Consider the following 62,203-nt stretch of genomic DNA (forward strand, 5'->3'; position numbering starts at 1 on the left):
GTGCACGTGCATGGGCTTCAATCACACGTGCACTAGTATGAGGATGCTGCAACATTCAAGATGCATGCAATCTGGATGATAGGCTGCAAAAATAAATCAAGAAACCGTTTGGGATGAGTAAGATTTTTTAATGTTTTTTTTTTGTTATTGTCGTTTTTTTTTTTTTAAAGAAGGCTCTTCTGTTCATCAATGCTGCGTTTATTTGATCAAAAATACTGGAAAAACCCGTAATATTGCAATATAAAATAATGCTTTAATATGCTTTAAAGTGTAATATATCTCTGTTATGCGCATAATATATATTTTAGGAAGCTGTGATACTTTTTCAAGATTCTTTAATGGAGAAAAAGTTCAAGAGAACAGCATTTATTCAAAATATAAATCTTTTTTAAAAAGATAAAACAGTAATTTCAACTTTTTGAATAAATAACATTTATTGATGGTTAAGGATGCAATGTAATATTAACTTGTTTTTATACATATTGTAAAATTATAAATAAGTTATACATATAAGTTTCAAATGCCACAGGCTCGGTTAAAATGAATAGAATAGTACTATTAGTAATATAAACCTTATTGATATGAGATCATGAGAACATCTATAACAGGTAAAATTCATATGCGACGAGCCAATCCTGCTTTTCCTGGGATTGCATGTGGATCCACTGATGGAGAAGTCTCTCCGATGTCGACCCGTACAGAGATGAGATTCCCAGGATGTTGAGGAGTAACCGCAGAAGGATGTTCTCTAAGCTTATGTTTGGCTTTAGATGTAACTCCCTTCACTTGCATCAACCAACTCCTGCTGAACTACAGTTAGAACACAACCGTGTCTTAATATAAGAGAACTCAGCAGTGAGTCACGTTTAAGCACCAGTGCTGTGGTGATATCCACCTCTTCACGTAGAAGAGCATGTATCCGTTCTTCCCGATGTTCCTCGACGCCTTGGACCAGCTGGATCTTCTGATGCGGGTGTCACTGCATCTCAGCCATCCGGATCCGGAGAAGTCACGGATGTGACTGATGTAGTGCCCTACACGACAGAGCAGCTGTAGCGTGACGCCGAACGAGTGAACGAGACGACAGAAGATACTGAAAAAGCTCTTACCACAATACAAACTGCTGCCCAGATGAGACACGACTCCAGCGAGGCTGTACTGAGCAGCGCTGCGTCCGTCTGATGCTTCCACCTGTTCCACACAAACACTGACTGTTAGATTACATCATCATCACACTCATTCTACTCTTCGATCGTCCCTACTCTGATTCTATCTCCTGTCTATATCTTTCCTGTTGTCCTGCAGTCTCAACCCTATCTTTCTTCGTTCTCTCTTGCTGTTGCTTCGGGCTTTTTCTCGGTATCACTCTCATCTCTCTGCTCTCTGTTGAGGAGCACGCATCAAATAAGAAAAGGGTATATATTCAATGCTCAAACATCTGTGAGAAGCAGTTTTCAGAGCGAATGCCTTGTAGAATAATTCGGATGATGGGATGTCAAGATGATGGACCGACCCGTACCTTTATCGCAGGACAGTGCGAAGTCTTCTGGAACGTGCAGTCGATTTTTCATCTTGCGCATTGAGGATGTGATGTCAAAGCGCATGACCAGAAGGACGAGCACCCTGTGGAGAGATTCAGATTCAGAAGTTATGAACTAGGTCGTGTTTAGTGATTCTGCAGGATACAAACTGATCGACAAGGTGTTGTACCGCGGCAGACTGATTAGCTCCAATGCCTCCGATGCCTCACGGCCGGCACATTCGCTGCAGGAGCATTCAAATGAAGACGTCTGGAGAAAACAAACCACACAGACATCAGACACATTCAGAATCTGCATCCTCCTGCTGGTGTGATGTCATCAGTGATGTCACTGACTTTAAAGTACTGCTGCAGGCTGTCGACGAGGCACCCTTGAGGACCGATGACTAGAGAGAGGTAGTTGGACTCCTCTGTGAAGCTACTCTGGAAGCCGCAGCTGAACGGACAGAAGAACATCAGCGACACGTACGAGTCTGAAACGAGCGCAGGTGTGGACGTGTGATGCTACCTGTCGCAGGTGCGCCGGCGCTTGAGCAGGAACTCCATGTTAGCTACAGGACAGGTGTACTGAGGCCAGGAGCTCTGCAGAAGCTCGCCCTCTTCTTTAAGACGGGCCAAGCAAACCATCAGGAACTCATGTGCGTCCTGAGAAAAGAAAGCATGGAGGAAAACATCAAATGCATGTCTAAAAATCATACATGTTTATCACAACATGTTTATCTCGTGAACCTGCTGATGGTCTCCCAAGAAATCAGGGTGGAGAGTTTCAATGCATCTCTTCACCGAAAACAAAAGCTTTGCTTTCAGATTCTTGTCATTCCCGGTCAGCCTGGTCATGTGCAGGTCGCTGAGCGCCCTGAAAAATAAACAAAACTGCATTAAAATACTGATTTTCCATTTCGATTGGAATATCATGTTGCATAAATGCAGTGTTGTACCTGAGCATCGTGCTTCCGTCATTCCACCGTTCCCGCTGGGAAAGCACATCGTCCCGGAACGGGGAAACGGTGAGGAGGCACTGCAACACAGAGTTCATGTAGCACGTGTTTCCTAAATTGGGAAAACTGTGACAAGAGGTGTCCGGTCAGTGGGTGTCTGTGAGGCACATGATATTCGAGTATATACATTCAGATCCAACATTTACCCCAAGTGCTTGATTTTGGTCGGCCGTGCTGTCGCCACAACATCATCCGACTGGACCTCGTCCGACTGGACCTCGTCCTCCGTATCTCTGTCACTGCTCTGCTGCTCGACCTCCATCTGCTCCGGCCGAGGACTGCCCTGTATCAGCTGCAGTATTTCAGCACGGGACAGACCAGCGGACTGCACCCTCATACTAGCAATCACACCGAGGATGCTGGGAAAAAAAGCATGGGTGAGTTAAACAACAGTCGAAAAGTTGGGTTCTATAGGTTTTGCATAGGGGATTTTTAACACAATGAGGATTAGAAAACAGGAGAATTACTTTACGAAAAACTACATTATCCATGATTCTGTAAAAGACACTTTTTATGTATAATCAGCATGATTTAAATCAACAGTTTTGTATTTCTTGACCATTTTTAATGCTTCATTGCATTGTAGTTATCTCCCTCACTGAAGTCATTAATTAAAAATACTTGTTTTGCTTCAAATCAAAGCTTGTATTGTTATGATTCAAATCATAGCTAGTTGGTTTGGTGCATGGCTTATAACTATAAAAATCTCTCAAATAAATGAGTTGCATGCAGAACCAACAAGTTTGTCCAACTGAAGTTTGATTTCATGCATTACATCAACACACAGCATTGATTCCTATTATCACCCACTAGTCAAGATCTGCATCAGAGGTGACTTGATCGCCAGCTGCATCTGTAAAAAGATTCAAAGTTACGTTTGAATTAATTATTGCACATCACATATTCGGTTAATGAATTAAATCAGCAGAAGCTTTGATAAACTTCTCTAACCTTCAAGAACCGCGGTAGCCTGAAGTTCAGCCAGCAGATCAATCTTCTCAATGTCTTCAGATGAGGAGAAGGTGAAAACCCCACTGGTCTCCAGATCTGATGGATGATCTTCTAGAGACGAGGAGGAATCCTCAGCGCTGGAGGAAGTGTAAACTCCACTGGTCTCCAGATCTGATGGACCATATGAGGAAGAACCATCGGTGCTGATTGAGGTGCTTGATTCTCCTGTGAAGAAACCAGAAAACTGACGTTATGAGATACTTTGATTCACACAGTGAAAGGTAAAGTTACTGTAAACCACACACAGAAATCATAAAGGCTAACCTCCAGTAGCTTCCGATCCCAGGATTGCATACAGCAGATCTGAAGGTCTTCCGTCTGTGGATGTGGAAGTATCTTCAGTGCTGGAAGTGGAGCTTTGCTCTCCAGCTACATCTGTTGAAGATACTGATTTATTAAAATGTTCTATTGTGCATACTGGACAAGATGTATGAGATTCAAACATGTAAAGGCATTTACTCACCTTTGATTGCTTCTTTCTCCTGGGTCTCAGCCTGCAGTTCAACCTCTGGATCAGAAGATCTGCTGACTGCAGGTGAGGAAGCATCATCATCATGTGTGTCGACGCTGATTGACCGAGTCTCGATCGACTCAGCCACCTCACATGAGGACACACACGACAGAAAAGATAGCATTCTGCGGAAAACCCGGCGCAGAGATGGAAACTTGTGCTTCCGGGAGGATGAAGAGGGAGTTTGGACACCTTCAGCAGGTGCAGCGGCTGACACCACCACATCTGGAGAAGATGACACAGACCTGCCCCATTTCTTCCTTTTCTTCTGCTCCTTTTTGCTCTTTCGATCCATTTTTTCAACACAATTCTCATTAACCATATTCTAGAGAGATGAGAAACAGAATTCAAATTGTTGCTACCAGTAATTTAATATTGTATGTGGTTGCAGGAAAACTCTAATTTTAATATAGCTCAATAACTATTTAAGGTAAATATTTACTGGAGTAAAGAGAGAACTTGATGGAGTACTGACTCACCTGACTCCTGATCACCCAACAGATTGTTCAGCGCTTCGCACTCTTTTTCATTGAAACAGCGCTGACGTCACAATGAGATGGAGGGCTCGAACGTTCGACGCTCGCGGGAGACCAGCAGAATGTTTACATTTAAACCGGATGCTTCTTGGACAACTGCAGGACACACAACTCGCTCACACAGACATATATTGTGGAACTTTCTCAGCCTTCTTTGAAGTAAAATATCAAATATTACGACTTCATCGTAAAAAAATATATATATATTTCTCTTTATTTATTTCTTCTCTTTCTAGCTTGTACTTATTTAAATAATGTCTAAAACTTGATATTACAAGCACTTCCTGTGTCTGTTTGCCTTTTTTTTTTTAAATCGCTTTATGTATCCCCCAATTGTAGGTTGCTTTGGATAAAAGCATCCGCAAAATGTAAATAAATATAAATATTCACTATTATTCTTCGGTTCCTCATTTGGATACCAGCGTTTGCTGAATAAAACGATAACGAATAAAAGAATAATATAAATGCAAATCTGGTTGTAGTCTTTTTTTTTTTTTTTTTACTTTTATAATGATTTCCGCTCCTAAAGTCCTGATCGGAATCAAACGATTCACGAAAAGCTCAATTTTCCCCATCGCTACGTGCTTTTTAAAATTATTAAAAGCGACACTGAAATGTGAAAATTAATGCATCTTTGACCTGTTTTTTTCTTCTTCTTTTTTTTATAGTGAACTGAATGAATAAAGTCACGAGTTTGAATCAATCGGATCGATTCCAGAGTAAATGACTCACTCAACTGAATCGGTTCCTCGTTTCTCGTCTTCAGTCATGTTTACGCGACACTGTTAGGACTACTACTGGCTCGGCTCGCTAGTTTGATGACATTAACTGAAATAAACGAAAAAACTAAAATGAATACAAATAAATATCCATATTTCCTTTCCGAAGATAACATCCAACACAAATCTAGAACATATTCTGGTGAGGAAACCACTTTACTGCTAACTAGTGAAATACTTCATTAATATGTCGAGCTGTAGCTCAAAAAAACTAAAAAAAATAATAATAAATAAAAAAAGTTAGATAAACACATCTTGCCCCTATGATCGAGTTTGTAGCTTAACTGGCTATATTTGACATAATTTGACACTGCATACAGTTCACTTGCTGAAAATTCAGCTAAAAGCATGCAGTGAGTGTTGAATTTTTCTATATCTATTGTAATAAATATTTCATAAATTGTTGTATCTGATTGTATGAGTCTATATGGAGCCTTAAGATATGAAATAAGGAATACAAAAACTATTAAAAAGTGAATAATTTTCTTGAACAATCCTGTTAGCAGCCTGCAGTTCCTCTCTTCACGAGCAGATGTCAGTGGGAGATCATAACACTCAGCACAGAGACTTTAATCTAGAAAATAAATGACAGAGACTGTGTCTGTTCCCTGAACTGGCCATTTTTTTTTAAATCCTATTTTACAAAAGCACTTTTTGTAAATTTATACGATCACAGATCATAACTTAGATGTGGCTAAAACCAGATGATTGCAAGTCTACCCTGAAGATAACTGTTATAAACATGAGCCACATCCAAAATGTAAAGGATGAGGCGTTGCTATAGCTTATAACAATACTTTCAGTGTTTCTCAGAGCTCTGGTTTTGAGTATAGTGCTGCTTTATATAACATTATCTAGAAGTGTTAATAATAAGTTCAGTTAACCAGTTACTTCCATTAATCACAGTAAAATAAGCTGTTACGAATCTCTTTTTTTCAACATAAACAAAAGGCATCTTTAGATTGCAAAAGTGTACCAGTAGCTGCATTTATGTTTATTTTATGCAATGCATTTATGTTTTCAGGAGACAGATACCGTTTGTCAGTTTAAATCTAGACCCATCTATAATAAAAAATAATAATATAAAATGTTTATTGAGCAGTAAATCAGTATATTATCATGATTTCTGAAGATCATGTGACACTGAAGACTGGAGGAATGATGCTGAAAATACAGCGGAGCATCACAGAAATAAATTACACTTTATACAGATATTGACAAACCGATATTATACACAGTAAAAATATTTCACAATATTACTGATTTTGCTGTATTTTGTTGCTGATATGTTATAATTTTGTATAATAACGGATTGTCTATTATTAATGATACAGAAGATGATGCAAATCTACAGAATTTTCTGTTTTAGAGTTGAAGGAAATGTCTGTAAACATGAAAATGTAGTCAAATGAAGACTTATGTAATAAGTGTATGCTTTGTTTTGCTAAAGGAAGAAGATAGTTCCAAAAACACAGTGGTCCTGGTATTTGTAACACATATTTAAATATACTACAGGTAACCTGACTCTTGTGGAAGAGAGCAAAGATCTTCAGTAGTTTCTGTACGGCTTTCTTCACTTTAAACATTGGATGAAGTGATTCTTTTCTCTCGATGCAAAGCCATTAATAAATTAATCATGACAAAAAATGATGATAGCTGATGATAACAGTTACATTGTTGCATAACTTGTTTGGTAGCTTGGATGGGAAGTCCCTCACTACAGATAACACAGCGATTATCCTGGGTGTGATCTGATATTAGGCTAATATTGCAAATCTAGCGTTGTGCTGGGTTTTGCTCAATATAATGGTAAATTCTGCGACAGAATATCCTTTGTCCCAGACGAAACCTAAAATACTCGGTTAGATAATTTCATTATATTATGATATAATATGTTTAAACAACTATCGATTTAATTGTGTTGTTGTTGGCCAGATAAAATGAAAAACACATAAGATTTTTGTTTAGTGCACCAAGACGGCAAGTAAAAAAAATCCCCATTGAATTACCCATTTAATCCCGTTGTGATCGTATAAAAGGTTTTCATTTATGAAGGTTTTCATGCAAAATATCTTAAATTGTGTTCTGGAGAATTATGTTAATCCAGTACACACATTATCCAATGTACAGTATATCTAACACATTTTTTCCACATATTTTTCCATTAAAAAAAAAAAACTTTGCTAAAAGGAATTATTGATTATTACAAAAGGGTAACTAATGACACATCATTTGGATTTTTTTCATGTCTGGGGAAAAATTATGGGATTTAACGGGTTTAGGCAAAACACCTTTGTATCGCCTTAAAAAAATGCACTTTAGAAAATTTGATGTGATCTAGAACCCAACAATTACAAACTTTCACTAATAAGACCATTGCACTGATGTGTGCATATTGCATTTAAATCGACATAATGAGCAGATCAAACCATTATTTCCTTGCAATCACTCCCAGAAAACAAACCCCGTACTGTATATTAATAGATTGACCATGCATTATGTTTTTAATGCAACAGAATTTTTGCATTTGTTATGTGTTTATACAAATAAATTATTAAAACCAGAACACTCTCTTTTCTCTTAATTTTAACACTTTATTTGAACGTGTAAAAAAATATGAATTTTCTGATAATCATACAGATCAATCTGCCAACATTAACTTCAAGAAGAAATAAAACATAACCCTACATTGGTTATTCCCTCATGGGTCTGGAGTAGATGCACTTGTTTCTGTGCAAAGATGTTGTTCAACGAATTGTAACTTTAATGATAACGGTGAGTGTGATGATTGTGAGGCCGATACCGAGAGCGACGTTGTTCAGGATATACGCCATTCTGGATCTGCTCCTCGCTAACTCCTGCTGTCCAGCCAGGTTAGCATCTCGAGTCTGCCAAAACAGTGTCAAGTGAAAACTCTCATGAAGCAGAGACAAGAAGTTCCACAGATTCCAGTCCATGTCTCCAGCCCATGATTTTAATCAGCCGTTATATGCGTTATATGAAACATCCATATGAAAATGTTTCCAATACATCTTAAAAAGAGCTTCACAGTGATGCAATAGAAGAATCTTTTTGACTAAATGGTTCCTTAAAGAACCTTTAACATCTGAAGAACTTTCTGTTTGACAAAAGCTTTTTTAAGAAAGAGATGGTTCTTTAAAGAACCTTTGATTCAATGGTTCTTTGTGAAACCAAAAATGGTTCTTCTATAGCATCGCTTGAAGCACCTTTATTTTTAAGAGTGCACATGACTTGTCAAATTCTACTAAATATATAACTAAATTATACTAAATATATAAAATAACTGCATTCAGTTCAATAAATAGTGCAATTCTTGCATGCAACAGTGGACAGTTTATTATTCTTCATTATACACATTATTTAAAACACGAAGAGCTACTTGGTTTGATTTAATGAGCTGTGTAAGCTTTTGAACAGAATAAAGATGTGCATGTTTTTTCTTGTTTTTACTAAAAATCCCAGTTTCCCAAAAGATCTTCCTTTTTTATGTGCATTTTATGTGATATGTCTTATTCAGGTCAGTACTAAATAAAAAAAAAATTGCATGCATTTTATACGATCCCTCATATTTTGGTAAAATAATTAACACTTAAGCAGATTCTGCAAGGTGTGTGTAAACTTTTGGCCCTTATGTACATGACACAGAAGAAGTACGTGAATGAAGACTTACGTAGCAGGAGTGCATGAGAGCAGCGAAGCCCAGAGGAAAACAGCAGAACACCATGGTAAAGATGGAGTAGAAGAAGTAATCTGGCACTGCAGTGACCGCTGGCCTGAACACGGTGGGCTGAGCAGTTTGACCAACATATGCTACTGTCGGTGGGTTTATCTGACTGTTCATTTCTTCTCTTGTAAGTGTAGTAAATGATCTTTTTAAAGGTTCTTCTCTTTGGTTTAGTCCTCAGCTGAGATGCTCCTCACTGGACGCTGGTTGATCTGTAGTCGGTCTTTTGCTTTTATGACTTTTGTCTTCTGATGGTGAAGTATAGAAGCAGGAATTAGCAGGAAGTGATTTTTTTTTTGTTGATGTTGTTGTTGCATGCAACTTGCCTGCTGACATTTGCATGAGCTTCACCCAATAACAGATATGTTTTCCATGTAGATTGACTTAATACAGCAAAACATGCAAAGGAGAAAATATTTCCATATCTTTTGTATATCCAATTTACTGTAATGTATTAATGATGGTGTGTTTGTAGTTTACTTTAACCTCTAAATAAGGAATACAAAAACTATTAAAAAGTGAATATCAGCCTCTAGTTCCTCTCTTCACGAGCAGATGTCAGTGTGAGATCATAATACTCAGTTAATGTGAGCTTGATGTTTTCACCTCTCACACCATGTGCTTGAAAAACAAATCTTTTTTAATTAATGAAGAGAATTTATATACTTGTATATTTTATATACATATTCTACTTCAATTTCTGTGTGAGTGTTGAAGGAACAATGTCATTTTAGTGCATACTTGTGTAAAACACAAGGGTTGACAAGCTTCAGAAAATATATTACATAGATTTATGGAAATTGAATGGCTAGCGAGGACTTTTATTTTCAATCGCTGTCGCGAACCATCAGGACTTTTACGCTGAAAAGTATCCGAGCGGGCCGCCATTTTTAAACCGTTCCCTCACACCCCGTCGCTTCACACAGCTGAATATATTAAGCCTCCAAATAACCGGTAACGTATTTATATTCCGTTCGCGCGCTCTCCGAAAGAAAACAAGCACGGCCAGCACTTGTGTCAAAAAAGAAAAAGAAATAAATAAGTTGAGGAGGAGCTACACTACAGACAAGAAGTTGCGCGTTTTTATTCTGATGAGGATATTATTAAGCGGGATTATAAGATTCGTTTCTGGATTTCGGATTTATCCTCATCGGGATCTTGAGGAATAACGTTCCAGCAAATCCAGTCGGACTGACAGGTAACACAAGTCTTTATTTCTATCGCGTTTGTGAGTTTTTGGCGCAGTGATTCATTCGCTCTCGCTGTTTGGACGCGTTCGGTTACGCGACGCGTCTGTTTACGCGACGCTGTTTGTTACAGTAGCTGTTTGTCTTTATTTACGGAGCAGCGCAACAAAACAGCGCTCAACACATCGATATTGTGTAACACATTCCCATCAGCCTGCGCTACTGCCGGAGGACAATTTCTCCTTTGTGTAATCGCATTTCTCTCTCTGTGAATGACAGATTTTGTTCGGTTTTCGGTGAATCTTTAATCGTTCAGAAACGCCCTGTGTGTTAACACGCGGGTTGATATGACACTCAAAATGCTTTATCATACATTTCATATCCATAAAGCATAATTTATGTATTTAACACAGCCCTTGTTATTCAGATAATGTAGGTTATTTTATTTTACACGCGTCACGCAATAATAAAAGCATTATTAATTGAAGACGTCACGCAATAATAAAAACATTATTAATTAAAGAAGTATGTTGATCAGAGCTGAATATGAGTTTAACTGCAACAGATGCATGACTGTCTCACTGCGTTTGAGTTTCTTAGACACTTGGAAAAAGTAAAATAAGTTTTGAAAAGGTTTTTGAAGTTTTTTTATTTTATGTATTTATTTTTATTTATTTTTAAAAAAAATCAGCGTTACTGTATTGTGACTTATTATTGGCTTTATCAAGTATTTAAAATATATACATTACAAATTCTCAAACTTTTAAAATAATTTCTTCATAATTTATTAATAGTGAAAGCAAAAGCTTAAAATGTAAACCAATTAAATTAATAATAATAATTTATATATATATATATATATATATATATATATATATAATATATATATTTTTTTTTTTTTTTTTTTTTTTTTTTTGTAAACCACATTTATAAACTCAAATATCAATTTAAAACAATTTTGACATTTAAACGCTATATTTTATTTAAAAAAAAATTTCAATCTGTTTTGGCTGAATATGGTCAGATCTAGAGGTTTGATGAATGTTTATATTTATTATAAGTAATAATTTTCATATAAATCAATGCATTTCTGTACTATATTTAAAAAAAATATATTATTTTCGTACATTTTAACTGTATTTTGTAAACAAACCTTGCTTAATTTAAATGTAAAAACACAATTCAAAATTGTACAAAAGAAATTATATTGGAAATAAAATAATCACTTTAATGATACATTTTTTTATTATTATCTGTGTAGTAAATTGCACTTCTAGTCTTCCATAGTTTGCTCCGTCTATATGTATATGGTTTGATTAATGTCAGTAAATTAAATAATATATATACACTTTAGTGTTCAAGCCTGGGCTGGTATGAGAAGTTATAGGTTCAAACCCCCAGACGGGAAACTGAAGAAGTCCTTCCATTGTAATGAGTGTAAACTGAACTGTTTGTGCATCTTTCCCTTAAACTAGTCTTGAGAGCCTCAAACTTGTGCTGTGTTTTGTGTCCTGAGGTGCATGTGTTAATGTAGAAGATGCTGGTTTCTATCCACAGCCGACTGTAAATCACGTCTGGCAGTGTTTGGATAATGATAATGTGATTACAGTCTCAGTCTCAGCTGTTGGTTTAAACACAGCTTCAATAATGATGCATTTAACGTAGACTGTAAATGAAGTTTTGTGAACTTACTTGTGCTGTCAAGAACCCGTTTAAAAATAATAAATTCTGATTAGTCTGAATTCCAGTCTGTTTGTTTGAGAGATCCAACTGAGCATCACATGCCAACATTGACTCAAACAACAGCGTTTTTCCAATTCTGAGCTAGTTATTAAATACATAATAATAACTGATCCCTGAAACCCAACAGTTTGACTCCCATTGGGCTTGGTTTGAGTATCTGACCTCTAAACCACAACTTATTTATTTAAGAATCTTTATATAAACAATATCAGGTATTGATATATTTGTTTTTATACAAATGATATACAGTATGTGTTATAATTCTTGAAGTTATTTTCCTCACGTTTTTTCCCAATATTTAGAGCAGTGATCTTTTTATATAGGATAAATATATAAAATATATAGTTTTTATATAATGTTTTTAGATTTCCATATTATATGTATGTAAACCAACTCAAAATATTAATATAAACTATAACAACATTTTTAGCACTTAAAAAATAAACCTTAATTATAAATGATACATGTACTTGCATAAATTAAAAGCTATAATATTTAAAAACATTGCTTACATATACATTTATCTCAGAGCCTATTTATTTTTTATAAAGATTTTTATATAAATTATATAAAAATATAAAATCTATAATATAAATTATATACAGCAAGTATAAATTATAATTTATATTATAGATTTTATAGTTGTATCTTTTTTTTCTTAAGTTAATTTTTTTTCTCAGTGTTCAGATTATATAAATGTATAATATTTTTATATAATGTGTGTAATATAATTATCAACAGTATTTATATAAAATACATTTTAAAAACACTCTGGATTTTTTTTTTTTTTTTGGAAAAGTTCTTTTTGGAAAACAAATAAAAAAATGAATAAACTATAAAAAATGTTTTACTTGAAATAAAAACATAAATTATAAACAGTACTTATTGATGAAAAATACTTTAAAATATTTTTATATATTATATAAAGCAAATAATACAGATTTAGATATTTTATTTTTTATACAGTTTGTATATGTGTGTGCGTGTATATATATATATATATATATATATATATAAACTGAAATAAAAATGAACAAAAAAACAACAAAATTAAAGTAAAAAATATAAAAATAAAAACTAATTCAGCATATTAATAATAGCTATAATTTGAACTATTTTAGTTCTTGTTTTAACAATAAAAACTACAGCCAAAGAAGTGCATCCCCAAGGCTCTGATATTCTAGATGTGGCTCAGGATCCTCTAAAAGGTGACCCACAAATCACTTGAGACTTGAACATTTTGATTTGACACTTTGTGCTTGTACATCCGAACCTGCAGCCAAGGACAGACTCTTAATAACAAACACAAACACCATCAGAGTTCACAGATACGTCACTGTTTCTCCAGCAGAGCGTCTGTGCGTGTGAGATAAGCGTGTGCGGTCACATGATCTACAGCCAGCCAGCGGCGTCATGATGCATGCGTGTTGTTCACCGCCAGCCGTTCTCTTTAATCTGCTGAGCCAAACCAAGCCACATGCACAAGTGACCCACTGATCTCTATTTTTGGCTACTGATGTTGTTTCTATTAGTAAACTTTCAGTGTCTTTTTATTATGTTTGCATAGACCTGTTATTTGTTTCAGGTAGAAATGTTGTCAGTTCTAACGCTTCTGTGTGGAGTTGGATGAATGCATTTGGCATTAACTTTTTTTATTTGGAATGCATTTAGACTTTGAACAGTAAAGAATGGCCTGCAACACAGAGGTCATGGGTTCGATTCCCAGAGAAAGCAAGAACTGGTCAAATGTAAACGTGCACCTTGAATGCGATGCAAGTTGCTTTGGATAAATGTTTGTTAAAAGCGTGAATGTAAATGTAACTGGTTCTTTTCTTGTGCTTAATGATTAGTGCAAACAATGCCATGGTTCTGGGTTTGATTCCCAGGGAAAGTGAGAGTGCACACCAATCTAAGTTGTTTTGGATGAAAGTATCTGCTAAATGCATGGGTTTTCCTGTAGCTCAAACAGTAGAGCAAATGCTGAATTTCTGTTTGCTTGTTTGCCAAAAACGTTCTTGAGTTAACAGAAAGAACAAACCTGAATTCAGTAGTGTTTGTTAAACTCAAACTTAGAAGTGTGAACTATGACTTGCATCAGTGTGGCATGTTTTGCATGAAAGATCTTGTTGGTTTTTACATTTATATGAATGCATTTGGCAGATGCTTTTAAATTGCATTCATGGTTATGCATTTTATCACTTCATCCATTTCCTGGTAATCGAATGCTTGAAATTGCTAAATGCATGCTCAGATAAACGAGTTACAACATATAATTGTCTCATTACAGAATGTTAATATTATGGAGATTGTTTTCTTGTGTATTCTGCATGTCAATTTGAGCAATTTGGTGCTTTCAATTCTGCAAGATGTTTGGTTCTTGGCATAAAACGTTCTTGAGTTAATAGAAAAAAACAAACCTGTAATTAGTAGTTTTTGTTAAATTAAGCATGTTGCTGAGAGTTAGTAGTTTGAGCTTTGATTTCTTGATTTACTTCTGTAACATGAGCTACAATACCTATTTATATTATTATATTATCTTTATATAATAATAGAGGTGATTTGTGCACTTTAATTTGAGCAATTTGGTGCTTCCTCCTCTGGGAGATTTTCAGTTGTTTGACTAAAACGTTCTTGAGTAAATAGAAAAACGACCCTGTAATTAGTAGTTTCTGTTAAATCAACCCTAATGCTGGAAGTTAGTAGTTTAAACTAAAAAATGCATCAACGCAGCAGGATTTTCATGACAAACACTGCATGCATTAAATGTAAAAATCTAGTTGCTGTTTTTATCTGGGCTATTTTAATCACACATTTCTATTTTCACATGACGAGAGAGCTCTGGGAAGAGGCATGCCATTTAAGACTGCATTATTTGATTCTTCTAGTTTGTTGTCACAGAGATGCATTTAATCAAATTAAACTCAAATCCTATTGCATTTTTTTTCTTAGAACGTGAAGCTAATTATAAGCATTTGATTTTGTTTTGATGTTCAGAAATATTGCATTTTAAATTCGATGTGAAATATTTTTGGAGCAGTGTTTTGGCGCTTTTTGAATGCATCTGCTGCCACTTGTGTGTTTATTACATATCTGGGTTTAAATAAGAGTGTTGTGCTAGAAGCTCAATTTAGCAAGTGTTGTTTTTTTTTTTTTTCATGCATTTATATTTATGCATTTGCAAGGTCCCTGAGAGCTGAAACCATGACGCACGAAACCTCAATGTCAGGGGCTCAGCTTTACGAGAAAAGCTATTAATGAAATATTTAAAGTTTGAAATTGATTACATCAATGCATCCAGAGCCAGGAGAGGTTTCAGATTTCATATGAAGCATGTGATGCCGTGTAGATAACTCGATCGAGCGTGGTTTTTAATAAGCGCAGCGGTGCAGGACATTACTGAACAAATCAAATGATCTCTAGATAGAGCAGCGTAACAGTCTGAACGCATCCACGAGCTCCAGAAGATCCGGCTGAAGTCTGGGTGAGATCCGGCGGAATCACAGCAGACCCTCGAGCGTGTGTTTTCTGACCGATCTGATTCCTGTGAAACCACAAATCATCATCTTCACAGGTTCTTGTTAAGAGGATGAAGATGCATGGACCTCAGGATTCCCGATGAAGACCTGATCTGGTTTAACCCGATCCAACAAACATGAACTTTTTATTTTTCTCCGTAGGCTTTTCAGAGTAGGCTTTTTAAACTCCCCATTTCATTGAAATTGCATGAAAAGCCTTCAGATTTCTTCCTTTTGTGAAGAAGGTTTTTTAAACTTATTTTCAATCCAGTTTTGGAAGCTTTGAACCAAACTGATCAGTTCGGGGATGACTCATCTGGTTCCCCAGCAAAATATTAAAACAAGATGAAGATGAACTCGGTAGAGCAAAACTCGGTAGAGCCAAGCTAGTAGATCTAGCTTCTGCTTACAAAACTCAAAAAGCCCTCTCTCTTCCTGTTTCCATGGTAACAGTGACATCTTGCTTTAGCATTTACATTTTTTAATGGTGTGTTTAAAACTGTTAAAGTCATGAACCAGATTATTTTACAAAACTACTTTATTGTGTATTTATTTTTTTATTATAATTGTATTTTTTCAGAACTGAATGGTTGTAAAGAATCAGATTTTTTTTTTTTCATTATTTTATTTTTGTTTTTATTTTATCTTAACCAAATGATTTTTAAGGAACATATTTTTTTTCATAAGTATTTTATTTTATTTTTGTTCATTATTTTATATTTTGTTTCATTTTAATATTACGGGATGGTTTAAAGAAAACCAAATTAGATTTTTACTAATTTAACTAATTATTTTATTTTGTTTTATTTTTTTATTTGAATGTTTTTTTTTATTTTACATTTGAATCTGTTAGTGAAGACAGACTATAAATAGACAGCACATTTTCTTTTATTTTATTTATTATGATTTTCAATTGTATATATATATATATATATATATATATATATATATATATATACATATACACATACATATATATATATATATATATATATATATATATATATATATATATATATATATATATATATATATATATATATATATATATATATACAAACTGACTCAATTGTGTATATATATACAAACTGACTTTTTGCGTGTAATATCTTAATTAGTTATTTTGATTAAGAAAAGATGCAAATATGCATATGGGCATTTAACAGCTATTTTTTACTCAAGACAGCCAGTGGGTTTAGTTTATATTTGACACTACAGATAATATAGAAATTTATTTTATTTTTTAATATTTTTGTTAGTATATTTTATTTTTTAACCTGGCTTTTATTCTTTATATTTTTTCCTATTAGCTTTTTTCATTTTTATTAATTTTATATGATACATTTAGGTATTTATTTAAAATCTAATCAGTTTGACACATTTAGATTTATTATTAGGGCTGTAGCGGTTCAGATTGCTCACTGTTTGGTTCAGTATGTGCTATGTTCTGGGGAAAAAAGGAAATAAAATAAGAAAATAATAACAATAATAGCACAAATAAATGCAGAGCAAAGATGCAAATAAAATAAACTGGCATCTTCAAACAGTGTGCACGAGTTCTCAAGCGCTCATTCTTTGCTTGAATGTATAAGTTGACAAGGCTGACAAAGTATCATGGGAGTTGTATCTTGGTTTGGTTTGAACATCGTTACACCTCTACTGTGTTTCTCCTCTAGATTCGACACACTTATGGAACTGATTACATACACTTTCCATTGCATATGGTTGATCGTCTCCCACTTTTACCACTTTTATTTAAAGCGAACTATCTTTCGGTCTTAAAAGTCTGGTGCAAAACCAATGAAATCGAGCTTTAGTTAATCGATTCATCATCCAAAATTACATGAGCAGACAGTAAGTACTGAGGCAAGCCTAAAAAAAAATGTGACCACATTTTGTCCCAAATTGAAACCATAATTTATTGCAAACCTTCCTCTTTCCTCTTATTTAATGCCATGAATCTGCATAATAGTTGTGTCCAATCACGTTTGAGCTAGTGATTGCAGCAGCTGGGTGAATGGTGGGCATCTAGTTACTTTCATCCATCTCAGTAACATTGCATTGGTTTTACCTGCATGTGTTCGAACCTACAACCTCAGATCACTAGTAGTTAGACATCCCAGAAAACTCCCACACAGACGTCTGTCCCCGGTGCGGCACAAACACTCGACTCCCCTGTGCTTGCCTCAGATCGGTTTTTAGATGTAGCTGAAATGTGGATCGGTGTGGGCTGTTTAGATTTCCCATGGTTCCTGTCATGGCGTTGTGCACTGGGCTGTAGAGGGAATATCTGTTGTTGGTGGAGCGTGTGAGAGCAGGTGAGCTCTGGGACGAGTGGGCTGATTCAGACGGAGGAGAGAGGAGTCAGACGCCCATCCAGCGAGGGTCCACTGCGTCAGAACGATCTGTATTATATAAGCACACACAGTATGAGGGAGATGCTGACTGCATGCATGTTTGCTTGTTGATGATGACTGTACTCTAAACGTTGGAGGAAACCAGAGACTGCGATTGTCATGTGTGCTGCTTTAAACTAATAATATCATATTGGTGAAACAGATTTGGTAAAGGCTCCTCCAGAGCCTATTTGTGTTTGCACTCTGGAATGTTTTTGTAGCATTGAGCAATGCAGCCAATCACAGACCGATCTGTTGATTCTTGAGCACCTGTGATTGGCCATTGTGTTAAAGTTAGTCAGTAATTTAATGATAATATGGAACCACTTTTTGCTCGCTTTCTAGCCTACATAGTAGGGGTGTCACGTTTTCGATTTTAAATCGAAATCGTTCGAAATTAAGTCACAGTCTCAAACTTCGAATAAAAAAATGGAATCGTCGATGCTGCCACGCCCCCATGTTGTATGACGGCAAATCAATGACAAAAATAACCGAGCATACAGCTGATGCTGGCGCGCGCGCTATATGGCTTCCGCGAGAGGAAAACTGAATCGGATGCGAAGAAACGGGAGCCCATTTCAAACTCTTGCGCGCGCGTGACATGTACTCTGCGCGCAATACAAGCCCTCGCACGCAATAAAAGCCCTCGCGCGCGCATGCTCATTCCCCACATCCTCGCCCTCGATCATCTCACCTCTGCTCGCGCGAACAATTTTATTTTTGTCAGTCGTGGGGCGGGGCTTGCTGTTTTAGTTGTTATCTCAAATGTCATTGGTTATTCCCCTTTTCCTAAAGTCAGTATTCAACGCCTGATAGAAAATGATTAATAATTCACTTGACTTGACCCATGACTTCATCAGTGGACCAGATACATATGAGTAATCATTTCTTTTGCTTGTTTAATTTATTTTTGTTTTTAATGTAATTTAATGCATTGTTTATAGAGTAGATCTTTTGTAGATACTTGATTAACTGGAATTCTTCTGATTGCTAGTGATTGCAGTCTTGTAATAAGAGATACACATATTTTACAGACTGTAATGATGCACACACACACACATACATACATATATATAAATCTAAATCTAAATGAATGACAGTGAAGTGTTTAACAAGTGTTTTATCTTTAATCTTTTAAATAGATACATCGTAATATCTTTTGTGAAGAAGACTACACTTGCAAAAGAGAAACTGGATGGCAGTTTATTTTAAGTTTTCAATTGACTAAAGATATAAGTTATTGTTACATTATGTTGTTAATAAAAGTTTTAAATTTGAAACTTTTTAAAAGTCTAGTTTGAAAAATGACAATCTGTGCTTTAAAAAGAATAAATGTAAAAATCGAGAATCGAATCGAGCCGTGAGCTTAGAATCGAAAATGCAATCGAATCGAGGATTTGGAGAATCGTGACACCCCTACTACATAGGCATTCAGAATTGAATAAAAGTTTTGATGTCTACATAACAATTGCAATGCAATGAAATTACGATTTATTTGACATATTTCCTAATCTTTAAATCATCAGTGATCAATGATCAGTGAATCAATATATCAGAATCAATATATATATAAGAATAATCTGAACTTAAAATTAAAATAAATCTGTAAATCATTTAGTTGCTTTCTAAATGAAAGCTGTTTCTAACACTTATCTCCCGATACCAGTCATTTAAAAATATATATATAAAAAAAAAATATTCTTTGTGTTAATTTCACAAAGAAATAGTTAAAACATGAAAACTTTACAAAGTCTGATTTAAAGGTTATACTCACATCATTACTCAGGTGCTCATGTAATTAGCACATGTCAAATTCAAAGCTGCTTCTGACACTTATCAGTCAATAACGATCATTTAAAAATGGCAAATATCGGCCGATATATGGCAATGTATCGGTCAACCGATAATATTAAAATACTATTTTGATAATTTTTTTTGCTCTGCATTAGTTGCTTTTTTGTATAATTATGAGCACAAATTGATCTTGTCCATTTTGTCTTCTCCTCAGGTGCTTGATCAGGATGTTGCAGTGATTGCGGTGAAACATCTGGTCATGATGATGTGGAGTTTTGGGAACCCGACCTGTGCGAATCAGGCCAACTGTTACAGCAATGCTTCCAAAGACTACTGCTACTCGGCCCGGATCCGCAGTACCGTGCTGCAGGGGCTGCCCTTCGGAGGGGTTCCCACCGTCCTCGCACTGGACTTCATGTGCTTCCTGGTAAGTGTCCTTTATGGAAAACTGTGCACCTTGACGTCTTTGATCTCTGCCTGTAGAAGAAAACAAAAATAGTAATTTTTATTTTCTTCAGTCTGTTGACTGTTGTCATTATCTGGGTCTTAATAGATGTCAAAACTAGAAAAAAAAATGACCACAGTTGGGTAGAACAGAATTATTGTTCAGGTGCTAAGCATCCTTGAACAAAACTGCAGATTTATCTGGATTTCCTAGTTATAGCACCCCATATGGACTGAATTGGATGCAAAATGGATTGTTCCCTCAAATTGTCCTGATGTTCATATCTACTAAACGTCATTACGTTTGATTATTGTGTTTAGAAGATACATCCATTAGAAGTAGGCCATGGCTAAACATTTAATTGACACTTTGCAAAGACCCGCCCCCCCCACCCTTAGTTTCTGTTGCTACTTCCAATAAGCCATGGCCGCTCTCATGTCGCACATCATGTTATCAAGCAGTGACAAATGCATAGATGACCAATTAATTGTAGAGGTGGGAATCTTAAGGCACTTAACGATTCGATCCGAATCGAATCAAGTACCTGTAACGTCGTGCGAAATCCTTGGTTTTCCACAACGGAGTACGGGCGCAGATCTTTGGCAATAAAACCCGCCACTGATCGGGTAATTCGTTTTGCCTTTTCAGAATTCGGTGGACTTTGCTACTTGATCCAGGGTCCTTTGAATGTAACCGGGAGTGTTCGTGATTGGAAGAGAATGCTGTTTCTCCAGCTCTGAGTGGAACACACAGTATGGCTTTTATCAACGACACCTTCGGTGTCTTCAGAAAATCCAAAATGTTGCCACACATCCGATTTTAAATGAGATGGTGCAGGTCGTAGTTTGTCCATTTTATCTTAAACGAAGCTAATTCACCAGCATATGAACGGTCGTCCATCACCGTCTTTTTTGTTTGGTCACGTGAGTCTTGACAGCGCTTGCATTTGAATTGAACACAGAATCGATTCTGAATTTTTGAGAATCGATTCTGGATCGTTAGATAACGAATCACGATGCATTGATGCATCGAGCTTTTCTCCCACCACTAATTGATTGTATGTATTAGTTTGACTTCTCTTTTTCCCAGGGAACACACATACTGGTAAAAAAAAAAGAATATAAGTTGCTTTGGATAAAAGCGTCTGCTAAATGCATGAATGTAAAATGTTATCACATGGCTGATTGTCTCTGCATCTCCACCTCAGGCTCTTCTTTTTGTCTTCTCCATCTTGCGGAAAGTGGCATGGGATTACGGCCGTCTGGCTCTGGTGACCGATGCTGACAGGTAAGGACATGTCGCTGTCAAACCTGCCTGATGGAAGGGTGTCACTTAGATGTCAAATTCAATCATTTCTCATTGGTGTATACTTCAGTTTTTTATATTCTTTGTAGAAAATGTATGTATGTATGGTTTTTTATTTGGGAATAGGTCAAGAAAAAGAAAATTGGGGTGAAAAAGAGTGCATTTCATCCTGGCGTTATTTGAGTCCCATGTGCACAGCCTGAAAAATGACAGGGTTTAGCAGATGTGGAGAAAATCCCTGAATCCCTGTTTCCCACTGTGACCTTAAATGACCAGCATTAATGGACATCATCTCATCCAATCAATAAAGTTATTTCATAGAGTACAACCTATGGTGGCCAGAAGTATCCAGTAATGGCCGCAAACCTGGTGTTTGAGTAGAATCACTGAGATTCACCATCATTTTGTGCTTGCCGCAGGTCTTAAGAGCACATTTGAGTCCACAGAAAGACCAGCACCTCTGGTCATTGATGAAATAGTGTTTCTGTGTCTCATGGGATGAAATTTAAGTCTGTTTTCTTTTAAGATTCTGTAGTCGTACAAAAAAGTAAACTCCTTGGTTTTCAGAGATGAGCCCATTGCTCTTTCCATTAATGTCAAATAAAGACATACACAGCTCAATTAAAAACTCAAATTATAGCCAAAATTTGCTACTCTTAAGGTAAATAAATAGCAAAATGAGAGAAAATTATCACAGTTTGGTAGTAAAGAACAAGTGTTGTGTAGAAGCTGAACTTTCTTGATCAAAATTGCCGATTCAACAGTATTTCCTAGTTATAGCGCCCCCTATGGGGGGATTTGGATGAAAATTGGAGCGTGTCGTCAAATTGCTCTGATATTTATACGTACCAAGTTTCATTAAGTTTGAGCATTGCTTTCAGAAGTTACATACTTTAGTAGAAACAGGACATGGCCAAACAGTTAATTGGCTTGTGTGTGCTGAATGAATAAATGAATCACATTCCTCTAAATGATGTTTGTTCAGGAGTGTCTCTTGATGATGTTAGTAGTATTGGACCCTTTTAAATCAGTTTCTGCTTCACAGAGATGATCATCTTCCATCTGTACACCCCACGTCTGCTTTTCGCCCAGTCTCACAGGTGCAACTAAACGCACCCAAAACCCTTCATGATCCGCTGACATGTCTTTGGCAGGGAGGGAAGTGGATTAAAAAGCACTCACACAAGCCATCTGCTTCATTAAAAACAGATTTCATTATTGCTGAGCAAACATGCGGTGTTTCTTCCGCTGTCAGTGCACATCTCCACTGTGTTTCTATTTTCACTCTGCTCTTCCTCCTCTAACTTTTCTTTGTTTAGTGTTTTTTTTTCTTCCCTCGCTGGTGTGGAATGGAGCCCACATATAATTTTCCATTGAATCGATCATGTATTATTTGCTGCTTATTAATGTTGCTGGAAATAGACAGAGCCACTAGCACAGCCTTTTTTAACTTTGTTATATAAGTGCCACATATATATGTTTTTTTTTTCATTTTATTTTAAAGACTGAGCTTTTAAGAGCTGCAGTTTAATCTGGTGTTCACTATCCAGACACTACCCTGGGACTACCTTGAATTTGTTAGTGATTTCTTTTTTAAAAGTGTGTTCCCGTGATGCTTTTCTTCTTCCTGTAGTAGATTAGACACAGGAAATAGAGCTTTGATGGGCTTACAACTGGATTCTTATGGTACATAGGCCAATTTGCTGTACTTGCTCCCTCTTTAGGGTGTACTCGCACTCACTTTCTTTCACCGTGTACATTCGTCCGTCCTCTTAATCAGTCTCTCATCACCAAAGGCCATGTAAAAATGCCTTTGACTTTTGTATGTTGATGTGGTTTGGAGATGGTGTTTCTGGACCGCTGCGTGCTGCTAACTGCACAGTGTCCGTCTGTAATAACAGCGACACACTCCAGAGGAAAGACCCCTCAAATGTGTTTCCCACGTGGACTGTACATTGAACACGAGACTGCAGTCTGTACAGTTCAAAGTGAATAGATTTACATTCTAAACACTTACTGAAGTGAAAGCACAGCTGTAATGTGGTGTAATTGAGCCGCTTTTTTAAAATTCTTTATTTTTTTTTTTATTTAAAATTGTATTTTATTTAGTGTTAATTTTATATTGTTATTGGATATTTAATTTTTTCTATTATATTTGATAATTTATATTTTAAATTTATATTTTGTTGTATTTTTATATTTTTTAAAATGTTATTTTTGATTTTTTTATATATATATTTGTTTTATTTTTTACTTTATTTAACTTTTTTATTTCTTAGATTATAAAAAAAATATTTTTGCATTTTTATATTATAATTTTTGTTATTCTTTTTTCTTTATTTATAATTTTATTTTATTTAGTGTTAATTTTATATTGTTATTAGATATTTTTTTTTCTATTATATTTGATCTATATCTTTTTTAAAATGTTTTTTTTTTTTATATATATTTGTTTTATTTTTTACTTTTTATTAAACTTTTTTTTATTTCTTAGATTTTATTTTTTATGCATCTTATTTAAAATGTTATCTTTTGTTGTCATTTTTATATTGTGATTTTATTTCTTTACAATAAAGTATTTTAATTGCACGTCATCTTTAAAGTATATTGGGAGGTACTGATATGTTCACAGATATACCGTGTATCTCTGTTTCTCATCTAACACTGCTCTTCTTCCACAGCTGAAGCTCTGACAGCTGCAGTCTTCAGAAATGTGTTGATCTGAATGTGTTCAAGCTTATTTTTTCTTTCCTTCCCAAGACAGAAGAGAAGATTCAGCGGTCTGGAGGAGCGGGAGTAGTATGTTCTGTTATTGTTCCTCTACTTTATTCTGCTCGCTGAAAAACTAACCGCTCACTTCTTCTGATAAACATGTGTGTGTGTGTGTGTAATGGTTTGTAACTGTGGGGATGTCACTGTAGAGGGAAGTCTGTGAGAGATTGTTGTCCTCAGTGTTTTCTTGCACTGCTCACCACATATTAATTTTCCTCGTGTGTGTGTGTGATGATTTACTCAGGGCCATTTACGAAGGGCCTCTAACACACGAGTGTCAATAACCGCCTGCCCTCCGTGTCTCTCTTTGTGACGTTTGTTATTTGACTACAGTAGGAGGAAGGAACGCAGTAACTATGAGCCTGTACGCAGGTAAAAGAGCTTTAGCGTGTCTCTCTGACCTGTTGTGACCCCAAAAGTGGATCCTAACAAGACCCCTCAGTATTGTGAGTCGTCCTGCCCTGTGAATGTGTATCTTCTCATATAGAGCGATTTGGTGATCGTAGATGGATATGATTTCCTCAACAGAGCTGTTGAGGTCGTGATAGCCGTAGATGAGCGTGTCCTTGTTCTCCCAGTGTTGCCCTAATGGGCCGAAACAACAAATGAGTCGATTTCAAATGGATTTAAAAGAATGTTTCACCAAAGAAAATGAAAGTTATGTTATAATTTTATTCAGCTTCATGATGTTCCAAAGTTTTTTTTGAGAGCCTAATTGTACAGAATTTCTTTAAAACAGATTACCGTAGTTAACTTAATATTAAGTGAATTTATTTATATATATATATATATTATATTATATATAACAAAAAAATGTATTATAAAAAAATATAGATATATTTTTTATTTTTATTTTACTTGCACATTTTATCTTTTAAATATAATGAGAGATTTTTTTTTTGCCATACAAGCACTGCTGACTTACTAAATGATTTGATTGACAGGTGATGTGTTGACCAAATGAAATCAAGTGTAGAAATAGAGCTTGGATTCAGTTCAGTGTGTAATGCAAACAGTGCTGAGGTCAAGAAATGCTTAATACAGGGATTTATTTGTACTTATTTGCTAAATGTTCATTCTAGCCTGGTTATCTGTGAAGCCCTGTTCTTATCACTGCGTTAGAGACGCAGCAGTGCAGGTGTTTCAGAGAGGACCTCACAGATCCTCCTTCTGTTAGTTAATGAGTCTGTCAGTCATCCAGACCTGAGCGATGCTTTAGAAGGCGTAAATAAATGACTTTGGGTGCTAAAATGTGTAAGAATAAGTATTTATATTATAAAAAAACTAGGAATATGTAAGATTATATAATATGTTGAGGAATCTTTATTTTGCTGTTTAAAGTGCCGTTACTTGAAATCAGTCAAAATTCACCTAATTGTACACTTTAACTTTAATTACATAAAATGAAAATTAATGTTTTTGTTTACTTCTTGCAAGTGCATAAATGACAGACAAATAATCAAATTGAGTGCATTTTATTATACGTGTGTGTTTGTGTAATATATATAATGAAAGTGAAATTTTTTTAAGGTTTTTGTTTTTACTATCATTATGATTATTTTTATTTAAAGTGCATAAATAGATGACTTTCAGATTAACAAGTTAATTTTATTTTTGTCTTGGCATTTATTATATAAATATATAAGAATTTATATAATAAAAATACGGAGTATGTTTAATAAATTTAAATGAATTTATTATTAAATTATATTTAGTATACATGTATTTATTTGTATATGAGCCTAATTCTACCAGACTTTATTTTATTTATATATATATATATATATATATATATATATATATATATATAAATTTTTTTTTTTTTTTTTTTTTTGGAAGCACATTAACAAATGACTTTGGATGCTGAAAAGTTTAAGGTGATGGTAGCTTTTAAACATTCAAAACTGAGTCAAAGGAGGCTGGAAGTGTCTTCCTGTTAGGATGGTTTAGATCTGTGTTTGCTCTGCAGTGTGTTTTGGGATTAGATGTGGTTTTGAGGATTAAAATCTTTCAGGGTATGGAGGGAAATGTGTATTACAGATGTATTCTTTGTTTCTCTAGCACCTAAATACTTAATATGCCATCTACCCCAAGATGAGACTGACCTACAGAGTCTGGCTCCACTTGACTCATTTCAGTCCCTCAGAATAACCTGAAACATCCACTTTAACACTTCAGCAGACCTGAACCAGTGTTTCTCTCTCCCTGCTTTCTGTCTCTTGTTTGTGTACAGTGTGGCTTCAGCTCTTCATTCTGAAACACCAGACCGTTATGAACGTCTCACCTCCGTCTCCAGCTCGGTGGACTTCGAACAACGAGATAATGTAAGACACCTGTCCACAGTGTTGGGGAAAGTTACTTTTTATGAAAAGTAATGACTTTGGATCAGACTCAATGTCTTTATTCGTTGTATCCCAGTCCTTCTAGCTCCCTGTGTAGTCTATTGAATCGTTCATGCAACACTAACCTTATGTCAATGTTATATACATTTGGAAAGATCCATGAGATACAGATTTCGCTTTAAATCACTGTCATGATGAATCAGCATTTCTGTGCTCTTTTCTGACCGCATCCTTGAAAGTCCCCAGAAGCCTTCAGAAGAGAAACTGACTCAACAGAACCCCCAAATAAACTCCCTCAAATTGAAACCTCAGGATCCCTTAAAGTGATTTAAAAGCAGTGGTTGACAAATTTAGATTTTTTTTTTAATGGCAAGTATAAAGCAGAGATATATGATATAACACTATTTAATTAATAGATGGTAAAGACACATGCATTTAGAATTATATTCTACAATTTTTTTATTTATTTTACATTATATTTATATCTTCACATAATAATTTGAATATTATATATGAAAAAAATATTTGAATGATTAAATCCGATTGAGGGGAGAAAGCCAAAAGTAAACTTTCCATTATATATATAAACCAACTCTAAAACTGTAAATTAAAATGTATTCAATTAAAAATAAGTTAAACTAAAAGTTTTTTTTTTTTCATTTTTTACATTTCAATGTAAAAAGGTATGGCATTAAGAGCCAACTTTGGAGCCTGGTTTGGACATCTCTTCTGTAAAATAAACCGATTTATTTAAATTGTAACTTCTACAGTGTGTAATCCTAATATATATATTTTAAATAGAATCTATTATCTAATAAGTAGTTTAAAAGCTTTCAAATATCAGCCGATATTTCAGTCATATCAATATCTAGAAATTTGTCAAACATAAAGACTAATGGGCCAGTAATTTAAAAGCTATCAAATATCGGACAATATTTTAGGCATATCAATATCTACAAATCAGTCAAACACAAAGACTGATGGGCCAGTAGTTTAAAAGCTATCAAATATCGGCCGATATTTCAGTCATATCAATATCTACAAATCAGTCAAACACAAAGACTGATGGGCCAGTAGTTTAAAAGCTATCAAATATCGGCCGATATTTCAGTCATATCAATATCTACAAATCAGTCAAACACAAAGACTGATGGGCCAGTAGTTTAAAAGCTATCAAATATCGGCCGATATTTCAGTTATATCTAGATCTACAAATCGGTCAAACACAAAGACTGATGGGCCAGTAGTTTAAAAGCTATCAAATATCAACCGATATTTCAGTTATATCTAGATCTACAAATCGGTCAAACACAAAGACTGATGGGCCAGTAGTTTAAAAGCTATCAAATATCGGCCAATATTTCAGTCATATCAATATCTACAAATCAGTCAAACACAAAGACTGATGGGCCAGTAGTTTAAAAGCTATCAAATATCGGCCGATATTTCAGTTATATCTAGATCTACAAATTGGTCAAACACAAAGACTGATGGGCCAGTAGTTTAAAAGCTATCAAATATCGGCCGATATTTCAGTTATATCTAGATCTACAAATCAGTCAAACACAAAGACTGATGGGCCAGTAGTTTAAAAGCTATCAAATATCGGCCGATATTTCAGTCATATCAATATCTACACATCGGTCAAACACAAAGACTGATGGGCCAGTAGTTTAAAAGCTTTCAAATATCGGCCAATATATTAGTCATATATCTACACATTGGTAAAAAACAAAAACTGATGGCAGATGCTGATAGTTTGAAAATGTAAAATATTGATCGCTATATCCGCCTTGGCAATATGTTGGTCGACCACTAATTTAAAGAGAAATGTGTGATTTAGCCTCATTAACAGACTGATTTATATATATATATATATATATGTATATAAATGTATATGTATGTATGTATATGTATATATGTATATAAAAAAACATCGTAGGATGGGATTTCCACAGGAAAATTTAACAGGTGACATCACATACCAAACTCAGCCCTTGGGATGCCATCTTTAGCCTGTTTTCCAGCCTCTTAAGAGATCAGTGCAGGACTTCAGCATCTCCTGTTTTTGTTCACCTGCATTCACCTCTAATCCTGCCAGAGAAATCAGCCGACATCCTCACATACTGTCACCGAGAGCCTTTTATAGGCCTGGCTGACGTGTTGAAGCCATAAGAATTCATAAATGCAGTGTTAGTCTGTGTATTTGTTTGTGTGTGAGAGAGAGAGAGAGAGAGAGAGAGAGAGAGAGACCGAGGACAGTGTGTGTGTGTGTGTGTTCATCACACATTCATTGTTTGATGTGCTTTCATTGCAGGGCTTTTGTTCATGGTTGACGGCCATATTCAGAATAAAGTAAGTGTCTCTTTGGCTCTAACCTGAGGTTTTTAATATCAATAGCACAGCACAGCAGAACACACAGTGCTACTGCTTGTTCTGACGGTTTTTTTCAGCTGAGCCCCTTAGACCTAAAGTACCCCTGATTTTAAGTTAATATTTAAACACATTTGCATGTTCACTGTTCTCTAATTTCGGTCACGTGACACAGAGGTAAACTGAATATTTCATCTTTTATTTTCCACAAACGTTTTATTTTTATTATTTTTATTTGAATTGTGCATTTTAAGTTTTAATACATTTTTAGAAAGTGTTTTTTATAAATTAAAAAAAAAAAAAAAAATATATATATATATATATATATATATATATATATATATATATATATATATATATATATATATATATATACCTTTTATATTTGAAGTATAAGGGTGAGTAACGTGAGTCTGGTTTCCCGCAGGGACGAGGAGATCCGGGAGAAGTGTGGTGAAGATGCCGTTCATTACCTGTCGTTCCAGCGGCACATCATTGGTCTGCTGGTTGTGGTGGGCGTGCTGTCGGTGGGCATCGTTCTGCCGGTCAACTTCTCAGGAAACCTGCTGGGTGAGTCCTAGGCTGTGGAGGTCAGAGGTCAGCTGTGTGATTGTAGGGGCTGGTAGTTTTATGGATGATACGCAACTTCTGCCATCTGATTGCTAGTTTAGAGTTTTTTTATCCAGTCAAAGCTCTTTTAGTGTAAGTGTGTCAGCTGGAGCTTCACGTGTCAAATCTTCACTGATTTTTATCAAGTAAACGTCAGAATAACTGTAGTTTTATTCATTTAAAAAGTTTTTTGTATGTAGATTTTAACATTAATTTAGTTGTACTTTTTATACATTTCTAACAGGCATTGTAGTAGTATTATTATACTTTTTTTATGGTTTAATTATGCAGTTTTTTATATTATTAAAATGTTACAGTTTTAAAATTATATTAACTTGTGTTATTTTCCAACTCAGTTCAATTATACTTTTAGATTTTACAATTGTAACTTTTAGTGAGTATTTTATTCTTCATTAAAATGTATATTTGTTGTACATTTTTTATAAGTTTTTTATTTTATTATTTATTTCAATTTTACATTATGGTTTTATACATTTTCAGTAAGCATGTTATTTGACTATTAATTAATTAATTAAATAAATTATTTATTTTAATTGCATTTTAATGATTTTATTTTTCAGACCTCAGATGGAAGGAAAATCCATCTGTATAGACAGCTGTTACTTAACTAACGTTGATATACTACTGTCGTTTTCAGTAATATTTTTAATTGGTTTCTGTTTTAAATTTTATTTTTTCAGTTTAAAGTAATTTTAATGTGTTTTTTCATCTTTTTCATTTATCTTTTTTTTTTTATTGTTTAGTTTTTTTTATTTTAGTTTATTTAGCATTAATTATGAATTTGTATTATTTTAGTATGTATTTAGCATTTAGTAGTATTACTATGTTCTTATTTGCTTCACCTAATAAGAATTTTTTTTACGTATTGATTTGGATATTATTCATTCTCTCTTTATTTTTTCAGTTTGTTAAGAAATCATTTATCCAAATCTTTTATTTGATTCTGTTGACTTTAGTCCAGATTTCTGTCTCCTCATCATTTTAGATTTGATATTATTTGATATTAATAATATTGATATATTATAATTTTTTATTATAATTATCATTTATTGTATTTTTTATTTTTATCTTTATTTTAATTCATTTTTCAGTTAGATTTTTCTATTTTTGATTAATTATAATTTATTAAATTGTATTTATATTATTTTAGTTGTTTTTATTCACTTTTAATGCATTTATTTTATTGAAAAATGTCATTCTTTTGTATTCTGCGATTGCATTCAGCACACAAAATGACAGCATTTCTTGAGAATGACCCATTTGTTAGCTTTCAAAGCACAAATGAAGTTATTTGTATTTTTGTCCTCAGAGAACAATGCATACAGCTTTGGACGCACAACGATCGCCAACTTGAATTCTGGGTGAGACAGTTTATTCATACATTCAAATTCCCCCCCATTTATGCTTTTATTGAAGAGGTCATGATGTATTTTGAGTGTTCTGGTAAAGTGCACGTCTCTTTCTGTCTCTGATTCAGGAATAACCTGTTATGGCTGCACACATCCTTTGCCTTCATGTACCTGCTCCTCACCGTCTACAGCATGAGACGCCACACGTCCAAGATGCACTACAAAGAAGATGATCTGGTACGTCAACTGCATCCATTTTTTTTTTAATCTCATAATGCATTCGGTCTGTTTTGACCTGGAAGAGATGCATAAGAAAAAAAATATATTGTGTGTGTATATATATATATTAGTAAGGGAACAACACTTTCCAAATGCTGTAAGACCCTCAAAGAACACTGTTTATTTTTACAGATCTTTTTACAATTACATTTTTGAGAGATACAACCATTTAAAAACAACAACAACACAACATTACACAACATTGGTACTAATGCATTAATAAAATGAATGTGCACCTATTAACAAACCATTGCAGCTTGAAAAATGCATCACTTTTTCCATCTGAGAGTGAAAGTTTATGCAAGTAATTTTTTTTTTCTTTTTAACTTTTCAAAGTAATGTTTATGTTGTTTTTATGTTATCTTTTTAGAAATATGTTGTTTTTATAAATGTTGACTGTTTTTGAGCAATCATGAGTTTTAAATAAAAAAAAATTCAATCACTGATTAATTCCTGTGTGTGTGTGTGTGTGTGTGTATATAAAACATGATGCATAAAAATGGACGCGTGATATGAAAATAGTATTCAGATTTAAAATGCATTATGTGGGTTAAAATGAAAAAGTGCAACATGAACATTTTACTAAACATCTCTATACGGGTCATACAGGTTTGCAACATTGTTAAATGATTTTTTTTGGGCTGAAGGTTTCCTCTATTTTGTATACGGTAATAACAGATAGAAAAGCCATCTGGAGACGTCTTGTGATGTGTGCAGCTGCAGCGACGCATGCTGTAATGCTGATGAAATATTCATGAAGTCTGTCTATAGCGCTGACCTACATTTCTGAACCTCGATGCACACTGTAACGTCCTCCGGCGTCTGTAAATGCATGTGTAATAACCCAAATATCATGTGTCCCTCTCCCTGCTCAGGTGAAGCGCACTTTATTTATCAACGGCATCTCCAAATACGCAGAAGAAAGCCATATCAAACAGCACTTTGAGTAAGATGACTCTATCTCTCCTCTTTATGCTTTAAACACCCATCCAGTGTACATTCACTGGAATATCTCCCACTGTAAATGATGTAAAATATTAATATCACGTGTGGTTTGGATGTTTAATGTCTTGACTCTCACCTGAGATCAGTTCAAAGTCTCCTTGGTGAATAAAGTGTCAATTTCTTTTCAAACAAAGAAAAGAAACATAATAAAATTCACTCGGGTTTGCACACAAATGAAAGGAAAAGCTATTTTACACTGTATACACAATTTCTTTCCAGATATTGTCAGTTGAGGTGATGTTCTGTCGTGTGGGAGCTGATTGAGCATGGCAGTCATACTGAGGTGTTGATCTGGTTTGTGTCTCAGACAGGCGTACGAGAACTGTGTCGTACTGGAAGCGCGTGTGTGTTACAACGTGGCCAAACTGATGTCCCTCAACGCTGAGAGGTGAGACTCCTGCTCTGAATCAATCGCTCAGGACTGAAGCCTGGAAGTGTTTAAGGTTCAGAAATGAGTCTGTGTACTTACTGATCTGACCTCTGAGACCTCCTGTCAATCTGTTAAACGTGTGTGTGTGTGTGTGTGTGTGTGCGCACGTGTGTCTGTGTCTTGGTGTCTGTCTCTCTCTGTCTGTCTGTCTGTGTGTGTGTGTGTGTGTGTGTTTGTGTGTGTGTGTGTGTGTGTGTCTGTCTCTGTGTGTGTCTGTTTCTCTCTGTCTGTCTGTCTGTGTGTGTGTGTGTGTGTGTGTCTCTGTGTGTGTCTGTTTCTCTCTGTCTGTGTGTCTGTGTCTGTGTCTCTGTCTGTTTGTGTGTGTGTGTGTGTGTGTGTGTGTGTTTGTGTGTGTGTCTCTGTGTGTGTCTCTGTGTGTGTCTCTGTGTGTGTGTGTGTCTCTGTCTGTGTTTGTCTCTGTGTGTGTGTGTGTCTGTGTGTGTCTCTGTCTCTCTGTGTGTGTGTGTCTCTGTCTCTCTGTGTGTGTGTGTCTCTGTCTCTGTGTGTGTCTGTTTCTCTCTGTCTGTGTGTGTCTGTGTCTCTGTCTGTGTCTCTGTCTGTGTGTGTGTGTGTGTGTGTGTGTCTGTGTGTCTGTGTCTCTGTCTGTGTGTGTTTCTGTCTGTGTGTGTGTGTGTGTGTGTGTGTGTGTGTCTCTGTCTGTGTTTGTCTCTGTGTGTGTGTGTGTGTGTGTGTGTGTGTGTGTGTGTGTCTGTTTGTGTGTGTGTCTGTGTCTCTGTCTGTGTGTGTGTGTGTGTGTGTGTGTGTCTCTGTTTGTGTTTGTCTCTGTGTGTGTGTGTGTCTCTCTGTCTCTGTGTGTGTCTGTTTCTCTCTGTCTGTGTGTGTGTGTGTGTGTGTGTGTGTCTGTGTCTCTGTCTCTCTGTTTGTGTGTGTCTGTTTCTCTCTCTCTTGTCTCTCTCTCTCTCTCTGTGTGTGTGTGTGTGTGTGTGTGTGTGTGTGTGTGTCTCTGTGTGTGTCTGTTTCTCTCTGTCTGTCTGTGTGTGTGTGTGTGTGTGTGTGTGTCTGTCTGTGTGTCTGTTTCTCTTTCTCTTGTCTCTCTTTGTGTGTGTGTGTGTGTGTGTCCTGCAGGAAGAAGACTGAACGCAGTAAGAAGTTTTTCACAGATCTGATGGCTAAGGAGCACATCCCTGCCATGATCAACCCCAAACCCTGCGGTCACCTGTGCTGCTGCGCCATTACAGGCTGTGAAGAGGTGTGAACACATTACCCACAATGCCTCTGTGCTGTCAGTTAATTCAAAAATGTATTTTTTTTAAGCCACACTAGTTAAATGAACTCCTCGAACAAAAGCGTTTGTAAGTCTGTGTGGTGTTTCAGGAGGAGGCCGTGAGTTATTACACCAAACTGGAGGCCAAGCTGAAGGAGGACTACAGGAAGGAGAAGGAGAAAGTCAACACCAAACCTCTGGGCATGGCCTTCGTCACCTTCCAGAACGAGGCCATGACTGCAATGTGAGCTGAATCTGCTAATGAGCATGTACTCGATTAACGACTTCATTACTTTGTTTTAAATACAATTATCTGGAAAAAAATAATGTTGTTAAATATAACAAAAATAATAATTAGATTCCGAATGCAATCAAGTATGCAAAGAGCTGTTGAATAAGTCATATTTATTTAAATCTATTCTGGTCATTTTAAAGTGATTTATTTACATATAGATTTCTAAATTAAATCGTTAAATTATTATTTCAGTCAAAAATGGATGGAATGAAGATATTGCACACTAGAGGTCGGCCGATATATCCGGCCGATATTTGTCATTTTTTAATATATCGGCATCGGCCGATATCCGTGTTTAGTAGCGCCGATTTAAAGTCAGGCACGTCGGCGGGCAGCCCCGCGTTATTGACGCGGTGGAAAGTGCTGCTGCTGCTGCATGTGAAGCACCCCGAGCCAAAACTTTTGGAAGATTCAACAACAGACCTGCGAGATAAAGGTAGTCAGAGAATTTCACTCTGTTAATGGGGTGGAGAAGTTGTCAGCTCTTACAAACACTGCAGCGTGATTGAGGGCTCCGTTACTCCGCCCCGCTCACAGACAGCACCGCGCTCGGAGAGCTGCCCAGAACGGTGAATCACATGTGTTCGGAAGCATGGTTTGATGCAGACAATAACCAGTTTTCCATCCAACTCATTTGTATTTAGGGATGTCAATATTTGATAATTTCCATGATCGATCGTCGTTTAAATTAACGATCAAGTAATAACCTTAATGCTGCAAAATGCGTCTGCAGCGGTATTATTATTATGTGCAAAAGCCACTTGGAATAAAAAGCTTTCTCACCTGAATTAAAGGGGTTTTAGTATGAATAAAATGCTAGTAGCAGGACTGTAAAATGAATAAATGTGATTATGATCGTTTGATAAAATGAAGAGAGCGCGCCATACGTTTGAGATCATTTTACTTTGCTGAATGTTTTCTGTCAAGGAGACCGCTGAATGCGCCTCTTTAAATGGTTTCGTGGTGCTCGTTGTTGTATTTTGAAACGCAACTGCAATGTTTTCAAATGACACTATAGTAGTGGTGCAACGGATCATCATTGATCCGTGATCCGTTCAGATCAATATCTTCAGTTTGGCATACGCGTGACCCGCGGATTGATTTATGAAAAAAAAAAAAAAAAAAGTTGCACATGTTCAGTCCACACTCAGTTATAATGCCGAGCGGAGGAGCTTGAACGCCCCGCGCATTTTGGCTTCCGTGTCAGATATAATGATGAAGGAAAGAGGTTAGAGTGAAAAGATTGTGCCAGATCTTTATGAACAGGAGAAGAAAAAAGTTGTGGATAAACTATCCCGAGCATCCTCTGTTGCGCTCACGACAGACGGGTGGACGTCCAGGGGGACGGAGAGCTCTGTGATGATAACTGCTCACTTCATCACAGCAGACTGGGAGATGAGAAGTCCTTATTATTATGTTAAAAAGAAGATATTATGCCATGTGCACTAAGTCCATACGAGGACGAGCGAGCGCGGGTTTGACTAGATGTATTTGGAGGTTATTGCTCACGTCTCGTTCTGCACATATCCAAATGTTTCCATATTCGCAATGTATCTGAATGTTAAACTATAATATTTTTTTAATGTAAACTAGACGGAAAAAATCATCCTCTTCACATGAGCAAAAACGTCCTTTGCATAACAGCAGAGAGGACCGGTATAGGGTGTATTTAAACTGACCAGTGTAACTTTTTAAATGTTTGGTTGACTCTACTTTATTTTAATAATGAACAGACTTCGATGTAAGTTCGAAATTAGAATGCACTTTAGATGTTCTGTGTCATTTATACCAAACACAAATGTTGCTGGTTGCTAGTGTCTTTGCAGCACTACTGTTATTTATTTTTTATATATTTATTTTTTTATATTTTTCAGTTTAATTGATTTTTATTTCTAAAATTGTATTTATTTAAATGTATATTTAAGTTTACATTTATGTTCCAACAAACTTGAAAAATTCTACTTGATAAATGTAAATGCTCTAAAACTTTTATGTAAATGATTGACACACACACACACATACATTATATATATATATATATTACCTGTTTTATATATTTAATACTTGGTCAGGTTATTAATTTGTTTGGTTAACTTTGGATACATTTTTTTTATTTTAATACAGTGCAGTGTACTAAATTAAGATGAATGAAGAGATGGTTCAAGTCAGTGCTCAATAAATTATGATAGGTTTAGAAAAAATGTGTTGTGCATCCACTTATTATTAGTGTGACATTTTAGCATGCAAATCAAGGGGAAAACTCCAAGATATCGGCCCTAAAAATCGGCAGCACATATCGGCCATCGGCTGACCCTGACCTCTAAACATCGGCATCGGCATCGGCTATAGAAAAACCCATATCGGTCGATCTCTATTGCACACAGATATTGTGTAAAATAATAGTTTTTTTTATCATATTGTAATTGCATTTAATTAATATTCATGTTTTTAATTGATTATTAATTTAAAATGTAAAAAATATTACTGACAATCCTTAAATAGATCATCTCATTTATCTAGATAGATAGATAGATAGATAGTTGGATGGATAGATAAATACAATAGATGGATAGATAGATAGATGATCCATTTAAGGCTATAATAATATATATTTATTTTTCATCCATAAAACTTACTATAAATGTTAAAAGTGAACTTCTAGAAAATCCATGTTATGGCTCCTTTAAAAAAATCTAAAAAGAAATTAGATCTAGAATCTCGTCAAAATCAATTAAGTCTCTCTATATTCTGTCAGTATTTTTTTTTTTTTAGTCTATAATAATAAATAATAATCCTAATTCTTTGTTTAATTATTTATATATATACTGTATATGAAAATTTTTTCTTAGTTGAAATTTCTGATGTCATGGTTCATGATCTGCTGATGTGTGTGTGTGTGTGTGTGTGTGCAGCATCCTGAAGGACTTTAATGCGTGTCAGTGTCAGGGCTGTAACTGTCGTCAGGAGCCGCGCTCCTCTCAGTTCAGTGACGGTCTTCATGTCAGTAACTGGAGCGTCATCTACGCACCGGACCCCCAAAACGTGCGCTGGTGAGGAACACACTCCATCTCTTGGGTCTGCAAATAATTCTGATATTTTCACACAAAATTACTCTAAAAACAACTCTATGATTCCTGCGAAGCGGAGTCATGGAATCCATTCATCACATTTCCTAAAGATGAATTAATCTTCATGTTCTTTACCAGTTTTTTGTATCAATCAATTTGTATTAAATCTCAATCTTTTATCTTACGAAATCGTTAAAGTTTTATTGAAAATGATCAGTCATTCTTTTCAATTAAAAATGTAATTAAACCATTCAAATGGAATTCAGAAAAATTCTAATTTCTAGCAGAATTTGAGAAATAATTGAGGGGAAAAATGTATTTCATAGGACCCTAAAATTATTACTATTTTTATTAAACTTAAATCGTTGTTGACTGAGTCATAGAAATAGTATTTGTGATATAACACAAAATTTCATAACAATCAATTAAGCTTGTTTATGTTTTATGGCATTCATTTGATTACTACTGTTTTTGAAAATATATTTGTATTAAATCATAAAGCCAGAAGAAGAAAAATATAGATATTTCTGAAGTGATAATACATTTCATAGGGTTGTTAAATTGTATTAATGAAATTGATCAGAGATTCTGTTGTTTGTTATAATTTAATTAAACCTTTAATTAAATCAGACACCAGAAAAATTAAGACCGAAAAAAAAAAAAAAAAAAATTCATACAGCCCTAAAAATTCTATAATTACTGAAATGTTATACAGGCATTACATTGTGTGTGTGTGTGTGTGTGTGTGTGTGTGTGTGTGTGTGTGTGTGTGTTTGCTGACGTGTTGTTCTGATCACAGGGAGAATCTGTCTTTGGGAGGAGTTTCCTGGTGGCTTCGCTGCTTCATCATTAACTGCATCCTCTTCCTCCTCCTCTTCTTCCTCACCACTCCGGCCATCATCATCTCCACGATGGACAAGTTCAACGTCACCAAGCCTGTGGAGTATCTGAACGTAATCATGATCGAAGTTTATACAGAGACCAGCCGTGACGGGACGCCAAACTAAATCTAAAGAATGTTTTATTCATTCAATACTTTTTTATAAAACCATCAAATCAGAAACAGATAAAAATTAAATAATTATTCGAATTTTAATTAAGTCATTAAAACAGAATCCAGAAAAAAATGCTTAATAAATGTATGACTTAATAATAATATAATAAATTATAGTAATAACAATATCAACAAATGTTATATTTGATATTATTTAAGTTTAATAATAATCATATTATTGATAAATTATGTATAATTAAAATAAGATAACATAATAATGCGAAAAATCTAATTTAATAATAAATTGTATTAATAATTAAAACAATTGCATTGCATATATTTTAATTTGATAATTGTTATTATTAATAATAATAATAATAATAATGATACATTTAATACACAATACATATTTCTGTATACTTACAGTGTGTTATGTATAATAATAAATGATGTATAATAATAATGTTATGCATTCTCCATCATAATAAAATATGTATAATTACAACAAGTTATGTATCATAATAATGACGACTATCAAATATAATACCATCTAATTTTATTTTGTTATGTTATATTATTATTTATTATTATAACAGTAATAATAATACCTTAATAATAATAGTGTATAGTTATGTATCAGTAATATTAACAGTAAATAATTTTTTACATTCACAAAATTGTTATTATTAGGTTCAATATTAATAATAACAAATTAAAAAATATATTTAATATATTTTATTTTAGTTCCTATAATAACTGAATATTTTTACATCATGCCAGTGTTTTTCTTTTATTATTATTAATGTATTAATTAATTTATTTTGTGTGCAAAATAGAAGAAATCTAAATAGGTCCTAACAGACTTTTTCTTATTATTTGCTTTTTGGGTGAAATATGAGCTGGACTTCAAGTTCTTAGTGTCTCAGTTATTATCTGATAATGTTTTGTTCGTGTATGAAGAGAGATGGAGCAGCAGGTGTTCAGAAAGGAAGCCTCTTCTGGATGGAAAAGCATTTATTGTGACTGTAAACTCATGACTCTGTGTCCGTGTGTCCAGAACCCAATCGTCACCCAGTTTTTCCCCACGCTGCTCCTCTGGGCCTTCTCCGCCCTGCTGCCCACCATCGTCTACTACTCCGCCTTCCTCGAAGCCCACTGGACCAGGTACGATCCCACAATCCCTCAGTCTTCTCTAACTGAAACGGGGTGTCTCTGGTGTTTAACCGGGCGTGTTTCTCAGGTCGGGCGAGAACAGGACCACCATGCACAAGTGCTACACCTTCCTGATCTTCATGGTTCTGCTGCTGCCGTCTCTGGGTCTCAGCAGGTACCGTCTCTACCAGAGAGTTCAGTTTCATCTGTAATTGCATGTTTAACTCCTAATTTCTATCTGGTCATGTGACTCGTTTGAGTATCTGATGAAGCTCTGAAGCAAACCTCTCTGCGAGTTTCCGTCTGCTAGATTTGTGCAGAGGCTTTTGTTGTGACTATAGTTATCTTTTTAGTATATTAAACATTGCTAGAGATGATTATGTTTCATAATAATAAATGCTCTTCTCTGTGTTAGTTTGGATGTTTTCTTCCGCTGGCTGTTCGATAAAAAATTCCTGGCTGAAGCCACCGTCAGATTTGAGTAAGGGTTTTAGTGTTATTTTATTTTTTGTATTTTTTTAATTTTTTATTGAAATGTTTAAACTTTCTCGCCAGTTGTAGCATTTTATTAATTTAAATAATTATATATAAATTAACTGAAATTCGGAAGTTTATGTATTTTATTTTATTTTATTGACCAAACTTTTTTAACTAGCTGTAGTATTTTCTTTTTTTATATATATATATTAAATATTCATAAATCGATTGACTGAAATTCGGAAGGTTATTTTTATTTTATTTTATTTATTATTTATTTTATTTTATTTTATTGACCAAATTTTTTTAACTAACTGTAGTATTTTTTTATATTAAATATTCATATATAAATGAACTGAAATTATTTAATTTGATAAAATTTTCTGTCCACTTGTAGCATTTTATTTATACATCCTTCTATTAATTTACTGAGATTCTATTTATGTTCTTACTTCATTTTATTTTAATTTTATTTAAATGTTCATATATCAGTGAGGTACATTCATAATGTTTAATTGTTCATATTTTATTATATTTTTTTGAAACGCTTAAACATTCTTTGTGCTGCTTCACATTGCTTTCTTGCAGTATTTTATTCAGATATTAATAAAGAGGAATTCTGACTGTTTTACATTTGTCTGTAGTTTGGATTTAGTGCATGAATTAAAGTGCAGATTTCTTCTACAATCTCAGGTGTGTCTTCCTTCCTGATAACGGAGCGTTCTTTGTGAATTACGTCATCGCGTCGGCGTTCATCGGAAACGCCATGGATCTGCTGCGGATTCCAGGTCTGCTCATGTACATGATCCGGCTGTGTTTGGCTCGCTCGGCCGCGGAGAGACGCAACGTCAAACGGGTACACACACACACACACACACACACCAGCCTTTCAAACCATTGACCTTGTTCCCTAATTACACACACTTATATCATTAATTATTTTGTTGAATCTGACAAAACTTGACCGGAAGACATATTTTGCATAAAGAAATTCAAATGTTTTTAGGACCAATCATTTTTTTTTTTTTTTTTTTTTTTTTGCATTGTGACATTATTTTCATGAATATTAAACACATTTTAGCCAGAATACACTGTACCATATTTAATTAATTAGTTAATTAGCAAAAAAAAAAAAATATATAAAAAAAAAAATATATATATATATATATATATATATATATATATATATATATATATATATATATATATATATATATATAAATAATTAATTTAATTGCATTTTATCCAATTTTTTAATAATTTATATATGTAATTATTTTATTTATTACTTAAATTAAATCAGCATCAATTCATGCCAGCCTAACAAGTAACCATGATGCAAAAATATTTTACAATTTTATTTACATTTTATTTTTATTAATGTATTTAGCATTACAATAATGGTGTAAGGTGTGCTCATTTGTCATGAAAATGTCACAATGGAGGAAAAATCTTCAAATATTAATGCATTTTAATAAATAGATTTTTTTTTTTTACCTTTCATGAAAGGATGTTTTTTTTTTTTTTTTTTTTTGTGAGATTCATCCACCCACAAATGAGTTATTTTTCCCTGCTGTTCACCTGGATGTGATTCAAGCCTATGCTGTGTTTAGCTGTATAACCTGTGTGTGTGTGTGTGCAGCATCAAGCCTTTGAGTTTCAGTTCGGAGCTGCCTACGCCTGGATGATGTGCGTTTTCACCGTCGTTATGACGTACAGCATCACCTGTCCAATCATCGTCCCCTTCGGTGAGTCAGGCCACGCCCACCTCCACATCAGCCCATTCACGAAACCACAGAACGACAGCCAATCAGAACGAGAGAGAGAGAGAGAGAGAGACAACAACAAGGATGAAAGAGAGGATACAGGGAGAAGTGCTGTGAATGACGAGCAGAAGTGTGTGTGTGTGTGTGTGTGTCCAGAGCGCCTCCTGCTGGTCGCACATCTGCATGCAGCTTCAACAATGGACATTTCTCCCTGAATCCACTCTTTACTCCTTGTTGTTCGTCTCTCTCTCTCTCTCTTTTTCTGAAGCTAAGCCAGTGTGTGTGTGTGTGTGTGTGTGTGTGTGTGTGTGTCAGATTAAATATAGATCCTCCGTCTGTGTATTTCACATCAGAAACACAGTGAGAGGGAGGACATGCTAAGCTTTGTTTTTCTGTCGCTGAGCTTTTGCATGCTCACATTACTTCTAGAAGTTTCTCAGACACACACACACACACACACACAGATGTTCGTGGAGCTGGCGGTGTGTGACTCATCGCTGTTATGTGGAGGAAACTTTATTTCCGTCTCTCAGCCCACACGCAGACAGAGATGCTCATCTCAGACGTCTGATGATTATTCTATGTTACGTCTCAAATTAAAACACACTAGAAACTTTTATGTGTGTGTTGCGTTACGTGTGTGTGTGTGTGTAGGGCTGATGTACATGCTCCTGAAGCACCTGGTGGACCGCTACAACATGTACTACGCTTACCTGCCCTCCAAACTGGACAAGAAGATCCACTCGGGAGCTGTCAATCAAGTGGTGGCCGCGCCCATCCTGTGCCTCTTCTGGCTGCTGTTCTTCTCCACCATGAGGACAGGTGCCTTCACAGAGCACACACACTCAAATACATCCTGCTTCACAGCAAACCCCTACAGGGGGGAATAGGGTAGAAACAGGGTAGCACTCAAATGCAGCTGATTTCCTCAGGGTTCTTGACTCCGACGTCTATGTTCACCTTCGTGGTGCTCATCATCACCATCGTGGTCTGCCTGTCGCACGTGTGTTTCGGTCACTTCAAGTACCTCAGCGCACACAACTACAAGGTACAGTTACAGGAGTGCAGGTACAGGTACCTGTCCCCGAGCAGAAAGCCTGACCTCCAGCTCTCTGTCGTTACAGATCGACAGCAAGGACACGGAGATCGACGGAGTGGAGAACGGCCGTCCTGCGAGATCCTCCCCCTCCAATAAATCTCAGGTTAGTCCTGCTTTCTTCAACCAGAAACAGCCGTCATTTCGTTTTTCAACGCCATTTTTCTCCCTCGCTATCCTTCGTTTTTCTATTCTTTGTATTTGTAAACTATTTTTACTTTTTTTTTTTCTTTTTCTTTCTATTACAACATCACCACAATCTCCAAATTTGAATTATTTACAATTAAAAATTGAGCATTTTTACCAGTTATAAATAATCCAATGAGCTATTGTTCTTATTTATTGATTTATAAGTATTATTTGTATACTAATACATTTAAATGAGCTTTAATTTAGATTGTTTACATTTTGTAAATTGCTTATTATGTAAGTATTACTGCTATCTGGGTAGTATTTGTTGTACAAAATTTAATTTAATTTAATTTAAAAAAATAATAATAATTAATAAAAAAAATTATAATAATAAGAGTAATAGAACATATTTTCTAAATTATTTTATTGTTATTTATAATTAAATTATTTATAATTAAATCACTTAATTTGTTTTTATTGTACAAGTGAAGTATACACAACAGTTGTATTTATTTTACAGAATTAAATAGCTGATTTTAATAAGCATTTTGTCTGTGTTAATAATAATGGTAATATTAATAAAAATAATAGAAATCATTATTTATATTATATTTGAACAGTACAAGTGAAAGTTTACGTTTTACAGAATTAAATTGCTGATTTTAAGACATTGTGTGTGCATTATTATTATTATTAATTTTTATAAATTCTAAATCAAAATAATAATAATAATAATAATTACATTTTAATTTGACTATTTTAATAATACGGCTGATACATAATCATTGTAAATAATTAATCTGCTTTTAATTCATACATTTTGTATGTATTTTTTTTTACTAATTATGATATATATTATAATCATAGTTAAATTACATTTTAATTTATATTAATTTTCAAAATACAAGTGATACATAATTGTAGTATTGTACTAAATGAAATAGCTAATTGTAATAATTGTGCATGAATTCTTGTTAGCTTTATTATAGTTTTTATGAATGTTTTATTTTTGCATTACACTAAATTTGGTTTGGGTAGAAATTGAAGTAATGTCACAATGCAAATAATCTCAATGGTCCTAAAACAGGCTTGACTTTATAATTTCATTTTCTTGTTCAATATTTCTTCTTTTTGATTAGTATTTAATGTTTCTTGCGACATATGATCTCAAATCAAATCAGACGATGGAAGACAAAGCTGTTTATACCAGTCTTTTCATGAGTATTGTGCTTGTTTTCAGCAGCAGATGTACATCGCTCAGGTCCTGCAGGACCCAAACTGTGACGAGACCGGAGCAGGCAGCGGAGAGTCCTCGCAGGACGAGGAGATGATCAACGCCGGGAACGGCCTAAACGAGGCCGACTTCCAGTCCGGAGAAGACAGTCTCATCGCCAACGAGGTCCACCAGTAACACAGCCGAGAGATCGACACAAATCCGATCGCAAGGCATTCATCCGCACGCGTCTGTCCCCGTCGAGCGCTGTTAGAAACCCACATCTCCATAAGCACACGCTCCAAATCCACTAGGATTTCCCTTTTCGAAAAGATTCCGAAAAAAGCCTCAGGAAATGGAACACCGGATGTTTTCGTCGCGCTCTTTCTCCTGTGGTTCGCCTTAACAGCGATCGTATTTCTTAATTGTTCTTTACCGAAGCGATTGGATTTCACAAACATCCGGCATTCCAAAGGAAACGTGCGTTAGCGAGAGCACACCGTCGGAATTCGGCTTGAAATCCCAAACCGTTTTCGACCGAACAACCTGCGTTCACTGTACAGTATTCATCCAGGACAGACGGCAATGCCATTCTTGAATTATTTCGCGATCTGAACTTGATCTCAGTGTGCAGTATTTCCAGAAACCATGTTCTTATGTTTCCGTTTTGGTATTTTTAACGCAATTGTTTTTGCCTTTAACGGATGTGTTTGTATGCCTGCAACAGAGTACTGATATATTCCCGACTAGATGCAAAACATCGATGGAAAATCAGCGATTCGGGACGTTCAAGAAGATTCGTGGTGAACCGAATGCGTTTGATCAGGAAACTGCCAATTCATATCTTGGTTCTCTGTCGTCTAAATAGTGTGACCGAGGACAGCTAGATGAAAAACAGGCTCTAGTTTGGTGCCTGAGATGTTTCGGGAGAAATCTGGTGTTTGAATCTGCTTACGAGCGCCTGACTGACTTTGTGTTTTTTCTAGTTGTCTAGTTAAATCTGGTGATGTGGATCTAATCTAAATCTAATAATTTAGTGAGCTTTATAAGGAAAATAAGAACAAAAATCCAACCCAAGAGATCTGGACCTGTTCGCTACAAACCCCAAGCTGAGATAACCCTTAATTATAATTTATAAAAGAAAAGAATGAAGAATTATAATGTGTAACTTTATTTCATTAGATCCATCTTGAAGGAGTAGTTCACTCAAAAAGGACAATTTTACATCTCAGGTCACCCGAGATGTAGAAGAGTTTGTTTCTTCATCAGATTTGGAGAAATGTAGCATTGCATCAGTGTCTCATCAGTGGATGCTCTGCAGTGAATGGGTGCCGTCAGAATGAGAGTCTGATAAAAACATCACAATAATCCACAGCACTCCAGTCCATCAGTGAACATCCGGAGAAGACGAAAACTTGAAAATTGAAATTAAGCCATCGTTAATTTCACACCGTTTCTTCTTTCAGCAAAAATAAGAGTCCAAAAACCATAATAATGCTCCCACCATTCTGACGGCACCCATTCACTCCAGAAGATCCACTGGTGAGCAAGTTATGTAATGCTACATTTCTCCAAATCTGATGAAGTAACAAACTCATCTCGGATGGCCTGAGTAAATTTTCAACACAATACGTGAACTATTCCTTAAATCCATCGAAAACGGATGGAAATCCCAGTCTGAGAGGTTTCTACAGGAGCCAATCATGTTTCAGAGTGGCATATTGTCAGTGTAAAACAGGAACCAGTTAGTTTTCTTGCGGAAATGGACCACAACATGTACAGATCTGATGTACAAACCGGTTTAATTCTGCAGGACATTACACACCTTGGGTCGGGTGAACGAACATGAATTTTCCGATGCGTTTACTGGGAGTTTTACACTGATGGTTTTAATTCCGGTGTTGTTTCTGAATCCTCAAAGTTATAAACTGTATGCAAAAACAAAAATAAGCTGGTGATGAAGATGAATCTTAAGGAGGATCTGTTACCGGTTTAAACTATGAATATACTGGATTCAGCAAATAAATGGTACTAAAATGGCACAAAGTGAACTGAAATCGAACAGCCTCCGATGGTCTTTGACTTTCCAAACGATAGGAATGTTTACATCTGTTCACTTTTCCTTGTTTTCCTTCTGGATTCTGCATTTCTCTTGGATGAAGACACCGATGGTAACCTATGAAAGCTGTAGCGGTGTGTGTAGTTTGGTTTTGGAGGAAGTAGCTACACGCTGGAGATACTGACGTATATCTGTGTCTTGATGATGAGCGGTGTGTGTGTATCTTCTGTGATGAATGTGAACGTGAGCACAAGATATTAAAAAGCACTCTGTAGATCCAAAGGAAGGTCATTTCTTAGTTTCTGGTTCGTCTTTAAGGCTCCCTCGCCGGCTTCTTATTGAGTTAATGAAGTGAAGTTTCTTCAGCATTTGGCAGTGAAGTAAAATGCGGTTTGGGTAGATTTGTGAAACCGTACAAGAAACCGTAAATGTTCAGTCTGATACCAGTCGTGTATTAAAGATGTCGCTCACTGGATTTTTAATACATCATGACTTTTGCTTTGTTTTATAAGCTAACCGTTTAAGTCTTTTAGAACGGAAACGCTGCACAGAAGGATGCTAGCTGTGCATTATGCAAGAATGAGTCGCAGTATGTTTGTGTTCGTTCTGATGGCGATGTACAGTAGGTCTGAAAGGGGCCGAAATGTAACCAAATGTCCTCTTAACTGGTTTGTGTTCCTCTATAGAGTCTGCTCACATTCAGCTGCATACACGGACTGATCTAGAACCTGTGTGACATTTGTTTTGACACTTTTTCTGTCCGAAGGTCGTCCTTACGGTGAAGCATTTGTCATCTTCAGTTTCTTGATCAATAAAAGTTGGAATTAAATTCTGTGCATTTGATCTGTTGTTATTTTCAGTCCCAAGAGGACAGTGCATCCTCACAAAAAACACTTGAGCAACTTGAGACATGATGCTTTATGTGTGTGTGTGTGTGTGTGTGTGTGAGAGAGAAAGTAAAGTACAATATTTGTTAAAAATTGATCACTCTACATTGTACTGTAATGTTGAATAGCTTGAATGAATTAATGAATTTTATAGAGAAATCAGTACTGGTTTCATTGATACTGTCCTTCAATCATAAAAACTGTCCATATGTTGTTTGTACATTAATTTGAAGACTGAATGTAAAATTATTGCATTATAAAAATATATATATTTAAAAAATTAATTCCAAGAAATTAGATTAAATCACATTTTGAAATAATCAGACTACAGTTAATTTTTTTTTATGGATTACATGATTGCGTATTATTCATAATTTATCTATTCTCCTAATTCCTCTTTTTTTTTAATCTTTTAAATGCTCCTTTCTATAATATCCAACCGTTCATATAGACTCAAAAACTCCTCCGGTTTCCAGTCATTCGTCCGGCAGCTAAACAGCATTTTCCACTGGATTCACAAAATAATTTCGGGTGTTTCAGAGTTGCATCAACTACTGGTGAACACATTAATATTCACCTGAATTATTAGGTTAGGTTAAGTTAGTTAACCATCTAATTCAAGGTCTACATCTTTCAAACACTTTAAAATGCACCAATTCACATTATTTCCTATTTACACGTAATGAAAGAATTCCTAAACTTTTTTGTTGAACTATGGCAATGGGTGTTTAGTTTCCAACATGCGCTGTACGCGGAAGACCAATCACAACAGACTAGGCCATCTGACCACTCAGAGCAGAGCTAACGGAAAGGAGGATTTTAGAGAGACTAAATCTTAGAAAGCTTACGAATTTTTTGAGAATCGATGGAAAATTATAGGTGATATTAAATGCATATTTCGAGAAAACGAAAGCGTGTTTTTGACCTTGCATGCATGTAATCCTATTGCTGGAGTCTCCCAACACAAAATAAATGGTGTAATTGGGGCACTTTAAGACACATTGTTTCAGTTTTCCAAAATGTGATGTTTAAAAATGCAAATTATGCAGTGTGTGATTTAATATACGGGCATTTGCATGAATTTCCAGAACCAAACTCTGAACACTGGATAAAGATTCAAATGTTTCTATTTACCGATATATTAGAGTTAACTGTATACGTGTTTTACCTTGGAGCTCCGAATTTTTTTTTTTGAATCAGTTGTTAGGAGCGCCTCACGTTATTTCACGTTATAACTTCTGACGCTGCGTCCGAAATCGGACGAATATCCGAATATCTCTTTGAGATTGAGATTTTAGTGCAATAGCACACGAGTGCAAATGTGATACTGATCTTATACAACAGTCCAGCAAATCAGAAGTTAATTTGGTGTTATTTTAGACAAAATATTGTCTGTTTTACTCAGTTTGCCGACAAACGGTATTCAATGTAACCCTTTTTTCTCTGCAAATGCTCCAGTCTCTTCAGCATGGATACATAGATAAAACACAGGTTACCACAGTGCTAATTCATGTTTCTTCTTTTAATCAGAAGCATCTGCCTAACAGCAATAATAGTGGACACACAACACACTCGCCTGAGCTTCCTTTTTTTGTCTAAGCATGCTCTGCCTTTCTAACATGTATAAAACTTTGCATGAGACATATGAAAATACACGAAAACGGATTCATCAACATTTCTTCTTCTGCTTCTTTTTATATAAACCATGGATTGGCCAAATGTAAAATGAAATAATGAATTCAACATAAGGTTGCAGTCTTCCCTGCATAAAAAAAGAAATGTTGTTTCTTAAAAAAAAAAAAAAAATGCTGAATAACTTCAACTCATTTACGTGGCAAAAACAACTAACGTGACAGAACATTGCATAAGTGCGGTATTGCGTCAATATTTGTGCATAATATTGCAATATGTCAAATTACTCTGTAAACAACTTTAGAACACATTACACATGCACACACTGCTGTATCACACTCCTATAACATAACCTTGTATTAAGTCTCGTTTTATCGATTATCCAGTACAGTGAAAATACAGTGCACAGACAACCAATCAGAATCTTTAAATCTTTCTGTTTATTTAACCATACGGTCACGAAGGGTTAATTGAGGTGTGTCTGCTGGAGGGGATTTAAGAGAGGATTTAATTCAATATAAATAAATATGTGTTTTACTAGAAAGTAAAAAACTATTTTAGTGCCTTAAAGCACCACTCAATACAATTAATTTCTACTTAATTGTAATTGAGATATTTGTGAATTATTATATCAGTGAATACCGACTGGATGTGACCATCTTGTATCATTCCTCACCTCCAGGTATTTTAACAAAGTGACCATTGAGACACCATCTACAATCTCAATGACCGTATTTTCCGGACTACAAGTCGCACTTTTTTTCATAGTTTGGCTGGTCCTGCGACTTATAGTCAGGTGCGACATATTTATCAAAATCAATTTGACATGAACCGAGAGAAATGAACCAAGAGAAATGAAACAATAGAAAACATTACCGTCTCCAGCCACGGGAGGGCGATCTATGCTGCTCACTGCTCCTGTGGTCAACACTGAAAACATAGAGCGCCCTCTCATGGCTGTACACGGCAATGTTTTCTCTTAGTTCTTGGTTCAGTAAATGCGACTTGTAGTCCAGTGTGACTTATATATGTTTTTTTCGTCATCATGACGTATTTTTGGATTGATGCAACTTATATTCAGGTGCGACTTATAGTCCAAAAAAATACAGTAGAAGTGTCAATTAGTGACATTTCCGAGGATTATGAGACGAACCGTGCATTGGGGACATCACCAGAGTTACATTGCTACCTTGACCTTCGTATTGTAACCTTATCAAAGAACCTTATAAAATATCCAAATAGGGATATTCATCGCGGTTATTTTTCCTCACCGACAACCTACGTTCATTAACCGATTATTAGCAGACAAGATTATTTTAAATTAGAGTTGAATTGAAGGCTATAAATTATAATTTTGCATTCAAATACATCCCGAATACGGAAACATTTGATGTTGTGTTAAATGCGAGACTCAACGTTGGTTTCAGTTTCATTTTAGCCTAAATGAATTTGTTTTGGCGTTTCGTTTATGTTGCTAGAACTTCTTATAGGCTATTATTTTAATTATTATTATTTTTTAAATAGGCTACTAATATTTTAAATGATTTGTTATGGAGTGAGGGAAACTAAAATAGCATAGCTATGTTTACAGGCTGCACGAGAAATCGCATGCGATATTTATTGCGCATTTCATCAGTAAAGCCGGTTCTGTAATCAGCTGTAAACATCCCTAATTCCAAATACTTAATTTAAGCTATGGGGAATTGCATGCAACATAACCCACGGGGTCCATGGGTTACGAAACGAACCGTGCATCACTAGTGAGGGAAGTCGTGGCCCAGTGGTTGTAGAGGTTGACTCGAGTCTCGGACCGGCAATACCTCAACTGAGGTGCCCTTGAGCAAGGCACTGAACCCCCAACTTCTCCCCGGATGCTGCAGCATAAACGACTGCCCATTTCTCCGGGTGTGTGTTCACTCCTGTGTGTGTGCACTTAGGATGGGTTAAATACAGAGCACGGATTCTGTTTAGCTGCAGTGGACCGCTTGAAAGCATAGGACAAATGCATGGTCACATCATGAGCATAGTCTTTAGGGGTGTACAGAAGGTGACAGCAGGACTACAGTTCAGAAGGATATCTGCAGGCAGTCATGGTTCTCTGCCATGTGCAAGAAAGAAGAGAACCCCGTGCTAGAATGAACACTTTTATGTTATATGCCAGTTCTGCTTGAGGCAGATATTTATCCCATTCAGCCCCACTTTCACAAATCTACTTGGCGAGTTGGTCTTTCAATGTTCGATTCAGTCTTTCACCAATACCATCACACTGGGCGTGGTAGGGTGAGGTGCGGGTTTTCTTATTGCCCAATTGACTGCACAGATGTTTAATCAAAACTGACTCGAACTGTCTACATTTGTCCGTATGGATTATCTCAGGGACCACGTGCTGTTCTACAGTGGTTGCATGCTGATCTTTCACAGGGTACAAATTGACAAAACGGGTAAACAGTCCATCACAACTAAAACATACCTATTCCCAAGAAAAGAAACAGATCAGAACTTGAAGGGGTGCGGCTATTTCCTGAAATTCCTGAAAAACCTAATATTATAGGAGCATAGACCAACAAATGCTCTCACCTCAGTCCCATTTTTAAGACCTGCTGAACGGAAACGATTAAAAACTTCCTTAAGACTGTTGAACACCAGTAAATCAAGGTAAACAAGACAAACCTTTCAATGAAGTCCATGAAGCACCAGCTCTATCAATTGTTGGAAAGTAGGAGGAGCATTCGTAAGACCGATAGGCATAACGATGAATTGATATAAAGCACTGCCTGTATTGAAAGTGGTTTTCTCCCTATCATTGGGGTCTAGCTCAACAAATCAATTGTGCTAAACCAACGTGCAAAAAATGTGCCTTCGTAATCGAATGCTTCAGCATAAAAACTTCCAGAAACTCTTGAACTTTAAAACCACTGCCATCAGTCTGTAACCCCCTTAATTCTTGTCTGCAAATGCTCCAGTCTCTTCAGCGTGGATACATAATGACAATTCACCTTTCTTCTTTTACACACTCACTCGAGGTTGGTCCTTTTTTTTTTCTCAACCACGCTAGTGATGGGTCCCCCTTGAATGATTCATTCATTATGAACAAATCTTTAATGTGACTCGGGACAAATGAGTCATCTCGGGGAGTGATTCATTCAGTCGTGCATTCGAAACATCCTATAATATCTGTACTGAAATTAGTTCACCTGATTCGAGTCTTATGGTTTTTCAAGCTGTTCGTTCACTACCTGACAGACCCGTAAGATTAACCTATGCAGACTGAGCCGAAACTTAATAATAATAATAGCCAATTGACCACATGCAGTGTTAAGGAAAGATTTATATGAATATTTTCTGTTTCTTATAGCATTATAGTTTTGCATTGTTTGTAGTGTGATCAATGTTTGCGTAAGTAGTAGATATGTTAAGGAAGTAACACATAATATTTTGATAAAATTTTGATAAAATTAAGGAAATGACTCGAAAAAACATTCATTTACAGGTCCGAGTTGGTAAAATTATCCAAATTTCCCATCACTAAAGCGCCCTCTGTCTTAAAGGGCCAGGCACACCAAATATCTTTCTGACAAACATGTATAAAACAGATTCATCAACATTTCTTATTCTTCTTTTTATATAAACCCTGAATCAAGTTGAACCTGAATCTAATGATTGTCCTTAACCATCTTCAAGAAATGACAAAAAACACAATACTATATTTAACCCTCTAACTCTAGCATTCAACTCTAATTTAAGTATACTATATATATATATATATATATATATATATATATATATATATATATATATATATATATATATATATATATATGCAACCAGGTCAAATGATAACATGGCAGATAGGCCTATATATTTCATTTATTGTACACACATTTGTACTTTTTTTAAAGGTCAATGCAAGTTTCAAACCAATTGTAGTACCTATTAATACATTATTTGGTTTCGGACTATATTTACGATAATGAATTACAAAGTCGCAAAACACGAAAGTACATATCGCTGCTCTAAGGGTTTTTACAGATTGCTTTAAAGTTTTCATAGACGTACTTCTGAGCAGTTCTCATTTTAATAGATTTAAAAGATTAATATATAACTTTTCCATTAGTAAACAATGACGCATTATTCTGGCGAGCTGTGCCATTTCACTGTAACTTCCTCTGCCTCTGTTATCAGATTTTCAGTCAGATCACATGAGCTTCAAGTTTCATTGCCAGTTTGCTTTTAACCTCAATCTGCAAATGTAAATGCTTTGCAAAGTGCTTTTGAAGATGAAAAAATCTGTGAATTTTTAAAACGATACTCAAAATGTAAGTTTTAAAAGCTTAAAGGTGAGTTACAGTTATAATATGTGAAATTCGTATTAATTGAATTTGGAAAGACCAACTAAATTGTGCATTTTTTTTTTTTGTTTCTCATAGTATTTTTATCAGGTATACACTTAAAAAAATGCAAATGTTACCTAAAAGGCTTATTTCTGCCTTATTTGACCCATAAAAGTTAGTTTTGTTGGAATAAATTGATAAAAGCAGTTACCTATTTTTCAATCTATTTAAGATGAAACCTAACAAATGTTGAAGATCATGTGAAGCTGAAGTAGTTCAGACCTCGTAACAAATGAAGTGAGAGCAGGCCTTCTTCACAAATAGCCTATTTTGAAATAATTTACTTTATATATTTTTTTCGAAACATCAAACTTGCATAAGAAATGGGCATTCTGTGTTTGATCTGATAAAGTTCTTTTGATATCTTAACCTTGTATGAGATTATATTGTGCAATTTGGAGGTCAGAAGATCGTTGCAACAAACACCGTAAGTTAAGAAGTGGGTTTGTTGCAACCAGGACAAACACAATGATGGAGATCAATGCAGAAATAAACATTAAACATATTAATCTTTATTAATAACAAAGCACATCATATTTGGCACTTTGGTCTCTTGTCTTTCATAGAATAAAGTAGTGTAGAGGAAAAAAGTTTCACTATGGCAGGAGGTAGAGTTAGTTCGTTCGTATGTGCTCAAAACTTCATGTTGATGTTTTTATACAAGTTAAATATAACATCATAATGCACGTCACATTCATAAAAAGCACTACGAATGTCCATCTGGTTATTAAAAAAAGACTATAATACAATATAAACTTCTATAAAAGTAAAGCGGTTTGAATATTATACAAAAAGCATCTTGTTCTGTCTTTAATGTTGCTCTCGTGCAAATATATCTTTAAGGAAACTTTGATAAAAACGTACAATAGTTTCACATCCAAAAACTCATTATGGCATGAGTAAATAATTACTTTGGGTGAACTATTTATTCAAAATATATTAAAACAAGTATTTCTTTAAAAAAAAACACACACACACATAATGGTTGTACTGTTTATGCACTAACATTTAAACTACTTGGGTCAGCAAGATTTAATTGTTTTAATGTTTCTGAAAGAAGTTTCTTCTGCTCACCAAGGATGCATATATGTGGTCAAAAATACTGTAAAAAAACAGTGAAATATCATTTAAATTTAAAAGATCTGTTTTCTATGTGAATATATATTGTAGCAAAATGTAATTTATTTCTGTGATGCACAGCTGTATTTTCAGCATCATTCCTCCAGTCTTCAGTGTCACATGATCTTCAGAAATCATTCTAATATTATGATTTGCTGCTTAAGAAACATTTCTGATTATTAAAAATGTTAAAAACAGCAGTTTTTCATGGAAACTTCAGGATTCTTTGAATAGAAAGTTGAAAAGATCAGCATTTATTTGAAATATAAATCTTTTTCTAAAATTCTAAATGTCTTTACTGTTACTTTTAAACAATTTAATGCATCCTTGTTGAATAAAAGTGTTACATTCTTTTACAGAACAGTTTTGTAGGCTTTAAGTTTTTTACATTATGTGCAATTAAATAAAGTATTTAAGACTCAAAGCATCCTGCATCAGTGAATCTGTGAACTCTCCGCTCAAGATCAGGTCTTGATGTTGTAGTCACGCTGATGTTTTGGGTTTATTCTGTATGGAGGGTGGCTCTGGACCTTAATATGACTGTAGCATGTGTGAACAGCTGTAAGGCTCATTCAGTCTCATCTCTGTCCAGACTTCAGACGAGCGCTCGAAACAGAAACGACAGAGACGCTCCGAGAGCGAGACCAAGAGACAGGAAGAAGGCCATGATCGCTCCAGCCGTCTCCGCCTCGCTCGCATCCACCTTCCTGTCAGCAAAAACAACAGAGAGACTCAGAGATGATTGGATCTATTGATTTTTAAGAACCAAGAGCCTCAAGATGTCTTAAAAGGATTTAAGCTAAAACATCTCACATCAAGATATTACTTATTTTAAATCACCCCCTTTAAATTTGTCCTTGAGAACCTGGATTCACATAGTTTTGGGAAATGGTCTCCATAATGAATGTAATTTTTTCTAGTTAGCTCTAATAAATATTATCGGAGATTAATTGAGTACAATTTAAGGCAATTAAGGACTTAACTAATAAATATCAACAGTACTTCCCCAGTTGATTAATCACGAAGACAAATGTTTATTTTGCAAGTTGCAAGAAATACTATTCAAATTATGCATTATCTAATTAAATATGTACTATTTTCGTATATTTCCAGAAAATAAATCTGAACTTTGGATAAAGCCAGGTTCAAAATGTTTGATTTTGATGACATATTAAAGGATTTTGGATTTAAATCAGAAAATACGGTTATAAGTTAAAATGTTAAAATATATATCAGGTGAATGATCTATCAACAAACCCCTCAGTAAAAACCTTGAGAATATAGATAGGAATAAAACTGTAAATTTTGGTGCATGAAAGTGCCGCTGAAGTGATGGAGAAAACAATTAAAGATACGTGTTGAAATTGAAGTCTACAGACGTAAATAGATAAAATGCTATAATAAAATCAGGCGGATGATATATGAACAAACCCTTTAGTAAAAACCTTCAGAATATAGATAGGAATAAAACTGTAAATTTTGGTGTGTGTAAGTGCTGCCAAAGTGTCGGAGAAACTTTTAAAGATTGTACTGTAATTCATATCTATAGAGGCAAATAGATAAAATGCTATAATAAAATCAGGCGGATGATATATGAACAAACCCTTTAGTAAAAACCTTCAGAATATAGATAGGAATAAAACTGTTAAGTTTGGTGTGTGTAAGTGTTACTGAAGTGGAGGTGAAAACAATTAAAGATACATACTGTAACTGAAATATAAAGATGCAAATAGATAAAGTGCAGTGAGAAATCAGTGTGAATGATATATGAACAAAACCCCTCAGTAAAAACCTTCAGAATATAGATAGAAATAAATCTGGTGTATTTAACTTTACATCCTTTAAAGATATGAATCGTAATTTAAATCTGTAGATGCAAATATAAATGCTACAATTATCATACATAAATATTATATTCTGGATGTTTAATTTCTGTAATCTGAAAATAAAAAAAATATGAAAGCAAAATACCCCAAAATGTTATGCCTTAACTTATCTAGTAAATCACAAACGATTGCAAATGTCATGCAAATAGACTGGTTACAAAGAGTGGGAATCCTAAAGAACATTCAACTTATAAAACTTCTGGAATTCTAAAATGTAAAAAATTGTGTTTACTTACGCTACATAATTTAATTAATGAAACTCCTTATTTTAATTCTATACATTTAAAAATTGTAAAAATGTTTAGAACCACTGGTTTAACATTAATCACGTTTTTAGTGTCTTTTTTTATTTTTATTTTTTTATGTTTTTTTGTAAATTTGCCATGTGTTTTTGTCATTTTGATTATTTGTTTTAAATCCACAAACCTACATGGCTTTTATTCATTTTTATTTCAGTTTTAGTTATTTTGACACTTTAAATTAAACTAAATAAAAATTATAACTAGCCGAAATAAAATGAGTTAAGGTTTTTTATACTTTAAGGTTAATATTTTACTTCAAGTAATGAAAGAGTTTTGTGGTTTTAAGCTTTTAGATTTATCAGTGATAATAACTGTGATATGTCCTAGTAAACGAGGGTTCTGTAAGTATTTATACTCACTTGGGCCCGAAGCACATGCACAGACTGGCCAGATATCCATTAGAAAAGGCAAAGAGGATCATGAAGCCGATGAACCAGCCGTCGTGTGAGAAGTAGACGGGCAGATTGTGGCGAGGCTGGACATTACAGAGCATGAAGAGAGGGACAAATATCACACGGGCCACTAACAGACCCGGAAGCAGCTTACTGTCTTTACCAGGCTGAGAGAGAGAAATAACAGAAAAAACCATGTGCATTAATAGCATAAAACTGTTTTACTATCGAATCCAATTGTTTTGTATGGAGCGCCGCACATGACACGCAGGAAAAAATATACGGCTAAATCGTGTCCACGATTTACTAATTAGTTCCCTCAATGTAGTAAAATGTGCACACGATTACTATAGCATTCCCTCGATTTATAAATTGTGGGCACGATTTACTAATTCGTTCCCTCAATTTACTAAAATGTGCACACGATCACTATAGCATTCAATCGATTTAGAAATTGTGCGCACAACTTACTAATTTGTTCCCTCATTTTACTAAAACGTGCACGCGATCACTATTCTGTTCACTCGATTTATAAATTGTGCGCACAACTTACTAATTTGTTCCCTCATTTTACTAAAACGTGCACGCGATCACTATTCTGTTCACTCGATTTATAAATTGTGTGCACGATTTACTAATTAGTTCCCTCAATTTATTAAAACGTGCACACGATTAATATAGCATTCCCTCGATTTATAAATTGTGCGCATGATTTACTAATTCGTTCCCTCAATTTACTAAAATGTGCACACGATCACTATTGCGTTCACTCGATTTATAAATCGTGTCCACGATTTACTAATTTGTTCCCTCATTTTACTAAAACGTGCACACGATCACTATTCTGTTCACTCGATTTATAAATTGTGTGCACGATTTACTAATTAGTTCCCTCAATTTACTAAAATGTGCACACGATTAATATAGCATTCCCTCGATTTATAAATTGTGCGCATGATTTACTAATTCGTTCCCTCAATTTACTAAAACGTGCACACGATTAATATAGCATTCCCTCGATTTATAAATTGTGCGCATGATTTACTAATTCGTTCCCTCAATTTACTAAAATGTGCACACGATCACTATTGCGTTCACTCGATTTATAAATCGTGTCCACGATTTACTAATTTGTTCCCTCATTTTACTAAAACGTGCACACGATCACTATTCTGTTCACTCGATATATAAATTGTGTGCACGATTTACTAATTAGTTCCCTATATTTGCTAAAACGTGCACACGATTAATATAGCATTCCCTCGATTTATAAATTGTGCGCATGATTTACTAATTCGTTCCCTCAATTTACTAAAACGTGCACACGATTACTATTGCGTTCACTCGATTTATAAATCGTGTCCACGATTTATTAATTCGTTCCCTCATTTTACTAAAACGTGCACACGATTACTATTGCGTTCACTCGATTTATAAATTGTGTGCACGATTTACTAATTAGTTCCCTCATTTTACTAAAACGTGCACACGATCACTATTCTGTACACTCGATTTATAAATTGTGCACATGATTTACTAATTAATTCCCTCAATTTACTAAAACGTGCACACGATTACAATTGCGTTCACTCGATTTATAAATTGTGCGCACGATTTACTAATTCGTTCCATCTATTTAGTATTACTAGTGTGCACGATTTAGCAAATCGAGCGAACGCAATAGTAAATCGAGGGAATGCAATAGTAATCGTGTGCACGTTTTAATAAATTGAGAGAACAAATTAAAAAATCGTGCGCACAATTTTTTTTTTTTTCTTGCATGTCATGTGCGGGGCTAGGTAGTTTTGCATTAAACAGCTGTTTCATTTCATCAATTTCATTGCTCAAAGTAACTAATGTCCATCCAGTCATCTGTATTTATTGCATGTAAATCCTCCCACCTGCTGATTCTGAGATTCATATATTTTGTGTATATACAGAATGCATTTATTGTTCTGAAGGATCCATGTATAAACACAAATATTTGTATAATCCACCTTAGAGGAAAATCTATTTGCAGCAATATGAATATACAGCGACTGTTACGAGTGTTTGAATGCTATAGTCACACTTTAAAAAACTGCATGTAGATAGAAAATATCAGATGCATAAACAATTTTTCATGAAAACAGGAGTCATTTATACTAAAGAAATGCACTCAAACACTGTGCAACCAACACATTTGGTAAAAAGAAGTTTGAAAAACTGGAAAGTGGTGTTGAAAATTAAGTTGCGTAATGTTTCTTACCCACATACAGACAGCGGTCAGACTGCGACCTAGCCAATCAAACATGTTGAATAACAGGAAACAAGACACTGGGATGAAATACAAACCTAAAAAGAAATAATTCAGCCATTATGAACAGGAACTTTTAAAATAAACAGCAAACAAAATGTTTTTGTATTCAAACATTGAAATGTTTTAATATTAGCATGATCTTCACAGTTTGTAAATGCATAAAGAGCGGCAGAGGTTTTATGGTCTAAATATCTTTTAGATTTCATTGTTTTCATGCTTGCGCAAATAATTCACCACACAAAACACACTGATTATTTGCATTAAGCACCGATTTTGCCTGTTTTCTCTAACATTATCTGTGAAAGCTTATTTCTTAGTTAATTAATTAATTTAAAGGTAATTGCAGAGTTTTAGGCCATAATTCAAACTTTTTTCTCTCAATTCTTAGTCAATTCTTTTCAGAATTTATACGTCACAATTCTGACTTTTTTTCTCACAAAAGTGCTAAATATATTTTTTTAAAAGTCTGAATTTTAAAATAAACTCATAATTGTGACATGTATGATCTTTGACGTCATTTAAAAGGTTTAAAAAAAAAAATCTTGCTTTGAAACTTGTAATTGCATTAAATTACATATCTATGTTTATGTACATGTTAGGTAAATATTATTTAATGTGTTAATTTTGTAGTGGGGTTTTTGTTTTTCTGAGTGATGAGATTATTGTTGTTTGTTTTGTTATGTTATACATTTTTTGTGTATTAAGGCCCTTGAAAATGAGATGTTGCATCTCAAGGGAATAAAAATAATAAATTTCTATATATATACAGTAGTATTTGTATGTGTATACTCTGTATGTATATTGTATGTACTGTATATACTCTGAATGTATCCAAACTTTAAGATATAAACTCTGTTTAGATATAATTTCTGTTTTTCAGGTAAAAAAAAAATCGTAATTACAATACAAATTGTTATCTTACATTTGTGACTTTTGCCCTCAGAATTTGTCAAACATCAGATATGTTAACATGAAAGTCAGAGTTGTGAGGTGAAAAAGGGGTAATTGCAAATTTTTATATCAAAATGTAGATTATTTCTAATATTAAATATTTATATTTCAGGACAAAGTTAGGTGTAAACCTGAGTTTAAAATTCAAAATTCTGAATTAAAAAAAAAAATTAGTGGGATGATTAGTTGCAACTACAGTAAAAAAAAAAAAAAAAACAGAGGAAAAAAAAGCATAATAATCAGATTGGTGATCAGACTGTGAACTCGTTGAACTCTCACCCCACTGTCCTCCATCAGCAACAGTAGATTTAACGTCCACAGTGATGGCGGGAAACGTGCCGATGGTGATGGTGAAGGCGAAACACACAGAGAACGCCATAACCCAGATCTGAAGAGAGAAATACAAGAAAAACTCTCACTTTCACCTGTATTATTGCTATGCAGCTGCTAAAGTGTTCTGTGTAATGCATGTTTACCTTCTTAAAGATGTCCAGTATGGACGGTGTTTGTTTGTCGTCACCGCCAGCGCTCTTCTCCCGCTCATCTAAAGACAATTCTTTTAAAAAACGGTTTTCGACTGATTTGTGATGTGATTTTTTTTGTGACGTACCTTTCTTCAGCAGATCCGTCTTGTTCTCTTCATCTTCAGCTGGTTTGCTCTGCTGACTCTCCTGATAGTACTGATAAAACTCCTACAGAAGACAAACAGTAAATGCTTCAGGCTTCATCTTTCATCAGCGCGCCGCTCGGATCTTACCAGTTTAGGAAGGACCGCGTACGCTGCGATGGCGAGGGAGATAACGACACACGCTGTGATGAAGTATCCAAACGCGCTGTCGTGTAAAGCAGAACCACCTGAGAGAGAACATTATTTTACATCACAAGATGATGGAAACCTGATTTTAGAAACTAACAAACTAATAAAAATTAATAACTATAGCTTAATAAATTCTTCTACTTTTTTGTAACACTCAAGGATTTACGGCAAATGTTAGAATATAAAAATATAAAGATTAAAAATACATTAATGTAAAATATGTATACTGTATTTAATAATAATAATAATTATATATTAATTAATTTTTTGCAATACTCAAGGATTTACAGTAAAAAAAATGTTAAAATCTAAAAATATATATTTAAAAAATAATGAATTAATTTAAAATATATATATGATTTATTTGATCATAATAATTATATATCATGTAATAATAAAAAGAATAATATATTAACAAATTTTTAATTAACAATATTTTTATTTGTTTTTGTGTGTATATTTATATATCTCTCTATATATCCATATATATATATATATATATATATATATATATATATATATATATATATATTTATATATATATATATATATATATATATATATATATATATATATATATGTATCTATATATATGACTTTGTTTTAGGGCACATGTATTTATGAATAAATAAATGATCACCCTAGAAAGTGTGATGCTTGTATTTTTAGGTGCTTGTATTTATTCTTCAATATAAAGTGTTATTTGAGTTGTGAAGTGTGTCTTGCAGTATAGACTGGTGTAAGGACTCTTTGAGCTGAAGTGGTTGTACTGTATTTGGGACTCACTGGCGATGGCACAGATCATGGCGAAAGCAGCGAAGGTTCCTGCGAGCCCCTGTCCGCTCATGATGGGTGTTGTGTAGGACGCTGGCAGGAGACCGGCCATCCCGAACAGACTTCCCTGAAGAACCGCTCCGAACGCTGGGAACAACACGATCAGAGAAGATCAATTGAGATGAACGAGCCGTCCTGCTTCCGTGATGCATTTGTTGTAGAGACTCACAGTTAATGCAGATGATTTTAATCATGGTGATGATGAAGAACGCCAGTGGCTCCAAATCTACTTTCACCAGGATGGCAGTGAGCAGAAACACCAGCAGAATCGCCGTCAGACTCCCTGCGATCCGGATCTTCTGAGGGATTCTGTGGATTCAAGCACAGAACAGGTCTGCCTCGTGTACCCCAAAATAATATTGACAAGAATAGTATATATATATACCAATAATACCATAAAACAAAGTAATTTAATTTAATTTAATTTAATTTATTATTTTATTTCATTTTATTTTTGAGAGAGATAATTTGGAGGTAAATTGTTTAATTCCCATGAAAATAATTTCAATGAATATATATATATATATATAT

General features: G+C 34.8%; 3 protein-coding genes across 6 annotated transcripts in view; 1 reads left to right on the plus strand and 2 right to left on the minus strand.

Annotated features, from left to right (window-relative positions):
* Positions 1 to 1,701: 1,701 nt before the first annotated feature.
* On the minus strand, positions 1,702 to 2,523 carry LOC128021992 (ubiquitin carboxyl-terminal hydrolase 29-like). Its single transcript, XM_052609192.1, has 2 exons — positions 2,049 to 2,523; positions 1,702 to 1,976 (listed from the first exon to the last, which is right to left on the minus strand). Exons 1-2 carry the CDS (start codon positions 2,234 to 2,236, stop codon positions 1,826 to 1,828), a joined length of 339 nt encoding a protein of 112 aa, XP_052465152.1. The 5' UTR covers positions 2,237 to 2,523; the 3' UTR covers positions 1,702 to 1,825.
* A 7,482-nt stretch (positions 2,524 to 10,005) lies between these two features.
* On the plus strand, positions 10,006 to 46,991 carry LOC128021967 (CSC1-like protein 2). 3 transcript variants are annotated; one of them, XM_052609078.1, is made up of 24 exons: positions 10,006 to 10,318; positions 19,970 to 20,182; positions 21,408 to 21,487; positions 24,266 to 24,304; positions 26,511 to 26,601; positions 28,937 to 28,974; positions 29,420 to 29,562; positions 30,932 to 30,983; positions 31,100 to 31,208; positions 32,126 to 32,196; positions 32,563 to 32,643; positions 33,772 to 33,895; positions 34,021 to 34,154; positions 37,118 to 37,255; positions 38,073 to 38,226; positions 39,325 to 39,431; positions 39,508 to 39,594; positions 39,835 to 39,900; positions 40,590 to 40,752; positions 41,539 to 41,644; positions 42,317 to 42,484; positions 42,595 to 42,710; positions 42,787 to 42,864; positions 44,131 to 46,991. In XM_052609078.1, the coding sequence occupies exons 2-24, from the start codon at positions 20,015 to 20,017 to the stop codon at positions 44,299 to 44,301; spliced, it is 2,484 nt and encodes an 827-aa protein (XP_052465038.1). In that variant the 5' UTR covers positions 10,006 to 10,318; positions 19,970 to 20,014; the 3' UTR covers positions 44,302 to 46,991. The 3 variants fall into 3 exon arrangements, with proteins under 3 accessions (XP_052465038.1, XP_052465039.1, XP_052465040.1); XM_052609079.1 differs by having other exon boundaries at positions 10,007 to 10,318; positions 44,134 to 46,991; XM_052609080.1 differs by lacking the exon at positions 24,266 to 24,304 and having other exon boundaries at positions 10,007 to 10,318.
* Positions 46,992 to 53,564: 6,573 nt separating this feature from the next.
* LOC128021982 (equilibrative nucleoside transporter 1) overlaps positions 53,565 to 62,203 on the minus strand; it is a 15,443-nt gene continuing 6,804 nt past the window's right edge. For both annotated transcript variants that reach the window (XM_052609179.1, XM_052609180.1), the window contains exons 5-13: positions 61,842 to 61,981; positions 61,625 to 61,759; positions 60,779 to 60,876; positions 60,632 to 60,713; positions 60,498 to 60,565; positions 60,301 to 60,409; positions 59,020 to 59,105; positions 56,739 to 56,938; positions 53,565 to 54,898 (exon numbers count right to left, since the gene is read on the minus strand). In XM_052609179.1, the coding sequence (XP_052465139.1) occupies positions 54,787 to 54,898; positions 56,739 to 56,938; positions 59,020 to 59,105; positions 60,301 to 60,409; positions 60,498 to 60,565; positions 60,632 to 60,713; positions 60,779 to 60,876; positions 61,625 to 61,759; positions 61,842 to 61,981 (1,030 nt within the window). In that variant the 3' untranslated portion in view covers positions 53,565 to 54,786. The remainder of the gene's footprint in view (positions 54,899 to 56,738; positions 56,939 to 59,019; positions 59,106 to 60,300; positions 60,410 to 60,497; positions 60,566 to 60,631; positions 60,714 to 60,778; positions 60,877 to 61,624; positions 61,760 to 61,841; positions 61,982 to 62,203) is intronic.

This window comes from Carassius gibelio, chromosome A11 (assembly GCF_023724105.1).
Source record: "Carassius gibelio isolate Cgi1373 ecotype wild population from Czech Republic chromosome A11, carGib1.2-hapl.c, whole genome shotgun sequence".
In the NCBI taxonomy this organism is placed as follows: domain Eukaryota; kingdom Metazoa; phylum Chordata; class Actinopteri; order Cypriniformes; family Cyprinidae; genus Carassius; species Carassius gibelio.

Excerpts from the sequence above, each read along its gene's own strand:
- LOC128021967 (XM_052609078.1), top strand. The coding sequence starts at position 20,015 with ATGATGATGTGGAGTTTTGGGAACCCGACCTGTGCGAATCAGGCCAAC. Across the intron at positions 30,984-31,099 it reads ATCGCCAACTTGAATTCTGG|GAATAACCTGTTATGGCTGC; the intron begins GTGAGACAGTTT and ends TCTCTGATTCAG. Across the intron at positions 42,485-42,594 it reads CTTCTCCACCATGAGGACAG|GGTTCTTGACTCCGACGTCT; the intron begins GTGCCTTCACAG and ends TGATTTCCTCAG.
- LOC128021992 (XM_052609192.1), bottom strand. The coding sequence starts at position 2,236 with ATGATTTTTAGACATGCATTTGATGTTTTCCTCCATGCTTTCTTTTCT. Across the intron at positions 1,977-2,048 it reads CGCCGGCGCACCTGCGACAG|CTGCGGCTTCCAGAGTAGCT; the intron begins GTAGCATCACAC and ends CTGTCCGTTCAG.